This window comes from Humulus lupulus, chromosome 4 (genome assembly GCF_963169125.1).
Source record: "Humulus lupulus chromosome 4, drHumLupu1.1, whole genome shotgun sequence".
NCBI lineage: Eukaryota > Viridiplantae > Streptophyta > Magnoliopsida > Rosales > Cannabaceae > Humulus > Humulus lupulus.
The window spans coordinates 109,332,880-109,404,968 of NC_084796.1; the positions used below are offsets into that span (position 1 = coordinate 109,332,880).

Consider the following 72,089-nt stretch of genomic DNA (forward strand, 5'->3'; position numbering starts at 1 on the left):
ATGTAATATTTATTGGAGCTTGATATTATAGGTCCATAGGTCCCCAGGGTGGCTCTATCAATACCATATCAAGGTAAGAGTTGATACAAGGGTATAACTGTAATTTGGGAATTTTAGAAGAATTTTATTCTTCGGGTCAAGTGTGCAATTATATGATAATTGATGTTGAATAATTAATTAGAATTAATTATTAATTTTTGAAAATATATTTATTAATTTAAATATATAAAATTTTGAATTTCATATATATAAATAAATAAATTATTTTATGTGAGTGGGATCAAATAAAATTGGTAAGTCAAAAATAGTTTTTGATTTATTTAATTTTAAAAGGTGATGATAATGATGATCATCAATTTGAATTCTGAATTTTGAATTTAAAATTTAAATTTTGACATATGGTTGTCATCTTTTCCTTAAAAAGATTAACACCTTATTTTGTGGGAGAATAATTTTAATTAAATAATTAAATAAAAGAAAAATACAAAATCCCTGAAAATAATATAGCTGTGCACGCCTGACATAGTCCAAGGACTATGCCATGCATGAACCACATAAACAAATATTGTATCTGTACAGTTTTTATTTTATTTATTTAATTATTTAATAATTTGAAAATAGTTTTTTCAAATTTGGTAAGTTAGATATTTACCTAAATCAAATCCTATCATCATTATGATATTTTATTATGTTACTATTGTTGACGGCAGGAACTCGTCAACGATTAAAGGTTAGAAAACTAAGATTTTTGTACTGAGGTTAGCTTAGAACCAGATGGAAAGAACTTGAATCCACAGAAAAACCAGAACTCTCATGGAATAAAAATCATATATCTCTTAAGTGTCACTCCTACAATCAGTTTTCCAACCCCCAAACCTGAGGGGTTGATGCCTATTTATAGGTGGGCTCTATTGGCCCCTGATACAAACAAGTCCCAGGAGACAGGGACGTACGCGGGTACACTGACAGAGTAGTGGCTCAGGGCATAGTGGTGTCTATCTTGACAATGCCAGAGTCGTGGCTCAGGGCATCGTACTATTGGCTCTGGTATATGGTCGGGGGTGTTCAAGTGGTGCCTCTACTCTCCGTACAAGTTCGTACTGCCACTACTTCTCAGACGCAGATGGCAGGGTCACGCCTCTGTCCTCGTCACAACCGTACATCCCGTGTCGGTACACGTGCCTTGTACCTACTCATACCCTTCAATCCATGTTAGACACCTAAGGATTATTTAACACACCCGTTCGGTATCTTCAAGTATTCCTTGTACATATATCGAAGAGCCCTCCAGCTTGATACGTCCTGAGAAGCCAAGGCGCATGAATGTCTCATTGGTGGCACCTACCCCTCGAAAGGAACTAGGGCCTCTTTAATGAGACACAAGGAGTTAGTGGCGAGACCGGACGTATACGGGAGACGTCGCCCTCGCTTAGTGAGGCTACCTGGTTACCTTAGGACCATGCGCGGAGACAAGGCGCATGCGATGGGCCTCACCCTCGCATAGTGAGGCTGGCTGCGTGGGGACGAGGCGTGAAACACGAAGGCACCGCAAGGTTTCCTGGTTGCCTTAGGACCATGCGCGGAGACAAGGCGCATGTGAGGGGCCTCACCCTCGCATAGCGAGGCTGGCTACATGGGTACGAGGCGTGAGACACGAAGGCACCGCGAGGTTGCCCGGTTGCCTTAGGACCATGCACGGAGACAAGGCGCATGCGAGGGGCCTCACCCTCGCCTAGCGAGGCTGGCTACGTGGGTACGAGGCGCGAGACACGAAGGCACCGCGAGGCTATACCCTTGCATAGCGAGGGTGCCTCGCATAGAGGTGTGGGCTTGTGCATGGGTAACCTGCTGAGGGCCCTCGCATGGCGAGGATGGCTCTCTTAGCCAAACCTCTCCAATGCTATGTGATGCCCTTGTCCCTTTATGCGTGTAGAAAATGGCTAAGCGGGGCTCCCGCCCCTTCGTCCCTCTAACATGTGTCTCTTAGTTAAGGGACCTCAAAGCGTAGAGGTATGCCTGAACGACATCCACCAGGGAAGAATTCCCACATTCACACTTGCCCTCGAGTCTATAAGTACACTTTTAAGTGTGTTTGTAGACTGTTTCTTTTTCTCTTGTTTGATGAGTACGGCCAACTTCGGTGGACTCAACCTCGGGGCTGTAGAGTCCAAGAACTTTACTTAGCTAAGATAGATAATAGTATGATAGTATTTATAGCATTATCTTTGTTACTGTGGATTTTTGGTTCAGACCGGGAATTATTTGGACACTCATAGTAGTACTTATAGATTTTCTAAGTTTAACCTATAGTTTAAGAATATTAAGTATAACCTAAGGTTTGATTAATGTGACTGATATTAAGGATTATATTTATTATATTATAAGGTTTAGATATCAACCAATAGGATTTTAAGCACATGTTATGAATGGTAATTAAGGATTAAGTATTTTTTAGGATTAAATTTAATAAGGAGTAAAGTTTGAATGTTATAGGGTCAGTCAGCAGCTTTGAATACGTTGAGGGCTTAGTCAAGGCTGTTTACTCCATTCAAACTTAGCTAAAAATGTGTAATTTCGTGTTTAAATATTCAGCAAGTGCCGATATATCGCAGCTATAGGGGGCGATATGTCGCAGCACGTAGATACGGAAAACACGAAACGATGCACGGTCGCCTCGGGCATACTGGCCCAGGCGATATATCGCCTACAGGGGACGATATATCGCCTCCTTCAGCATATGTTCAATTGTTTTTGAATTCTTTTCCTTTCAACCATTCAAACTCCTCCATAAGTCCAGCATCTTTTGAACGAGTCTTCAGCCTCTGCTGAACGATTATTCAAATGATTTTCACCTAAAAAGCCATTATTTTTATTCAAGTAAAATCAAGATACTTTCATTCCCAAACTCTATAAATAGGACCTAGTACCCAGCCATTATTCACCTTTTACTCTAAGTTCAGAAGTTGCAAGTGCTAGGAGAGTGTGAGAGTTAAACACCTGGGTTTGGGAAATCATAAGCTTAAACATCATAAGCTTATCAAACACTTTGGGAAGTGAGGTTCTATAGTATTTCGGTTGAGGTGTAGATTGGTCTTTCAAGTCTTTGAGGTAACCAAAACTCTAGTTTCTTTCTGTATTATGTTATTTTCTTCCTCATAGTCTTCTACTCAATCTCTAACCTTAATCTTTATTTTGGTTAGGGAATCCAAGTTCTTAAGCACATAAGTTGTGGTAAGCATGTTTCTCAAATGGTTTAGTCTTCCCATTTCCTTTTCATCTCTTTCCTTCTTTCAACTCACTCATGTTTATTATGGTTTTAGGAGTGTTCCAAAAGTCCCAACTCAGTCCATTAGATCCCGGTAACTTTGGTAAGGAAAATAGGCTAGAATCTATATGTTTATGTTTATGTTATCTTATGTGTTATGTTATGATATGTTATGAATATGTTATGTATGTATGTTTGTAGGCTTGGGCATATGACCCATATGACTAACAAGACCCCAAATGGGTTATGGGCATATGACCTACTTATCTAGTAGGACCCCACTAATCCCATGGGCATATGCTTGTTTAGTCTATGGGACCCCAAGTAATAATGGCCATTATAATAAGTGTATGTTATATGTATTATGTTAAGTCTTTATGTTTCTTATGAAATTATGTTTATGACTATGTGTTAGATTTTTCCTTGCTGGGCATTAGGCTCATTCCTTTCTGTTTATGTGCAGGAAATAAGCTTTAGAGGTGGAAAGATTCGTGACGCTTAGAGGATGTGTATCGATGGTGAATGGAGTCAAGGGGCCGAGCGTTATTCGATTCGAGGATGTAGTCTTGTTTATGTTTTTTTTATGGTTTTAAATGTATTTTCTGCATTTTCTATGTAACTCTTTTTACTTTAAGTTATTTTGTTTTAAAGACAATGGGTACCCATATCCTACTTATATTTATGAAAGTAACCTTTGTTTTTACAAGTTACTCAATAAAATTATGGTATTTTTGTAAAAATGTAAGTTTTATGTATAGATTCGTTAATGGTCCAAATAGTCTAGATTAGTGGGTCACTACAGGGGCGCTACCCAATGTCGCTTGAAGAAACACAAAGTAGGTCTTGTAGGTGTGTTTCTTTATAGTGTCCAAAGAAACACAAAGACCATCTAACTTTTGGGGGATCCATGAATATCCCTAAGATTGCATAAGGACCAATCATTCTCAATTGCGGATCCCAAGGCTACTCATACTCTTGATCTCCACCATTCATATGGACTTCAATCCAATGGCTAGGGGGGCTTGACTTTCCTTATAAATACCCTAAGGCTTGGAGCCATTTCTCCACACCAAAACTTGCCTAGCCTGGTGGTATTCCCTCCAAACCACTTTCAAGAGTTCAAAGGTTCCATCCTCCACAAAAGCATTATTGAGGTAATTTTCCTTCCATTTCAATTATTCATCCTTTTTTTTTACTATGATTATTGTTTTTCCTGATTCTTTTGCTCTCTTTTCTGTTTTTACTAGCATTGTGGTGACGCTAGCCATTCTTTTGCTCCTACAGTCTTGCCCTTGCTTATCGCTCAATCGACCCTACGCCTCCACAAGTCTGTCCCTGCACACCTTCAGCTTCATACATATACCCCCAGGTATGCCTCCCTCCTCTTTTTTTTTATTTTTTTATATATTGACTATGTGGGGGTAGGATTAATGGTTTCACGGTGTGACGTGCTGCATCATGACACATCTTCAGGGGGCCATTTTGTATGTATGAGCATGCCTTGGTGCTTGATCATTAGTCAAGTCTTGCACTAAGTAACCTCAGGGGCAGGGAATGGCACTTTTGTAATTATGCATATGTCTCCCAAACAAAAATCATATATGTTCCTGGGAAGACTTCATTTCCTTAGAAAGCTCCTTGGGGGGGGGTGACCTGGTGACTTAAGGAAGCACCATGGCCACCAGCAGATAGAGGCTTAAGCTGTGTACTCCCTTGGCTTATCAAGGCCTTATATGAATAAAATAATGCTTTGCCATGTCCCTTTGTGTATGCTTTCTTTACGGTCTATGTGTTGCTTGTTTGTTACCTTCGTTGGGCCATTGCATGCCACTTGACTGTGCTGTATGCTCTGATTGTTGTGTGGGATGTTGTCTCTGGATAGCTTGCCTCGTGCTTGCTCCCGCTTCATAATTACCTTTACTTGTGTGAGACTTGTAACGTGGCTAACCATTGAGTTTGCTTGCCGTAGGTGTGAAGTCTAGGCTGACTTGCTAGCTAAGAGCGCAAACAAGTGCCGCATGTTCCGTCGATTCGAGTATTGAAGTTAGCGGCCCGTGACAGTTGGTATCAGAGCTAAGTTTGAGAAAGCTTGGTCACCCTGTTGGATGGTGAGCAACACTCAAAGGATTGAAGCGCTGGAGAGGCGCATTGGAGAGCTAGATGGCTTGGACGAAAGAGTCAGGGATCTTGGCTCTGTCAGGCTAGAACCTGAGACGAATAACGCACTAAACCGCGTGGCTGTGTTGGAGCGGGATACGACCAATCTACTAGCCCGCATAACGGCAATCAAGCAAAGAGAAAACCTTTCAAAGCACATCCAATAGTCCTCAGAGGGAGGAACGTATTGAGGCAGTGGAACGAGCGGTGAAGGACCTACAAGAAGCATTAAATGACCTCGTAGAGAATTGTAGGGGGTCAGTTGAGGCAATGAAGGATGAAATGTTGGAGATGAACACCAAGCTGAACCTCACCATGAGAGCAGTTGGGAATCAGCCTGCAACTGGACCCATTGGCATGGAATATGGGAGAGTAAAAGTCCCTGAGCCGAGGCCCTACGATGGGGCTAGAGACACGAAGGACTTAGAGAACTTCCTCTTTGATATGGAGCATTACTTCAGAGTCGTGAGAGCTGAATCAGAAGATGGCAAGGTTGCCATGGCAACGATGTACTTTTCTGCATATGCCAAAGTGTGGTGGAGGACAAAGTAGGACGATATTCAGAACGGCAGATGCACCATAACAACGTGGGAAGATCTAAAGAGAGAGTTGAAGACGCAGTTTCTCCCTGAGAATGTTGCCTACATAGCTCGACGCCATTTGAGAGAGCTAAAGCACACCGGAACAATCCGAGAATACGTGAAGAAATTCTCTGGGTTGATGTTGGATATCAAGGACATGTCCAAAGTGGACAAACTCTTCGCGTTCTTAGAAGTTCTGAAGCCTTGGGCAAACCAAGAGCTCGAGAGACAACTAGTGGCTGACCTAGCCACTGCTCAAGCTGCTGCCAAATGACTGACTGATTACTCATCATGGAACATTCAATCCAAGAAAACCAATCCATCGACTAGTGGAAGTAATGTTGGCAGTAAAAATTTTGGGAAGTCTTGGCAAAGCAAGAGTGGGGGAGGAGAGAAAAGGAGTGTGGAGTCTAACTCTCTTAGCAAAGGTAGTAACCCCCCGTTCAAGAAGCCTCTTACATGTTGGATCTGTACCGGACCTCATAAGTCGACAGAGTGTCCTCACAGATCCAAGATGAGTGCCCTCCATGCAATATTTGCTCAAGGAGAACAAACCAACGAAGAGGAGGAGGAGGAGTATACGCACATGGGTGCCCTCCGGATGCTGAATGCTCTCAAGAAACACGGTGCGAAAGTGAAGAAGACCCCCGGAAAGGGACTAATGTATGTAGACGCCACTCTAAACGGTAAGATGGCCTGAAGTGTGATGATCGACACGGGCGCCACTCACAACTTCATTTCGGAGATTGAAGCTAAACGTCTGGGACTAAAATGGGAGAAGAACCATGGCCGCATGAAAGCGGTTAACTCAGAAGCCTTGGCCACAACCGGCGTGGCTAAAAAGGTGAACATGAAGATCGGCTCGTGGGAGGGGCAGACTGACTTGGTGGTCGTGCGAATGGACGACTTTGATGTGATATTGGGTATGGACTTCCTTACGAAAAAGGGAGCCATTCCCATCCCAGCTACAGGAAGCTTACTCATAACGGGGGAGACACCTGCAGTGGTGCCTGCTAAAGTAGAGCAACCCCCAGAAACCAAGCTGCTGTCAGCCTTACAATTGAAGAAGGGCGTGAGAAGACAAGAGCCCACGTATATTATCCTACCCACAATATATGAGGATACAGTGGATGAAATCATCCCACCAGAAATTCGAATGGTCTTGAAGAAGTATGGGGATGTTATGTCGGATCAACTCCCCAGAGCCTTACCACCTAGAAGAGGGATTGATCACCAGATTGAGCTGGTGCTGGGAGCCAAACCACCTGCAAAGGCGGCCTATAGGATGGCACCCCCTGAACTAGCAGAACTGAGGAAGCAGTTGAAGGATTTACTAGAGGCAGGCTTCATCAAACCATCGAAGGCACCATATGGTGCACCCGTGCTATTTCAGAAAAAGCACGACGGGAGCTTAAGACTATGTATTGATTATCGGGCTCTCAATAAGGTGACAGTGCGTAATACGTACCCCATCCCCTTGATCGCCGACTTATTCGACCAGTTGAGTGGAGCGAAATTCTTTACGAAACTGGACTTGAGATCAGGCTACTATCAAGTGTGGATAGCAAAAGGGGATGAGCCGAAGACAATGTGTGTGACTCGATATGGAGCATACGAGTTTCGATTCATGCCGTTTGGGTTGAAAAACGCACCAGCCACATTCCGTACGTTGATGAACCAAGTTTTCCAGGAATACCTAGACAAGTTTGTGGTAGTCTACTTGGATGACATTGTGGTCTATAGCTCCACAATAGAAGAACATCAACGACACTTATCTCAAGTGTTTCAGAAATTGAGAGAGAACCAACTCTATGTGAAGCGAGAGAAGTGCTCCTTCGCACAAGAGAGAATCAAGTTCCTAGGCCACATAGTAGAACGTGGTCGGATCCGCATGGATCTAGAGAAGGTGCGGGCCATTCAAGAATGGAAGGCCCCCACCAATTTGAAGGAATTACGCTCTTTCCTTGGTTTAGCCAACTATTATCGAAGATTTTTGGAGGGCTATTCAAGAAGGGTAGCACCCTTGACCGAGTTGTTGAAGAAGGGTGTAACTTGGACGTGGACAGATAGGTGTGTCGAAGCATTTAAGAGTCTGAAGGAAGCCATGATGCAAGATCCTGTCCTCGCCTTACCAGATGTTGGTAGGCCCTTCGAAGTGCAGATAGACGCATCTGATTATGCTTTGGGAGGGGTTCTTGTACAAGAGGGCCACCCCGTAGCTTATGAAAGTCGCAAACTCATGGAGGTAGAGAGGTGGTACACTGCACAAGAGAAGGAGCTTTTCGCAGTAATTCATTGTCTACGAGTGTGGAGGCACTACTTGTTTTGGTCGAAGTTTGTGGTGAAAACAGATAATGTCGTGGTGAGTCATTTCCTCACCCAGCCAAAGCTTACCCCTAAACAAGCATGATGGCAGGAGTTCATAGCAAAATTTGACTTTCATTTCAAACACAAGGCGGGCCGTCTAAACCAGGCAGCTGATGCCCTGAGTCACAAAGTTGAGTTAGCAGCTCTAAAATAGCAAATATGTCAGCTAGCATGGTGACCACTCCACTCCGAGAGCGCATTAAGGAGAACCTGGTGAAAGACTTGGTGGTGAAGACCATCATGAATCTCGCAAAAGAGGGGAAGACTCGCCAATTTTGGGTAGAAGACGATCTTTTGTGGGCCAAGGGTGGCCTCTTATATGTTCCAAAGACGGGAGATTTGCGGAGGACACTAATGAGTGAGTGTCACGACACCTTGTGGGCGGGTCATCCAGGGTGGCAGAGAACTCATGCCCTATTGAAGCAGGGGTACTACTGGCCACAAATGCGCGATGATATTGTGGAGTACACCAAGACCTATCTCACCTACCAGCAAGACAAAGTAGAGAGACACAAGACGCCAGGGTTGTTGGAACCTTTGTTAGTCCCAAGCCGACCATGGGAGAGTGTGTCGCTTGACTTCTACTAGTTTACCAAAGACAGGAGACTTGAGTGCGATCTTGGTGATCGTGGACAGATTTTCAAAGTATGCAACCTTCATATCGATGTCGAAATATTGCTCGGCAGAAAAGACAGCGAGACTTTTCTTCAAGTATGTAGTTAAGTATTGGGGAGTACCCCAAAACATAGTTAGTGACCGTGATGGAAGATTCACAGGGACCTTTTGGTCCGAATTATTCCACCTTTTGGGGTCACAACTAAATATTTCCTCGAGCTACCATCCTTAGACAGACTGAAAGATTCAATGGGATGCTGGAAGAGTATTTGCGGCATTTCGTTAGTGCCAACCAAAAGAATTGGCCGCAGCTACTAGACATAGCTCAATTTTTTTTCCAACTCTCAGAAGAGTTCTTCGTCAAACAAGAGCGCTTTTGAAGTTGTTAACGGTCAACAACCGTTGTTACCCCACACAGTGGATGAGTATCGGGGAAGAAATCCGAAAGCCTTTAATTTCACGAAAGACTGGAAGAAAACCACCGAGATTGCCTGAGCCTGTCTGGAGAAGGCATCAAAGAGAATGAAGAAGTGGGCAGATTAGAAGAGACGACCGCTGGAATTCAAAATAGGCGACTTAGTGATGATCAAGCTGAGGCTTGAACAACTGAGATTCCGAGGGAATAAGGACATCAGACTCGTTCGCAAATACAAGGGTCCTGTTCCAGTCATCTCGAAAGTGGGCCTGACCTCCTACAAAGTCAGCTTACCAGAATGGATGAAGATACACCTGGTCTTGCACGTCAGCAACCTCAAGCCGTATCCAGAAGATCCAGCTCGCAACCAGTCTACCAGAGAAGGAGTCAGCGTCAAGCCACGAAGCAAGAGACAACCTGAAGAAATCCTAGCAGAGAGGACCGTGGTCGTGGACAGAAAGAAGAAGAAAGAGTTTCTGGTGAAGTGGAAAGGGCTCGGAGATGAAGAAATTTTGCTGGGAAAGGGCGGAGGACTTGCACAAGCATACGTAGAAGATTGAAGATCAGCAAGGGGCAGGTTCGTCGAGGACGCCGAAGATTTAAGTGGGGGAGAGTGTGACGTGTTGCGTCATGACACATCTCCAAGGGGCCATTTTGTATGTATGAGCATGCCTTGGTGCTTGATCATTAGTCAAGTCTTGCACCAAGTAACCTCAGGGGTAGGGAATGGCACTTTTGTAATTATGCATATGTCTCCCAGACAAAAATCATATATGCTCCTGGGAAGACTTCATTTCCTTAGAAAGCTCCATAGGGGGGTGACCTTGTAACACCCTAAGTTGCTAATAAGGTTTAGGACCTTGATTAGCGTGCCTGGAGGGCAATAAGTGAGTTAACATGTTAATATATGAATTTGAATGAATATGTGATTAGAATGCATGTTTAGGTGGTATAAATATGCATGTGGGCCCCGTTTGCATGATAGGGGTAAATTGGTAATTTTAGCCCGTTGAGGGCATAAATATGATAATTGTATTATGTGGTTTGTACCACATGGGTGTGGTGATGTTAATGTGATGCACGTGCTGAGACGGTCCTAGAGAGCTAGATAACTCAAAAGTCACAACGGGATTTTATACCGGCTCGAGAGGAGCCTAGGGGTACTTTGGGGAATTTTGTGAGTTGAGTTGAGAATTTGTGGTTAATGGTTATTGGTGATTGAGTAACCTAGGTAACCATTAGTTACTGCTGAGAGTAATAAGTTTAGGTGGAAGAAATGGTAGAATTGCAATATAGGTGAAAGGATAAGAGTGCCCTTGAGGTTTAGTTAGGAAGGGATTTTGATGGAGGGATAAGATGGTCTTTTGGTAGAGGTTTAGATAGCTTTAGCTGAGGTAAATGAATATACACGATACTTTATGCTAAGTATGACTGAAGCCAAGTTTTGGAGGTCTAGAGAAATCAAGAAGGAAAAGGAAAAACTAAGAACCTAGAAGGCAAAGTGGAAGAGGAAGTGAGCTGAGTTCTTTGAGGCTAGTGAAGAGCTTAAGGGTGTGGAATCAAACTCAGGTCAAGGACTACTCTGAGGTAAGGATTTATCCCCCTGTTTTGTTAAGTTTTGAACTTGATTTTAGAAGGTAAGAATGAAAATTGAAAGATAGTCATGGCTTGTTTTGCATGAGAATTCAGCTAGTTTATCAAGAGGAATTTGGTTTAAAGCTAGGATTGGAGGGAGCTCAAGTTGAATTTTTGATTGAGGTAAGAGTATTAAAAATGTTTGAAATCTCATAACTGTTATGGTTTAAGAGTCTAGAAGTCTGGTTTGCACTTCTCTCAAGTTTTGGTTTAAGTATTTGAAATCTGAAACTCAAGTATGAATTTTGGGAGTGATTGTGTAATTGAGCTAGGTTATGATGTTTATAGGTTGTTGAATGGTCTATTTGGGGTTTTGAATTGGTTTTGGGGCTTAGGTATGAGTTTGGGATGAATTGGGATTGTTTTGGCTCGGGGAAACGCAGGGGGAAAACCCAGATTTCTGGGTTCGCGAAGGAGCGCTGCAGCCCTGTTCTTGGGCGCCGTGGCGCGAGGCTGTTTCTGGGCAGGGGAAGCTTTCTGACTTACTGGGCGTCGCGGCCCTCTAGGGTAGCACCGCGGCACTAGGCTATTTTCAGAACATGGGATTTTGCAATTTTGAGCTTTTTCTCCGGGGGTTCGAGGGATGTTTCCGATGTATCGTTTTAGGAATTTGGGGATTCAGAGTGTGGGATTGGTCCCAGGAAGTGGTTTTGGATTGGTTAGAATTAAAGGGTGTTTTATATGTGTTGTGACTAGGTCTCTGGAGAGGCTCGTGATAGAGGACCGTGCTCGCGGCCTTGGTGCATCGGAAAGCTCGGGATACAGGTAAGAAAACTGTAGCACCCGTAGAGCAGGGGTTGGGCCCATTGAATTGTTGCAGGGCGTGGCCCTAGATTGTATCATTGTTAGGAAATAGCTTAAAATGAATGATTATATATTTGATTGCTATTTAAGAATGTTAAATGTGGTAATACCAGAATGAACGGCGAAGGGCCGAGAACGGCAATGGGGCCGGGAATACCACTTAGCACATGGAGTGCTCGTGGTTAGGGTGAGACCCCAATGGATACATGGGATATCCCTACGGTATAGACCGAGATCCCAGGCTTTGGTAACACCTCTGGGACGGCATGGCCGTATATGTGTTAGATTTCGTGGACTGTCTGATTATATATGAGCTATCCGCTGCAGTGACTGTATATTATGCATATCTTATGTACTGTTTGAGTTTTCTTGCTGGGCTTCGGCTCACGGATGCTCTGTGTTGCAGGTAAGGGCAAAGAGAAAGTCAACCAGCCATGAGTACGGAGAGCGTGGGGGCGGCGTGTACATGTTTAGCCTGCCCGACTGCTTTGGTTGGGGGCATTTTTGAGAAATGGTTGTACTAAACTCTGTTTTTGATCATTTATCCACTGTGTCTATTTTGAGTTGTAAATAGTTTACAAACCTTGTTTTGGGATCCCAAATGTTAAATAACTGGAACTTTTAGTGAAATGAAGTACTTTTAAAGATTACAGCCTTGACTTTTTGTTTAAAGCACACTTTTGTTCTAAAAACCTCGCTTAGCGAGTTAATTGCACATTTTAAACTCGCTTAGTAACGGCTCTAAGGTGGTAGGGCATTACAGACCTGGTGACTTAAGGAAGTACCATGGCCACCAGCAGATAGGGGCTTAAGCTGTGTACTCGCTTGCCCTATCAAGGCCTTATATGAATAAAACGATGCTTTGCCATGTCCCTTTGTGTATGCTTTATTTACGGTCTATGTGTTGCTTGTTTGTTACCTTCGTTGGGCCATTGCGTGCCACTTGACTGTGTTGTATGCTCTGATTGTTGTGTGGGATGTTGTCTCTGGATAGCTTGCCTCGTGCTTGCTCCCGCTTCATAATTGCCCTTACTTGTGTGAGACTTGTAACGTGGCTAACCATTGAGTTTGCTTGCCGCAGGTGTGAATTCTAGGCTGACTTGCTAGCTAAGAGCGCTAACAAGTGCCGCACGTTCCGTCGATTCGAGTATTGAAGTTGGCGGCCCGTGACACACGACGCTCATTCTTCAGAGTTTGTCATTCTTTTCGTTTGTCCTTTCCAGTACATGTGTATAGGCCCTTTTCTTATACCCCTTACACTCATGTTGTTGATATAGGGTTACCCTTATGCATATACGCCCTCTAGTCTTAGCTGGTTCATGGCATCTAGGCGATGTCCCAAAGGTCCGTCCAATGTAGAATTCATTGAGTTTTCATCCTCTGACTCGGAGGCCGACGTCGTGGATCCTCTAACCATGGGGGTGTGCGGACGCTCTACCTCCGGAGACTGTCTTACCTCAGACAGAAAGCATGCGACCTGGAGAGGGAGCTAGAATCCAACACCAAGGACGCGAGTTTAGGTTTCTCTCCCCAGCATGCGACATACATTTCCCAGGTACAATCAATCCTCCAGGATTGCCTTTCTGAAATTGCTTGCCTAGAAGAAAACTTGCCCCCTGAGCCTTTTTTCTTTCATCGTGACGAGTCTCTCGGTCATAGGGATCCCTCCTTCGAAAGCAGTAGACGCGAATTAGTTTAACCGGAGTTCCTTTCCATGATCCCACCCACCCTTCCTCCCTTGCCCCCGGTCTTACGCCCTAGGGTCAAGCAGAGTGCTGGTAGATATAGGACACGTGGGGGGTCCTCCAGGACCCTTGGAAAGTCTGTGGCTCATAAACTCCCTATCTCTGCCCAGGTACCTGAGATGCCGAAGAGAACCTCTGACTCTTGCTAAGAGATGGGCAGGTCCAGCATCACCATGAATAAATTGTCCAACATGCTAAAGGCTCATAAGTTACCATTAAACCTCAAGTTCATCATCCCAGAACGTGATGAGCGCGCAACTGAGTCGCCAGAAGGGTTCATGGCCTCCAGCGATTCTATAATCCGATCCGGTGGGGCTCTTTCGCTTCATCTTTTTTTTGTCAAAGTGCTTAACTACTTTGAACTGGCGCCTCTACAATTGTCCCCCAACTCCTGGGCGACACTGAGCAGCCTATATGTGTTATACCATCAGGTGCATTCTAGAGGACCTTCTATGAGCAAGGTTCATTACTTCTATACCCTTAGGGTGAATGCATCTGCCCCCAAGTTCTACCAACTCCAGAAAGTCGTGGCCCATAAAGGGAATGCCCTCTTGGAGGGCTCCATTTCAAACAGAGGCTCGTGGAAGCCGGGCTATTTCTTCACTTATAGCGGGTCCACCCGACATACTAGCTTCAACACCCCAAGTAAGACTATTCTCACTTTGATCTTACACATGAGAGGTTCCTCTCTTTACTCGGCTTTTCTTCTATGTTACCTCTAACTGTAACCATTTCTTTTCTTTTGATGGCAAGTCTCTTAGGGGTCGCTGGCACTCACTTGAAACCGAAGGCTCGTGACCGAGTGATGAAAATCTTGGCCTTGTCGAGTGACTATAAACAAGCCAGCGCCCTCTTTACAGAGAGCAACCTTCGCTTGTACAGGCTGCTCACCCCGAATCAGACCGTCTCTTTATGCTCCGTTTCCTTCGAACCTGCGAGCCAACACCCCGCCTCATCTGAATCAGCGGGTCCACGCCCTGCGTCACCTGAACCTACGGATCCATGCTCTGCGCCCCCGAACCTGCAGATCCATGCCCCCCCTCACCTGAACCCGCGGGTCCGTGGCTATACGGCCTCGATGAAGGTAATTATAACGAGGTAGCCAATATGGACTATGTCTACCCTTCTGGCGGTCATATGGGCGTTGAGGAGACAGTGGTATCTGAGAATTACTCGTGCTTGCACTCTACTGCCGGCATGGCTAGGGGCGTGGCCGATAGCGGTCATACTGACGGTGTTAGCTCTTGGACGTCATCGTTGATGCTTGGCAGCGATTTTGCCTTTGATGCCTCTGTCCCTCAACCCTCCCTACCTAAAAGGAATTTCGTCATTACTTCTTTTGTTGGGGCTCCTCTACCCCCGAGGAGGCATTCTAGGCGGGTGCCTTCAGGCGCCTCTTTACCCAAGGAGATGACTCCGCGCTCTTCTGCTCCCCGCACAACTGCAGATGGATCACGACCTTCTCGGTCCCTATCCCTGACAGAGCGTGCCTCCCCCGGCCAAGATTATGTTTCTGCTTCCGAAGATCATCCTCTGGCGGCGAACCAATATGGGGAAGCCATGAGCCATCATCTGGGAAACTTTCCCAAAGGTGAGTGGGGGACCTTGCACAATGTCCCCGAGGCTGAGCTTGAAGACGCCTATATGCGAGCCTCCTTGCATGTACTTGTCGAGATACTCGGTTTATTCATTTATGATAGATATATATATTCTTTTTTATCACCTGACCCTCGAGGCTCTATTCTATGTTCTCGCCCTTACCTAGGCTTCCATCTTGAGTCATCGGCTGATCGCCTCCAACTCTTCATCGACCCAACGGTTTCAACACGAGCTTGAGGAGGCACTGTGGAACCTATCGGTGACCGAGGCGGCAAAGGATGCCTTGTCAAGTCAACTGACCGAGGCGGTTTGCCAGAGGGACGCTGCCTTAGCCCGGGCTGCATCAACCTCTCACACCAACACTTAGCTGAAGGCTACCATCCAAACTTTAAACGAGAGGATCAGTGCGCTCGAGGCTGAGCTTGTGAATGTTGAGAATCACATAGTCGAGCGCACGTTGCATGCTGTCTAGAGGACCAACCCCACTGTTGACCTGTCTCCCTTTGGAGACTATGCCGTAAAGAAGATTTCTGAGTGGAAGGGTCAGGATGGAGATTTGTAGGTTCCTTTGTATTCGGCCTATGTATGTTATTGCTATGTAATCCCTCACATTATTTCTCCTTTCTCTCCTTTTTGCTTTTGTGTTCATCCAACTTAAGGGACTTTGGTAAGTCCCTCTTATTATTATTATTATTTGTGGATTACATATCTTTTCCTTAATCTGATGGTGATAATCTTTCTGGTGCACCTTGATTATACTCGTATGGACACGTTAACCCATTGGGCTCTTGGGGTCCTTTTACATTCTTTGCACGCGCTTGTTACTTTTTGCGAGAAGCGTCCTTCTCGTCAGTATATATAGTACTATTTCTCCAAGGGTGTCTTGTAGGACCCTTTTTGGCTAGCCGGCTAAATGGCCGTTCTAGACTTATTGGGAGATTCCCTCCTTACGGTCTCACCCCCTGGGGTGTCGGCCTTTGGTTGGAGATCATCCATTTAAACTATTCCCTTGACATTCATAAGGGTAGCTAATCCTTTTTTAATATAAGAGATTTTTTTTATATACTCGTGCTGTCCTACCCCCCAAGTGCTTGGTGAGATTTATCTTGGCAGGGACTTTGGTTGATGCTCGCGTAGAGAAGTAAATAACATACAAAGTGGTGAACAGTTTCATTCATAGTACTCAGATTACAATGATATAAAAGGCTTACATCTACTTGGGAGGTTATCTAGGTAACCTCTTTGATTCTCGTCTACTAAGATAACATAACCTGCAACAAACTCAACACAGCTACTGCTTGCATTGGATGTGGAAGTCTTACTGGTAGTATTTCCTGAGGTGTTCCGCATTCCACGCTCGAGGCATGACGGTATCATCCATGCGCGCCAGCTTGTAGGTGTTTGGTGGTATGTACTAAGCGATTGGTAGGGCCCTTCCCAGTTCGCCCCAAGCACCCCCGCCCCCGGGTCTCGCGTGTTGGGGAATACTTTTCTTAATACCAGGTCGCCTATTCTGAACGTTCTCTCTCGTACCCTCGAGTTGTAATATCTTGCTGCCCGCTACTGGTATACCGCCACCCTCATTTGTGTCTTTTCCCTTCTTTCTTCTAGCATGTCCAAACTTTCAGCCATTGCCGCATGGTTGACCTGGTCCTCGTATGCCTATATCCTGTACGAGTTAACCTTCATCTCAATCGGGAGGACAGCCTCACATCCATATGCCAAGGAGAAAGGGGTCTCTCCAATGGTAGTGCGTGGAGTGGTTCTGTAGGCCCAAAGACATTAGGTAACTCCTCAACCCAAGCACCTTTCATCTTCTCTAACTTTGTTTTTAAGTTCCTCTTTAGGACTTTTTTAATGGCCTCCACCTACCCATTGGCCTGTGGATGCACAACAGCCGAGAAGCTTCTCCTTATGCCTCTTTCCCTACAGTACTCCTCGAACGTTTCCCCTTCAAACTGAGTGTCGTTGTCAGAAATAATCTTGTAGGGCACTCCATATCTGCAGACAATGAATTTATTCACAAAGGTGATGATATGCTTGGTCGTTATCTTCACTAGAGGTTCTGCTTCGACCCACTTGGTGACATAATCCACGGCTACCACCGCGTACTTTGCACCACCTCTTCCTGGGGGAAGGGCGCCAATCAATTCTATTCCCCAGATAGCAAAGGGCCAAGGGCTGGTCAATTTATTCGGGGGTTTTCGGGAGTAGTTCGCATGCCTTTGGCATTTTTCACATTTCCTTGCGAAATCATTTGCATCTCTCTCCATGGAAGGCCAGTAGTACCCTTGCCTCATGGCTTTTCGAGCCGTGGATGGTCCACTCGCATGGTTGCCACATTCACCCTCATGTATTTCATATAGTACCTTCACAACTTCTTCCTCATCAACACATCGCAAGAGTGGCACAGAAAAACCCCTCTTGTATAAGATCCCATCTACTAAGGTGTATCGGGCTACCTTGTAAACTAGCCTCCGAGCCTCCCTCTTGTCTGTTGGCACCACTCCATCCTTCAGGTAGTCTATAATCGGGCTGGCCCATGACTCCTTTGGGACGCTGACCATGTGAACGTCTGGATTGACAATGGTTGGCCTTAGTAAGTATTCTACAGGCACTGATTCGAGGGTATCCCCATCTTTAGTGGAAGCCAGCTTCGCGAGGGCATCAGCATGGATATTCCTCTCTCTCGGGATTTTCTCAATGCTATATTCCACCAACTACTCCAAATAGCCTCTTACCCTTTCCAAGTATGCAGCCATCTTGGGACCCCTCGCTTGGTACTCCCCTTTCACCTGGAATACCACCAACTATGAGTCACTAAAGATGTGTAGATGCGTTACCTTCAGCCCCTGGGCCAACCACACTCCTGCTAGAAGCGCTTCGTATTCTGCCTCATTTTTCGAGGCTTCGAACCCAAACCGTATTGCGCAGTACATCCTGTGTCCTTCAGGTCCAGTCATCACGATGCCTGCTTCAGATCCTCCTTCGTTGGATGCTCCATCCACGTGCAGGCTCCATTCCTTAGAACTCCTTGGCTTCCCTTCTGCGACCGATTGTCCCTCTTCTTCACTTCTTCCTTCATTCGGCTGACTAGTGAACTCCACTATGAAGTCTGCAAGCACTTGTCCATTGATGGAAGCTCTCAGGGTATAAATGATATCGAATTAACTCAACTCGATTGACCATTTCATCAGTCTTCCTGAGGTATCAGGTTTATGCAAGACCTGTCTCAGAGGACTATCAGTGAGAACTTCGATTGCATGGGCATGGAAGTAGGGTCTCAACTTCCTCGAAGCCACCACTAATGCATATGCCAACTTTTCAATCTTAGGGTATCGATTCTCCACTTCCACCAACTGCTTGCTGATATAGTACACGGGTTGTTGACGCTTCTTCTCTCCTTTAACCAAGGTCGTGCTTATGGCATGTTCGGACACTGCCAGGTATAAGTATAGCTTTTCACCTTTTTCAGGTTTTACCAAAGGGGTGGCTTCCTCAAGTGCTCCTTCAGCTTGATAAACGCCTCATCATACTCTTCATCCCAAGCAAACTTTTTGCTCCCTTTTAGGATATTGAAGAAGGGGAGGCACTTGTCAGTTGACCTCGAAATAAATCTATTAAGGGTCATTACCCTTCCCATTAGGCATTGCACCTCCTTCTTATTCTTGGGTGGGCTCATTTCTATCAGGGCCTTTATCTTATCAGGATTAGCCTCAATGCCTCTGGAGTTAACCATGAAACCCAAGAACTTCCCCGAGGATACACCGAAAGTGCACTTGGTTGGATTCAGCTTCATTCGATATTTCCTGAGTGTGTCAAACATCTCATCTAGGTCTTTGTTGAGCTCTGCAGCATTCTTGGTCTTCACCAGCATATCGTCAACATATACCTCCATGTTTCTCCCTATCTAGTTAGCGAAAATCTTGTTGACCAACCTTTGGTAGGTAGCACCTGCGTTCTTTAACCCGAAGGGCATCACCTTGTAACAGTAGAGGCCTTTATCCGTTATAAATGACGTATGCTCTTCGTTAGCTGGGTTCATAGGAATCTGGTTGTACCCGGAGCAGGCATCCATGAAGCTAAGTAATTCATGCCCAGCCGTTGCATCCACCAGGTGATCTATTCTTGGGAGCGGGAAACTATCCTTAGGACAAGCCTTATTCAGATTTGAGAAGTCAACACAAGTCCTCCATTTTCCATTCGGTTTTGGGACTAGCACCGGATTTGATACCCATACAGGGTAAAATGACTCGCGGATGAACCCATTGGCCTTCAGCTTGTCAACCCCCTCCTTCAAGGCCGCGTACCTCTCTGGGTCCAGCGCTCGTCTTTTCTGCCTAACAGACCTTACCTCAGGGGAGATATTCAAATGGTGGCACATGACACTAGGATCTATTCCCACCATATCTTCGTGACTCCACGCGAATACATCTAGATTATCCTTCAAAAACCTTATCAGCTTCTCCTTCACGTCGCTCTGAAGATTTTTTCCTACCTTCAATTTTCTCAACGGTTCCTCCACTACTTCAACCTCCTCTATTTCCTCCACAGGTTCTGCCCCTGACTCCTCCACGGTTCTGGGGTCTAGTTCCTGCGGGCTTCCTGCGGGTGCACGTAGCGCCTCGTGTATCACCATGGCCATCGGTTCTGGTGGTTTCACGGATGTGCGGAGGGAGGTGTTGTAGCACTCCCTCGGTTCTCTCTGTTCTCCTTTCATACTAGCTACTCCTCCGGTAGTTGGGAACTTGACGACCAAGTGATATATGGAAGTTATCGCCTTCAATTCTCTTAGGGATGGCCTCCCCAATACCGCATTGAAAGCTGAAACACAATCTACAACGACGAAGTTTGCCATGACTGTAGTCTGCCGAGGCTGCTCCCCCATGGTGAGTGCTAATTCGATCATCCCTAGGGGTTGTATCGAGTCCCCCGTGAATCCATATAAGGAAGATTGGCAGGGCTTCAAGTGACGGATGCCCAGCCCCATCTTTTCCAAGGTGGGGCGATACAGTATATCCACTGAGCTTCCATAGTCCACCAGGACCCGATGCACCCGCATATTGGCCAACTGAACTGCCAATACCATAGGTTCGTTATGGGGAAAATGCACCCCCCGTGCATCCTCCTCTGTGAAAGTGATCGAGTCGTTTTCTTCCTTAAAGCTTTTCGGGGGTCGTTGTTCCAAACTCATGACACAGGGTGGTGGACTTCGCCCGGCTTCTCTAGCATACCTATCTCATCCTCTCCAGGAATCTCCCCCAAACCCTAGACCTCCGAAAATAGTTCTCACTTCCCCCTGAATCTCTGGAGCTCCTCTTTGTGCCTGAGATATCACTGGTTCGTCCTCCGACTTTGGCCTTTCTCTCCTGACATATCGGCCTAGGTGCCCCCTACGGATGAGCTCCTCAATTTCTTCCTTCAAATGAATACACTCTGCTGTGGTGTGACCAATATCCTTGTGGTATTGACAGTATCTACTAGGATCCCTCTTAGACCGGTCCTTTCTCATTGGTGGGGGCTTCTTGAAGGGAACCTGATTTTCGTTGGTGAGGTAGATATGCTCCCTGGTATCTGTCAGGTTCGTATAGAAAGTGTAAGCCGTTTGCCTATGGTCGCTTCCCCGTTTGGGCTTTCTCTGTTGATCTTCCCTCGACCCTTCGTACGCCCTCTTCTTCTTTGCTCCATTCGACCCTTCATTAGCTGGGGGCTTTGCATTGGACTCACACTTTCCCGCCTTTAAGTTCGCATGGCCATCCTCCACACAAATGTACTTTTGCGCTTTCTCGTAGAAGTCATCTAGGTCCATGACTTCCCTTTTGAGCATATTATCCCACAATTTGCTTCCTGGACGCACCCTGACTGTGATGGCCATTTTTAACTCCCTACGGGTCAAGCTCCCCCCTTTGGCTGCCTCCATGTTAAACCTGTGGATGTAGCTCTTTAGACTCTCATTTTCTCCCTGTTTTACATTGGCGATGCTGGTGCCCGGCATTATATAATCACACACGTCGTGATGCTGTTGGAGAAATTCATCTAAAAACTGTTGCCAAGACCTGATGGATCCCGGTCGAAGTCTTTTAAACCATTTGTATGGGGTTCCCTTCAACGTGACCGCGAAACAGTGGCATCTGGCCCCGCTACTAATCCCCCTTAACTTCATCAAGTCGTTGAATGCGTCCAGATGGTATTTGGGGTCTGTGCTTCCTTCATATGGGGTCATATGAGGCTCCTTGAAGTTAGCTGGGAGTCGGATGGCTTGGATCTCTTGGGTGAAGGGCGATTCATGGTGGAACTCGTCCTCGACGGTTTGTCCTCCAGATGCGGTGACGATCTTGCTCCGCAGGCTCCTCATCTCCGTATCGAGGTCTTGCCTCCTCTTCTTCAGGGAGTCTCTCAACATGGACGGATTGACATCTCCCTTTCCTTTGCCGTCCCGAGGGAAAGTAGGAGGGGTAGTCCTCTTATCCGCCCTCTTCTTGTTGAGCTCTTCTCGTAGATCTGAGGGCGTCCTCTTTGAGGTGACCTTGACGTCGTTGCGAGAGCCGACATTGTTCCTTTGCCCTGGCCCCTCGGGTGGCCTCGATGGTCCGGGACGCTCGTGTGGCTTCACCCTAGGGGTATTACTGGTGGAGAGTCGAATCCTCCCATCGTCTACCGGAACGGTGGCCTCTGCCCCCCCTGACCTCTCTCTTTTCTCTTAGGGAGGGTCATGCTTGACTTCCCTTGTAACAGGCCATTCAACACCTCTTGCATGTTCTCCAGGGTGGTCTCCAACCTTTGGTTCTTACGATGCTGCTCACGTATCTCCTCTTCATAGAACCAGGATTTAGAACTCGAGCTCATGGAATGGACCCGGGGATGCTTATCATGTCTACGCGTCGAGGGGCCCGGGTCCTGCCGGCCAGAGTTCAGCACCTATGGTGGTTTTGGGAACGAGAACTCGTCGGCATCCCCTACTGGTGTGATGGTTGCCCTTGGAGGATTCTCACCGGGCGGGATGGCTGGTGATGAGGCCTCCCTATCACCTTCGTGAACCTCAGGGTCCTTTGGGGGCTCCACATCTCTGGGTAGAGGAGGATTCTTCATGGAGGCCTTCAACTGAACTCCATTAAGGTGGACCTCCACCTTTCGTGGCTCCCTGAGTCGCTTTGAACGTCTCGGCATTTCTTCTTGCTGGGATTAATGATAGAACAGTAGCTTGGTACTTAATTTCCCACAGACGGCGCCAAACTTTTGACGGTAGGAACTCGTCAACGATTAAAGGTTAGAAAACAAAGATTTTTGTACTAAGGTTAGCTTAGAACCAGATGGAAAGAACTTGAATCCACAGAAAAACCAGAACTCTCATGGAATAAAAATCATATATCTCTTAAGTGTCACTCCTACAATCAGTTTTTCAACCCCCAAACTTGAGAGGTTGATGCCTATTTATAGGTGGGATCTATTGGCCCCTAATACAAACAAGTCCCAGGAGACAGGGACGTACGCGGGTACACTGACAGAGTAGTGAGTTAGGGACAAGTGGTGTTTATCCTGACAATGCCAGAGTGGTGGCTCAGGGCATCGTACTATCGGCTCTGGTATATGGTCGAGGGTGTTCAAGTGGTGCCTCTACTCTCCGTACAAGTTCGTACTACCACTACTTCTCAGACGCAGATGGCAGGGTCACGCCTCTATCCTCCTCACGACCGTACATCCAGTGTCGGTACACGTGCCTTGTACCTACTCACACCCATCAATCCATGTTAGACACCTAAGGATTATTTAACACACCTATTTGGTATCTTCAAGTATTCCTCGTACATATATCGAAGAGCCCCCCAGCTTTATACGTCCTGAGAAGCCAAGGCGCATGAGTGTCTCGCTGGTGGCATCTACCCCTCGAAAAGAACTACAGCCTCTTCAATGAGACACAAGGAGTTAGTGGCAAGACCGGACGTATACGAGAGACGTCGCCCTCGCTTAGTGAGGCATCCCGGTTACCTTAGGACCATGCGCGGAGACAAGGCGCATACGAGGGGCCTCACCCTCGCATAGCAAAGCTGGCTGCATAGGGACGAGGCGCAAGACACGAAGGCACCGCGAGGTTGCCTGGTTGCCTTAGGACCATGCGCGGAGACAAGGCGCATGTGAGGGGCCTCACCCTCGCATAGCGAGGGTGCCTCGCATAGCGAGGCTAGCTACATGGGTACGAGGTGCGAGACACGAAGGCATCGCGAGGTTGCCTGGTTGCCTTAGGACCATGCGCGAAGACAAGGCGCATGAGAGGGGCCTCACCCTCACCTAGCGAGGGTGCCTCACATAGCGAGGCTGGCTGCATGGGTACAAGGCACGAGACACGAAGGCACCACAAGGTTGTACCCTTGCATAGCGAGGGTGCCTCGAATAGAGGTGCGGGCTTGTGCGTGGGTAACCTGCTGAGGGCCCTCGCATGGCGAGGATGGCTCTATTACCAAACCTCTCCAATGCTATGTGATGCCCTTGTCCCTTTATGCGTGTAGAAAATGGCTAAGCGGGGCTCCCGCCCCTTTGTCCCTCTAACATGTGTCTCTTAGTTAAGGGGCCTTGCAGCGTAGAGGTATGCCTGAACGACATCCACCAGGGAAGAATTCCCACATTCACAACTATTATTATTAGGAATAATAAGGTAATAGAAATATCTCTATATATATGATATAGAAGAAGAAGAAGAAGAAGAAGAAGAAGAGAAAAATGATTGAACAATACAACACAATACACAATTCAAAATAGTTCTCAGAGTTTTTGTTAGACAAAACTCTTTTTCTTCTTCTTCTTTATTCTTGTCATTCTCATACCATAATCCAAGTTCTCATGTGTTGAGAAATACTTGTGATTCCTAAAATACAAATCATGTTCTCTATGTGCCCGCACACATCTTGAGGCGTAGAGAACACTCTGGAAGATCATGGTTTGAGTACTCAATGCTTTGGATAGGAAGATCGATAATAATACGAAAAGACTCAAGGACACTTGATAGACTTCAAGAGGTAAAAGTTTATGTTCTTGATTTTTGTGTTTATATGTTGTATATACAAATATATTGTATATATATTTGTTTCATGATTAATAGTATTGTATGATAATGTTTCTTGAGTGTTTTCTTGGTCATATAAATTGTTTATATGATTAATTAAAAAAAATTATTGTTGTTGTTCCAAAACTAAAAACAAAAATGGGTCCACCACGAAAAAGTTTCCGCTGCGTGCTCTGAATGTTTCCAACATGAGGTGCCTGGTAAAGTAGCTTCCGAGCTGCTTTCTTATCCTACGCAACTCCCCAGACACAAGATACCTCACAATGGGCTTCTTCCAACCATCCTGGGGCTAGACTGCTTCTACCTCCTCGGGGGCTAGGATGCTCAGAGCAGCCAAGTAGTCAATAGGGACTACATTGATTAACTTAGCGTCCTTGGTGGTAGCAAGCTTTTCCAGGGATTCAGCATTAGAATTTTGTTCCCGTGGTACTTGTCGTATGGTAAATTTCTTGAAGTTGTGCAACATTTCTTGGACTTTTTCTAGGTAAGCAGCCATCTTCGTCCCCCGGGCCTGGTATTATCCAAGCACCCAATTGAATACCAACTGTGAGTCGCTGAAGATTTCAAGACCCTTGGCCTTAAGTTCCAGGGCCACCTAGAGTCCAGCGATAAGCGCTTCGTATTCAGCCCCATTGTTTGAAGCATCGAACCTAAACCTCAGGGCACCATGGACCCTGTGTCCCTCAAGGGAGACCAAGAGCAGACCCGCTCCATCTCTGTTTTCATTGGAAGACTCGTCTATGTATAGCTTCCATGTAGGCCCATCCATTGGGGCATCCCCAGACCTTTTGTGACTTCCTGTGCACTCAGTGATGAAATTTGTCAATGCTTGCCCCTTGATGGCTGTCCTCGGATGATAGGTGATGTCAAACTGAATCAGTTCAACTACCTATTTAAGGAGTCTTCCAGATGATTCTAACTTCTAAAGGACCTGCCACAAGGGATGGTTAGTGAGGACTTTGATGGGATGTGCTTGGAAATAGGGCCTTAACTTCCGAGAGGCCACCATTAGATAGAAAGTTAACTTTTTTATAAATGGGTATCTGGACTCCGCCCCGAGGAGTCTCTTACTTGTATAGTATACGGGATGTTGGACCTGGCCTTCTTCACGCACCAAGGCGACACTGATGGCACTATCCGACACAGCCATATAGAGGAGGAGGGGTTCTCCATCTACAGGCTTCGAGAGGATAGGCGGGTTGTCCATATGTGCCTTCAACTGCTGGAAAGCCTGTTCACACTCCTCCGTCCATTTGAACCTCTGACCCCCTCGAAGTATGTTGAAGAAGGGTATGCACTTGTCAGTTGCCTTGGAGATGAAGCGGCTTAGGGCTGCTATCCTCTCGGTGAGGCTCTGAACATCTTTATGCTTGCGGAGGTGTAGCATCCCAGAATTTTACTTAGCTAGATAGTAGTAGTAATAGTAGTAGTAGCTGTAGAGTTTTAGTTTTCGTGGATATTGGTCAAAGCCGAGATTTAGTTAGAAACTTGTAGAAATAGTTATAGATTTTATAAGTTTAACCTATGGTTTAGAAATATTAATTTTATCAACGGGTTTGATTAATGAATATAGTCCTAAGAATATTATTTATTATAATCTAAGGTTTAGATATATTAAATAAGAGCGTGACACTTTTCACAAGCATCTTTATTAAGGATTTAAGTATTTTTGATGAATAGTTAAATTATAAGAAAGATCTAGAAGCTCTAGAACCTTCCATTATCTATTAGGATCATGTTTTACTCAGTCAAAGTAGTTTTAATCAATTTCAAATTATCCTAAAATGTGCAAAAACATGTTTGAAATATCAGCGTATGCTGATATATCGCAGCTATAAGGGCCGATATATTGCCTATAATTGATACGAAAAACACGTCGAGTTCGCACAAACGAAACCGCGGACCCTCGGGATCATGGTAGGTGAAATATATCGCCTACCCTAGGTGATATATCGGCTCTAGTGGCCATATTTGAGTTGTTCGTAAAATTTTGAACTAGAAACAGCCCTCAACAACCTTGACTCGTTCCTAAACGTTTTTTACCGAGTTATGGGCATCTGTTGAACAGATAATTCAAATTTATTCATTTTCAATCATTTATTTATTCATTTTAAAGGAGTTAGTTTCACTCCTTGAACTCTATAAATAGGACCCTTCACTCAGCCATTATGTTCATCATTCAAGCACAGTTCAGAGCCTCCAAGCTGCTAAGTTCGCTCTAGAGAGAAACACTAGGGTTTTGGGATTAAAGCTTTCAAATCTAAAGCTTTTATAAACACTTGGGAAGTAAGTTTTTGTGTGATTTTTTTTGTTTGAGGTATAGATCGAGGTTCTAAGCTATCCAAGGTATTCATTATCTTCAGGTTTAGTTCACTATAGTTTCTATTATTCTTTAATTTTTCTTCAAATCCTAACTTGTGATAGTGACTTTTGGTTAGGTGTTCAATTTCTTTGAAACATAAAGTTTCAGTAAGTTTCTATCCCGATGGTTTATATCTTCTCTTCATCTTACTTTCTTTAGGAAACTTATGGTTTCTTTATGTTTGGCTTTAGGAGTTTCAATCCCTCTCTTGTCTCCAATATTCCAGTTTTTTATAAGGAAAATTAGATAGTTTAGTATTATGACTTAGTTTATGATATAGTTTATGTTTGTATGACCTAACATTTTAGGTACAATAAAGGGGTAAGTGTGTATGGACCTAAGGTGTCCAATGATGTATGACGGACTATGTCTGGTAGGCTCGGTTGCCAAAACTTTATGACGGACCTAAGTGATGTCCAGTGTATGACGGACTTATGTCCGGGGCTTAATTGCCACCCCTGTATAAACACTTATCTTTTTATTATACCTGACTTGTTATTATGACCTATAGTTATGATTATGATTTATGACCTATGACCTATGACCTATAGTTATGATTATGACTTATGACCCATAGTTATGATTATGAGTATGAATTATGACTTATTATTTATGATTTATGATTTATGATCTATGACCTATGATTTATGACTATGATATGATTTAGGTTATGATATGACCTAGGATTTATTGTTGTGTGATTAGAATAAATAAGTCTGTTTATGACTTTAATGAAATTTATGATATGTTTGATTATATGACTAACTCTTGTTTGTATTTTCCATACTGGGCTTAGAAGCTCACTCCTTATGATATTGTTATTTCAGGAAATTAAGGATAGAAAGACCAGTGGCAAATGGGACCTAAGAGCTTCGTGATGTACTCATGGGGGCCATATAGTCAAGGAGGATCAAGCAGGCCTATTTTTAATAAAGCATGTTATTTTAAAGTTTTATTTAAATGTTGCTCATTTTTTTTATGTTAAAGACAATTATTTTATTTTTGTAAAACTATGGATCCATGTAATTATTTTCGAGTTTTTATTCAATAAATGAGCAATATTTATGAATTATGATCCAACGCTATGTTCTCAGTAATGTATGAGAAATTAGGGCGTTACAGGAGGGATGGCACATCAACCAAAGCTTTGATCTTCTCGGGGTTTACCTCTATTCCTCGAGTGTTGACAATGAAACCCAAGAACTTCCATGAGGCGTCTCCGAAAGTACACTTTTGGGGATTCAACTTCATCCCAAACTTGCAGAGTACCGAGAACACCTCCGCCAGGTCTTTTACGTGATCAAGGGTTGTTCTGGATTTAACCAACATGTCATCCACGTAAACCTCCATGTTCCACCCTAACTGGTTTTTCAACATATGGTTTACCAGCCTCTGATAAATGGCACCAGCATTCTTGAGCCTGAAGGGCATCACCTTGTAGCAATACACTCCTTCGTTAGTCCGGAAGCCGGTGTGCTCTTGGTCCGTGACATGCATGGAGAACTGGTTATACCCCAGTACGCGTCCATGAAAGACAAAAGATCATATCCAGAGGTGGCACTGACCATCTAATCTATCTTTGGTAAAGGAAAACAATCCTTTGGGTAGGCCTTGTTAAGGTCAGAGAAATCTATACATGCCCTCCAAGTACCATTTGGCTTGGGCACTAGGACCGGATTAGATACCCATTTCAGATACTGAGCTTCTCGGATGAACCCATTTGAAGCTTGTCCACCTCAGCCTTCAAATCCAACGCTCGAGTTGGGTCGAAGTCCTATGCTTTTGCTGGATTGGAGCTACATTGGGATCAATGTTTAAGGCGTGGCATATGATATTTCGGTCAATGCCCATCATGTCAGAGTGAGATCAAGAAAAAACATCTTGGTTCTCCCAGAGGAAGCTCACCAGCCCTTCTCGTACCTCCGCCTTGAGGTTCTTCCCAACCTTGGCTTTTCTGTCAGGGAGGGATGTGTCCACAGTTACCTTCTCAGCCTCCTCCATGGGCTTGACAGCCCTCTCTTCTTGAACCCGAGAGTCCAATTCGTCAGACTTCTCGGCTTGAACATCCTGCACCTCCATTTCCTTGGGGAGATGCTGCTTTGGGTCTGCTGCCTCAATCACCAATACTGGTTGATACATTGTAGCATTTCTTGGCCTCTTTCTGATCTCCACCGACTGTGTTGATTCCTGCCTCCGTGGGGAACTTCATGCACAGGTGGCGAATTGAAGTGACTGCTCCAAATTCTACCAAGGCTGGATACCCCAAGATGAAGTTGTACACCGAGGAGCAATCAACTACAATGAAGGTGTTGTACTTGAAGGTCTGACGAGGCACTTCTTTTATTGTCATGGGTAGCTTGATTTTCCCCATTAGAATGAGCACTTCCACCGAGAATCTGTATAGATTCGAAGTGCACGAGGATAGGTCGCTCGTGGTCAACTCAATCTTCTCGTAGGCTGACTTAAACAGGAAGTTCACTAAACTCCCATTGTCCACTAGGATCTGAACCACCATCATATTGGAAATCTGGCTCTCGACCACCAAATGATCGTGGTGGGGAAAATGGACCCTCCGAGCACTGTCCTTGGAGAATGTGATGACTTGGTTAATCATCCTGGGCATCTGTGCTGGCAATTGAGCTAACGCCAACACTTCATCTTCATGATTCAAGGCTCGCGTATATCTATTCTACAAACCCTAGGAGGTGCCCCCCCCCCCCAAGTGAGGTCCTCCAGAGATAGTTCCCACTCTTCTAGTCACTGGGGAAAGCCCGTGGACTATTTTTTGCTGTGGGGCTGCGGGTACCGCTCCCGGAGCCTAGGGAGTTGCCTGCTAAGGAGGTACTCCCGCGGTTGAGCCTAAACTGATCGTACTCTGCCCCGAGCATACTGATGCAGATGCCTTAGCTTGATGAGGTTCTCAATCTCATCCTTGAGCTGTCGACACTCGTTAGTGTGGTGTCCCACGTCATTATGGAACCGAAAAAAATTGTTGGGATATCTCCTCTCCCTGTCCCTCCGGATGGGTTGTGGCTTCTGGTAGTGGACGTATTTCTCCGTGTCTAAGAAGATGTTCTCCTGAGACTCCACCAAGTCTGTGTACTCAGAATATTGTGAGGCATACTTGTCTTCGGGGGTCGTTCCTTGTCCTGCCGACGCTGCCCCAATTCCCCTTGGGCTTTATGCCTTTGCCTTTGCCCCCACACTTACTTTTGCCGAGGTTCCTACTTGATGAGACCGACTGGGCTGGAGCTACAGTTCCAACACTGAACACAGGCTGAAAAGCATTGTATCTAGTGGGCGTAGCTCCATATCCTGTCAGAGCGACACTGAAACCAGCAAGAGGCATGGCACTAAATCTGACTGACTGGATAGCCGGGCTGAACTACGGGGTACCCACCACACTCTATTGGAGGGGAGTGTAAGGGGGATACTAGATCCTTGGAGCCACTGGGCTCGGAGCTAATGGAGTAGGGAAAGCAACATGTCCACCAAACGCCCCAATTTGGGCATCCTCCCAGTTTATGTACTCTTGTGCTCGACGAATGAAGTTGTCGAGCCTGCGGCACTCTCTACATTGAAGGTCATCCCACAAAAGAGACCCTGCATGAATGCCCACTTGCAGGGCCATCAATTTCTGGTCTTCGTCAACCCTCTTAGTCCTAGCGACTTCTTCCTTGGAGTGCTTGATGTAGGCCTTAAGGGTCTCGAGGGGTCCTTGCTTTATGTTGGCCATAGCGTTGACCTCAAAGCTCTTTTTTCTAGCTGCTATGAACTGTCTTCAGAATGAAGAGGAGAGCTGGTGCCACAAGTGAATGGATCCTGGTTTGTGTTTTTTGAACCATTTGTCCGTCGGGCCTGTCAAGGTCAACGGGAACAGGTGGCATTTTTCATCCTCGGAGACACGATGCACTGACATCAATAGGTTGAACTTTGACAGATGGTTGATGGAATCTGCGCTATCGTCATAAGACATGATGGCAGGCATCTTGAAGCCTCATGGAAACGGGGCTTCCACTATGTGGGGAGCACATAGCTTTCTATCCTCGTCTTTCGAGTTGTAGTCCTAGCCTTGTCTTCAAGCCATTCTAGGCATAATCTTTTTCAAGCTCTCCAATTCCGCAGGGAGAGGTTCGCAGTCTTAATTGGCACTCTATGTCAGGTGTTCTCTCTTCCGAGCATTGAGATCGTCTCGGAGGTCTTGATGACCTTTCTTTATGGGGTTGTTCTCGGAGGCTGCTATTCCCCTACAAGCATTTAATCCATCTCGCAGGTCTGGTAGACCTCGATGGCAACCACTATCCTCGGGATACCTTATCTTGGTCTCCCCATCAAACTTTATGTTCTCTTTGTTAACCGAAATGTTGAAGCCTTGCTCTTGATGAATGGAAACGTTCCTCCGACCGACCTTTGGGCCTCGGGTCTTGCAAGGCTGACGAGGTGCTGAGGGGACACCTCTTCTAGGCTTGGCATGGCCTGCCTCGGCGCATCTAGGTGAAATTCCTTCGACACCCCGAGCGCTGGCGGCTTGGAAATGTCCTCGACCATCCTTGTTTGCCGACCTTGGGGCCTTGTTGTGTTCGAGGGCTCGACGAGCCTTCTTTTACCCTAGAGCAGGATTGTCATCGATTTTGGCCTTGCCACGCTCTTGTGGCGAGGTGGGGCTCCAGCTCCAGTTGGGTGTGTAGGCGGCACACCAGCTGGTGAATCTTGCGCCACATCAGCGAGGTGCTCGAGAGGCACACATGTTGCATTAATAGGTGGCACTCCAGCTGGGTGCACGAGTGGCACACCAGCTGGCTGCCTAGACAGTACTTCGCCATGTGGGTCCACTCGCATCCCTTGGCCTGTCATAGTGGCCTTCATGGTGTTAACCATCTTCTGTAAGGCGACAATATTTCCCTCTTGGGCATCAAGTTTTTGCTGCTAAGTACCTACCTGGTTGCAGAGCACCACCACCTCTGGTGGATCCTCCATGTCCATTGGCTGAGGATAATCCTCTTTGTAGTACTTGTCATCGTCTTCGTCGCCTATGCCATCGTAATCGGCATTTTCATCATAATCCTCTTGGACTATCTCTGGGAGGTCTTGTGGAGGTGGATGACTTGTTTCTCCACCCTCAGCTCGAGTGGGAGGGGCTACGTTTTTTGATGTGTTCCATCTAGTGGTCACCATGGTCATTTTTCTTCACGCATTCTTCAAGCTCTCAATGAAAGCACCAAAATGTTGACGGCCTTTTTCGCTATCAACCTAATCTAAGAATTCGACAGAAATTAGAAAAAAAATAACATAAAGGTTTTACGTGGTTTAGGCTATAAAAGAGCCCTAGTCCATGAGTCTTTGATATTAGTGAGCTTGAAGCTTGTTTGAGAAAACTTCAATGGAGTCTCATCCAGTGTATATATTGCTCTAAGTTAACAATGCTTAACTAGCCAAAGTTCTAAACCCTTTTCAAGGAAATACCTAAGCCCTATTTATAGAGGCTTGTGTCATTAATTCCCTTAATCAACAATACACATTCCCCTATCATTTGGGGAGTAAATTTCTAATTAACTACATATGGATGCACTAACAAAGACCGTGAGCCCAAGCAGATCGCATGAGGCCCATTTGCAGAAAGCTGCCCACCAACTTCATGGGGAACAGATATCTGACCATGTCAGGATACAGCGCATGTTTGCCCATGTTAGGTGGCATTGTGGGAAATGTTGATTGTCAAGGGTACAAACTCGACACCACTAATTGAGGCTCACCAAAAGTTGTCAGATGATCTTCTGGTGGGCCACAGCTGCGGCGACTGAACCCTGGCAGCAACTCTAGGTCCGAAGACAAGACTCCTAGACCTGGGGGACTGGCGAATGAAGTGAGCAAGGACCCATCTAAATGGTCCTTGGAGCATGACCTTACTTAGAGACATCCCCATTTTGGAGATGGGTCACGGGACGTGGCCTTTCCTGGAGACATCCGTGCCTCGAGGACAGACCTCAAGGCATGGCCTCACTTGGAAACATCCATGCCTTGGAGATGGGTCACGTGACATGGCCTTGCCTGAAGACATCTACGCCTCGAGGACAGACCTCGGTATAAACCTCACCAGCGCTCGAGGAGCTTAATTAATCCTCGAATGAATGCCACGTGTCCTTTGGCGAAAACACGGACAACACTTTCCATTCCACAATCCACAACAAGAAAGCACCAAGCAAGTGTGGCACAATAGTCTTTTTTTTTTTTTTTTTTAGTTTTGTCTTTTCATTTTTTTTAATCATCCAATGGTGAAATTCCCCATCAGCTTGAATGAGAATGAATTACACCAAGATGAATAGCATTTTTGCACAAGCAAAGTACCCTAGGGTCTGATTGGTAGTGGATTTGGATCCACTTTTATCATTTTAAAATTTGTGGGTCCTATATAAATACTTGAATGGTAGAGTATTTTTTAAAATTGAATCCAAATCAAATCCTAATTGTAACGCCCTGGGTAGCCAAGACCGTTACACTGTGAGTTTATAAAGGTGCAAGAGTTGCTAATCAAGTCATTTAGTTGAACTAAGGTTGAAAGATTTTGGGCACAAAAGTTGCATTTCTTATAATCAAACATTTTTTACATGGGATCCCAAAAGTAATAATGTTAAAAGACAGTTTACAAAATTTCAGTATAAAAGTACAGCTACTAGCCACTCTAAGGGAAAAACAGACATTTAGGCTTTTCCCGTCCTGCACCACTCCTCGCCCATGGCGGCCAATCAGCTGACTATGTACATTCAGCTGCCAAAACTCTCCATCTCAGGACTGGTCCACTTTGCCCTTGCCTTTACCTGCACCACGTAGCACCCGTGAGCCAAGGCCCAGCAAGAAAACATAATAACAGAGCATAATCATCAGACAAACAATCAGATAACTCATACAGTATAATCATATACTCAACAATCCAAGCATTCACAATAATCGAGTATTCAGCATACCAAGTTCATCATTTCATACTAATAACCAATTCACATATGATAACCAGGGTCAACGCCCATAGGTCGCACCCTCTATTCATCCCACTGACTCCGGCCCGCTTAAACCGAGCTCAGTGAATATCAAGTTGTCCTCAGCTACCAGTGGTCGAGCCGCGCCCTGTGCGCAAATATTGGTTATGGCACTCTTAGGTCATTTATCATATGTCCCATGGCATAATACCATCTATGACATCATACAGATATAGGGAGCTCTTAGTCCCAACACAATCACATAACCGGGTGCAGTTTTCTTACCTTTGGATTCCAGTAGCTTTGATCAATGACGACACCCCCCAAGCATGATCCCTTCCGAGCCCTAGCATACACCTAGTCACAGCCACAGATCAGAATCATCACCAAACTTCACTCCCAAAACCTAACCTCAGGACCAATCCTGAGCCCTCAAGAAGCCCTAATTCCACCAAACGAGGTGGTGGAATCAAACCCCGAGCCCCCAGAAAAAAACCCTAGGAAATAACCCAAAAATCCCCTTCTGGGAACAGGGTAGCGCTACAGCGCCCTAAAGTGGGCACTACAGCACTACAAACAGAGCCAAAAAGCCCTCTGACCACAAGGCCTAGCACAGTAGTGCCCAAAGGCTAGCGCTACAGCGCTAGTCACAGCACAACCAACCCTGTTTTCCTCTTCCTTCGATTTTCCCCGAGTCAAACCTTTCCAAAACTCAACCAAACCTCAACCATACCCCAAAGCAAGCCTACAAACATCTCCAACTCACCCTAAATGACCTAACCATAAGAAATTCAATCACATGCACCCCAAAACAAAGAAATCACCATGGTTGAGCTTGAAGCTCAAAGACTCAACAAAAAACAACAGAAACCTCATAATTCAAGTGACCAAGTTCAGGATTTCTTACCTTCAATAGAGAAATTTGACCTTAGGCTATCCTCCACACTTCCTTAGCTTTCAGTCCTCAAAACTTCAGCCTTAATTCCCTAGAATTTCCATCAAAACTCAGCTCAAAATCCATTTTAACACCAAAAACCAAAAAATGAATAACAACCTCAAAACCTTACCTTAATTGGATGAGTAATCTCTGCCAATCCCTCAAGCCAAATCAAGAACCCTAGTGTTGAGCCTTATCCTAAGCCTTCTCTGAAGCTAAGCTCCAAATTCCTTCAAGAGACGAAGAAGAAATCCCGAGAGAGAGAGAAGAGACTCCCACTTTTCCTTCTTCTTTTCTTTTTATTTCTTTCAGTTTATACTATCCTCTAAACTTTCCACTAAGGCTAAAAAGAAAATCGATACTTATCTCAGTTTTTAAACCAAATGACCAATTTGCCCTCCCATTTAAATCCTAAGCCTTTAATCCCTTAAAAGGCATTTTGGTCATTTGTTCCCAATTCCCGCTAATTCCTCGGGTGTCTCTAATAATTACCGCTTACATCCCGTCACCTAACTAATCATCAATTATATTCCTCAATACCAAATAGACTCCCATATACTTCCTAAATTCCCATAAATACCCCCAGGCTCGCCCCGAGCCGAGTATAAATCCCCGCCGTGACTTTTTCGCTAAACCACTCACTAGGATCGCCTCGAGTCACAAGCTACAAATATATCCACATAATAATGTGGTCTCAACAATTTATCACAGATATCCAAATAATCATATAAACACGCTTTTAATCATTTAAATCACATATAATCCAGTTATGCCCTCTCGGCACACTAATCAAGGCCCTTAAGCCTTATTAGTAAATTTGGGTCGTTACAACTATCCCCTCCTAATGAGAATTTCGTCCTTGAAATTTACCTAAATAATTTGGGAAACTGATCCTGCATCGCTGAATCAAGCTCCCAGGTCGCCTCTTCGACCCTACTATTTCTCCACAATACTTTAACTAGAGGAATCATCTTATTCCGTAGTACTTTATCCTTCCGATCCAAAATCTGAACCGATTGCTCCTCATAAGCTAAATCTGTCTGCAATTTCAAGTCTTCATACCTCAACACATGTGTCGCATCTGAGACGTACTTTCGGAGCATAGAGACATGGAATACGTCATGAACTCTCGACAACGACGGTGGAAAAGCTAACCTGTAAGCCACCTGACCGATCCTTTCCAGGATCTCAAAAAGTTCGATGAACCTAGGGCTCAGCTTGCCCTTCTTTCCAAATCTCCTCACCCCTCGCAGTGGTGAAACTCGGAGAAACACGTGGTCCCCAACCTGGAACTCCACGTCCCTACGCTTGGGATCAGCGTAGCTCTTCTGTCTACTCTGTGAGGCGAGCATCCTGGCTCAGATCTTCTCAATAGCTTCATTTGTCTTATGAACCATATCTGGCCCCAAATACTTCCTCGCACCCATTTCATCCCAATGAATAGGTGATCTACACTTCCTCCCATATAACATCTCATAGGGAGCCACTCCAATCGTTGACTAATAACTATTGTTATATGAAAACTCAACCAACGAAAGATACTTACTCCAAGATCTCTCGAAGTCAATCACACATGCTCTGAGCATATCCTCCAATACCTGAATCATCCTCTCAGACTGTCCATCAGTCTGAGGATGGAAGGTTGTGCTGAACTTCAACTGAGTTCCCATAGCCTTCTGCAAACTACCCCAAAACTTGGAGGTAAAGATAGGATCCCGGTCTGACACTATAGACTTAGGAACCCCATGGAGAGGTACGATCTCCCTCACATACAACTCTGCATATTGATCCACAGTATATGTCGACTCACTGGAAGAAAATGGGCTGACTTGGTGTATCTGTCCACTATCACCCACACCGAGTCATGAAGCCCTACTGTTCTAGGTAAACCTCCCTCAAAATCCATCGTAATATCCTCTCATTTCCACTCAGGAATACCCAAAGGCTGAAGCAACCCCGCTGGTCGCTAATGCTCAGCCTTCACCTATTGACAGATTAAACATCTGGCTACGTACTCCACCACATCCTTCTTCATCCCGGGCCACCAATATAACATCCGTAGATCCTGGTACATCTTCGTGGTACCCGGATGAAGTGAGTATGGCGTCATATGTGACTTATCCAATAGCTCTCGTTTGATCCCCTCATCAGTTGGAACACAAATCTGCCCTTGATACCGAAGAAAACCAATCTCAGAAATAGAATAGTCCTTAGCTACTCCCGCTAAGACATTATCTCTAACCTCCTGTAACTGAGTGTCTACCAATTGACCTTCTTTAATCCGCTCTAGCAGGGTTGACTGCAGAGTAATATTGGCCAACCGGCCCACCACCAATTCTATTCCTGCTCTGACCATCTCATTAGCTAACTCTCTTGAGATCTGGGTGGAACTATATAACTGACCTGACCCTCTCCGGCTCAATGCATCTGCCACTACATTGGCTTTCCCCGGATGGTAAAGAATATCACAATCATAATCTTTTACCAACTCCAGCCAACGTCTTTGCCTCATGTTCAGGTCCTTCTGGGTGAAGAAATACTTCAGACTCTTGTGATCGGTGTATATCTCACACTTCTCCCCATATAGGTAATGCCGCCAAGCCTTCAGTGCGAATACCACCGCTGCTAACTCCAAATCATGGGTAGGACACCGCTACTCATACTCCTTCATCTGTCGTGATGCATAAGCTATGACCTTCTCATTCTACATCAACACATAGCCTAAACCCAACCTTGACGCATCACAGTAGACAAAAAACTTCCCTTCCCTCGAAGGAAGACTCAACACAAGAGCGGTAATAAGTCGTCGCTTCAATTCTTGGAAATTGTTCTCACACTTGTCTGACCAGATAAACTTCAAATTCTTTCATGTCAATTCTGTTATCGGTGCCGCTATATTCGAGAAGCCTTTCACAAACCATTTTTAGTAACCTGCTAGACCAAGAAAACTTCGCACCTCCGAGGCGTTCCTTGGCCTCGGCCAATCCCTAACAGCCTCCACCTTGGATGGGTCCACCTTAATCCCATCTGCACCAACAATATGTCCAAGGAATGTCACTTCTGGTAACCAAAATTCACATTTCTTAAACTTGGCGTACAACTGGTGCTCCCTCAACCTCTGTAGAACCTGTCAAAGATGAAACTCATGCTCTGCCTCTGAACTGGAGTACACTAAGATGTCGTCGATGAAGACAATGACGAACTGATCCAGAAAGTCCTTGAACACCCTATCCATTAGATCCATAAAGGCTGCTAGGGCATTGGTCAAACCAAAGGACATGACCAGAAACTCATAATGCCCATACCTTGTTCGGAAATTCGTCTTCGGTATGTCCTCGTCCTTGATCCTTAGCTGGTGATAACCAGATCGAAGATCAATCTTTGAGAACACCATCTTACCCTGTAGCTAATCGAACAAGTCGTCAATCCTTGGTAGGGGATACTTATTCTTGATAGTCAACTTGTTCAATTCCCTGTAGTCTATACACATTCTCAAAGTCTCGTCCTTCTTCTTCACAAACAAAACTGGAGCACCCCATGGCGAGTAACTAGGCCTGATGAACCCCAAATCCAGTAGCTCCTGTAGCTGAATCTTCAATTCCTTTAGTTCTGCCGGTGCCATTCTATATGGTGCCCTCGTCACTGGCTCTGTCCCTGGCGCCAACTCAATAACAAACTGAATCTCCCTACACGGCGGAAATCCAGGTAAGTCCTCAAGAAACACATCCAAGAACTCGCAAACCAATCTGGTCTCCTCTGGTCTTGTTGGAGAAACCCTAGTGGTATCTACCACACTAGCCAGAAAACCTATACATCCTCCTTGTAACAGATCTCTGGCTCTCAGCACTGATATCATGGGTATGCGGGGTCCATGCACCACTCCCACAAAGACAAAGGGATCCTCGCCCTCCTGCTCAAAGGTCACCATCTTCTTTCTACAGTCAATAGTAGCTCCGTATCTAACCAGCCAATCCATGCCTAAGATCATATCAAAGTCCTCCATACTCAACTCAATCAAGTCTACTGACAATTCTCTACCATCAACCATCACTGGCAGTGCTCTAATCCACCTCCTAGAAACTACCAGTTCTCTTGTAGGCATGATAGTCCCAAATCCCAAAGTATAATACTCACTAGGTCTACACAGTCTATCAATTACCTTACTAGAAACAAATGAATGTGTAGCACCAGAGTTAATCAATACAGTAAAAGAAGAGCCAGCACTAGAAAGTTGACATGTCACTACCGAGGGACTAGCCTCGGCCTCGGCCTGCGTCAGGGTGAACACTCAAGTTGGGGTCAAGCTGTCCATCTTCCCTGCATCTCCTTTCTTCACTGTTGGGCAGTCCTTCTTGAGGTGTCCCACCACCCCGCACACATAACAAGCCTTAGCCTGACATTCGCCCGGATGGCGTTTTCTACACCTCGTGCACTCAGGATAACTCCTCCATGAATCACCGCCTCCTTGAAGGCCACCCTGAGTCCCCCGACCTCTCCTATTAAGAGCAAGAGCAGTTGAAATATCAGGGGTCTTCCTTTTCAGATCACTGGGGCCTTCGCCCCTACCAGAACCATAATATGGTGGCACCGCCCTATGACCCTCTCACCTTACTGCACTCTCTCTCCATATCTTATTTTCTGCTTCTTCAGCGGTAAGAGCCTTCTCAACAACCTAGGCATAAGTTGTCCCCCCATGAACTGTTGTAATCCTCACATCTCAGGCTATCATAGCATTAAGCCCTCTGATAAATCTGTCCTGCCTAGCTGCATCAGTAGGCACAAGATCTGGTGCGAACTTCGCAAGTCTGTCAAACTTCAGGGCATATTCTGCAACTGTCATGCTGCCCTGAACCAGCCCCACAAACTCATTTACCTTCGCTGCCCTGATGGCAACATTATAGTATTTCTGACTGAATAGATCCTTAATTCCTTCCCAACTCAGTGTAGTAACATCTTTGGTCTGTGATGCCACTTCCCACCAGATACGGACATCCTCTCTCAACATATATGTGGCATAGGCCACTTTGTCATGTCCCTCTACCCTCATGAAATCCAGGATAGTAGTAATCATGGTCATCCACTGTTCGGCCTTCAGTGGATTAGGTCCTCCCTCAAAAATTAGGGGATGTTGTTTCCAGAACCGCTCATACAATGACTCCTATCTATTCCCAACCTCTACTAGCTGTACAACTGATACCACTGCAGGTGGCACAATAGGGGTAGCACTCCCTGATGGAGCCTGCTGTCGTAGAATGCGGATCTGCTCATCCTGGCTCTGTAGTCATGCTTGCATGTCTGCCATAAGTTGCTGCCAGTTCTCAGGGACTGGCGGAGGGGTCTGGCCCTGGTCATCATCTCTAGTCTCAGACCTGGTGCCGGCTAGTCGCGTAGATTTTCTTGGACGCATAGTTATCCAAGTTAATCTGCAATCAATGACTCGGTAGCTAGACTATGATGACAGGGTAATAATCCTTTCATGATTCACCACTGGGACTCAAAAATTCACAAACAATCATGATATAATAGTTTATCCACGTATTCAAATATTTTCATTCACATGCATAGCAATGCTAATAACCACGCCTCAACATCATCACGCAATAGTCAAGGGCCAGGCCCTATCAGTATTTCATGCTCCCTATTAATCAAACAAGTATCAGCATTCATATTCCATTCTAATCATTTTATCATATAAACACGTATGCACAATTACCAAACCCTGAGTCAAGCTTGTCTTCAACGGCGAATGTACATGTCCAGCCAGTCTTCAGGAACCCTTAAACCTAGGACGCTCTGATACCAAGTTGTAACGCCTTGGGTAGCCAAGACCGTTACACTGTGTGTTTATAAAGGTGTAAGACTTGCTAATCAAGTCATTTAGTTAGAAATGTGTTACTAAAACTGTAGTTGAACTAGGGTTGAAAGATTTTGGCCACAAAGTTGCATTTCTTATAATCAAACATTTTTTACATGGGATCCCAAAAGTAATAACGTTAAAAGACAGTTTACAAAATTTCAGTATAAAAGTACAGCTACTAGCCACTCTAAGGGCAAAACAGACATTTAGGCATTTCCCGCCCTGCACCACTCCTCGCTTGTGGCGGCCAATCAGCTGACTATGTACATTCAGCTGCCAAAGCTCTCCATCTCAGGACTGGTCCACTTTGCCCTTGCCTTTACCTGCACCACGTAGCACCCGTGAGCCAAGGCCCAGCAAGAAAACATAATAACAGAGCATAATCATCAGACAAACAATCAGATAACTCATACAGTATAATCATATACTCAACAATCCAAGCATTCACAATAATCGAGTATTCAACATACCAAGTTCATCATTTCATACTAATAACCAATTCACATATGATAACCAGGGTCAACGCCCTTAGGTCGCACCCTCTATTCATCCCACTGACTCCGGCCCGCTTAAACCGAGCTCAGTGAATATCAAGCTGTCCTCAGCTACCAGTGGTCGAGCCGCGTCCTGTGCGCAAATATTGGTTACGACACTCTTAGGTCATTTATCATATGTCCCATGGCATAATACCATCTATGATATCATACAGATATAGGGAGCTCTTAGTCCCAACACAATCACATAACCAGGTGCAGTTTTCTTACCTTTGGATTCCGGTAGCTTTGATCAATGACAACACCCCCAAGCACGATCCCTTCCGAGCCCTAGCGTACACCTAGTCACAGACACAGATCAGAATCATCACCAAACTTCACTCCCAAAACCTAACCGCGGGACCAATCCCGAGCCCTCAGGAAGCCCTAATTCCACCAAACGAGGTGGTGGAATCAAAGCCCGAGCCCCCAGGCAAAAACCCTAGGAAATAACCCAAAAATCCCCTTCTGGGAACAGGGTAGCACTACAACGCCCTAAAGTGGGCGCTACAGCACTACAAACAGAGCCAAAAAGCCCTCTGACCACAAGGCCTAGCGCTGTAGCACCCAAAGGCTAGCACTACAGCGCTAGTCACAGCACAACTAACCCTATTTTCCTCTTCCTTCGATTTTCCCCAAGCCAAACCTTTCCAAAACTCAACCAAACGTCAACCATACCCCAAAGAAAGCCTACCAACATCTCCAACTCACCCTAAATGACCTAACCATAAGAAATTCAATCACATGCACCCCAAAACAAAGAAATCACCATGGTTGAGCTTGAAGCTCAAAAACTCAACAGAAAACAACAGAAACCTCAGAATTCAAGTGACCAAGTTCAGGATTTCTTACCTTCAATAGAGAAATTCGACCTTAGGCTATCCTCCACACTTCCATAGTTTTCACTCCTCAAAACTTCAGCCTTAATTCCCTAGAATTTCCATCAAAACTCAGCTCAAAATCCATTTTAACACCAAAAACCAGAAACTGAATAACAACCTCAAAACCTTACCTTAATTGGATGAGTAATCTCTGCCAATCCCTCAAGACAAATCAAGAACCCTAGTGTTGAGCCTTAGCCTAAGCTTTCTCTGAAGCTAAGCTCCAAATTCCTTCATGAGACGGAGAAGAAATCCCAAACCGAGAGAGAGAGAAGAGACTCCCACTTTTCCTTCTTCTTTTCTTTTTATTTATTTCAATTTCTACTATTCTCTAAACTTTCCACTAAGGCTAAAAAGCAAATTGATACTTATCTCAGTTTTTAAACCAAATGACCAATTTGCCCTCCCATTTAAATCCTAAGCCTTTAATCCCTTAAAGGGCATTTCGGTCATTTGTTCCCAATTCCCGCTAATCGCTTACATCCTGTCACCTAACTAATCATCAATTATATTCCTCAATATCAAATAGACTCCCATATACTTCCTAAATTCCCAGAAATACCCCCAGGCTCGCCCCGAGCCGAGTATAAATCCCCGCCGTGACTTTTTCGCTAAACCGCTCACTAGAATCACCTCGAGTCACAAGCTACAAATATATCCACATAATAATGTAGTCTCAACAATTTATCACAGATATCCAAATAATCATATAAATATGCTTTTAATCATTTAAATCACATATAATCCAGTTATGCCCTCCCGGCACACTAATCAAGACTCTTAAGTCTTATTAATAAATTTGGTCATTACACTAATTCAATGTTGTAAAAGAGAACACAATAAAACCACGTTTTTCTCACTTTTCTGATTTTCTTTCAAAAAAACCCTTAAAAAATATCTCCACTTTGTTCTCTCCTCTTTGCAGCTCAACATTCAGTCTCTCTCTACCACGTCATTGCAGAGTCCACCACGTTGTTGCCAACACTCCATCTAAGGTAAGCTCTTTCTCTTTCTCTCTCTGCTCTACATCAGAAATTTTTTTCTTTAAAAGTTTTGTTTAAGGACTTGGCCTTTGAATGTAGTTTCTATTGATCTGAGTTTTAATGTCTGATATTGAAAGAGAAATAAATCTGAAAGAGCAATAAGTTTGAGTTTAAATGCTCTTGATTTGAGTTTGGATGTGTTTTTGCTCTTGATTTGAGTGTGAATATTTTTTTGCTAAAAATATAATTTTGAACGTTTGCTATTATATATATATATATATATATATATAACAGAGGGAAGACGAAAATGAATATGTATGTTTGTTGTGTGTGTATATATATATTTAACAAAGGAAAAATAATAAGAAATCTCAGTTAGTTTGTAGTCTCAATAGGATCCAAATACCATAAGTAAAGTATTTGGAGAAGAAATACTAGGGAATTATATGAAGGTGGAAAAAATAATGGTGAAATGTTGCCTTCCAAATCTTCCATGTTTCTGCATTGGTCTTGTAAATACTTTTTTTTTAATTATTTTTGTTTCTTGTTGTGTGTCACAGTTTAATTTTGTATCAAGTTTTGATAACATTGATTAGTGTATGAATAGCACATTGATCACTTCTGCCTTTCAGTCTTTATTTTTTAACACTATGATCTGAGCTTATGTTCCACAAATTGAAATAGTTTAGTATAGAAAAACTTACACAAATAGATATACTTGATTTGATGTTTAATTCATTGGTCTTTGCTTTTGTTGTATTGAGTCTTAAAATACTTACTTAGAACACTCTCAATAACTTCTTTATTCAATCCTTTAAAATAACTCATCAAAATCTTTTTTTTTTATCTCAAACTTTTACATTACACTATATAATAGCTTCTCTATAATTTTTCTTTACAACATTTAAATATTATTTACTTATTTGAATAAAAGAAGATGAAAAGGAAAGAAAGAAAGAAAAAGAAATAAAAAGGAAAAATCACAACAATAAAAATAATTAGATATGTTTGAAGAAGAGGTATTCTTGTAACTACATGTAGCTCAACGTTTATATTATTGTAGCTTAGTTATTATGCATTAGCTATTACAGAGAATCAACTGGAGAATAATTTTAGTGCTCTTAGCTATATTTTTAGCTTTGTAGCTATTTTACATGAACTATTGTGAGTGCTCTTACAAAGCCTATCATCAAAAAATTCTTACTCTTTTAAAGTTTGAAACAATCCACGAGTTTGTAGCTTCTGCTTCAAAAACTTGACTTAGAAATTTATAGTATCTGAATTCTCTATGGATTGGCTTGATAATTTGTAATGATTTAGAGTCAGGAATATGTTAAAGTAGAGGGCCTAAAACCAATGGTTTGGACGGCAGATGACAACCACTTTCTCAACCTTCCAAGTTGTACAAAAATTATAATTGTTCTTCTTCTATGCTATAGAAGTCAAATTTTGCTGTAAACTGCAATCTCAAATATTTTTTGACAACATATAAGAGACAATGTTCAATATTGTAATAAGTGAGAAAGTCTGCTTTTGCCTTTTTCTCCATTAGTTTGTACATGTATGTGTGTTGTGTGTGTCTATATATACAAACAAAGAAAAAATGAAAAGAAAAAAACACTCTTAAAAATAAATGTTCTTTACTCTTTCTATGTTGTGTAAATAGGGACTCATGAGCAAATATGAGGATTTTATTTGCACCAAGTAGAGTATAATTCTATATTTTTTTACTCTTTCTACCCTTGTCATTGTAAATGCTATTGGTTCTAATTAGTAGCATGTCTATGAAACTTTATAAATGTCACTTAGTTCTATATTAATTTTATCAATAATAAAATGTTTGACCAAGATTGAGTTGATACCACACCTATAGAAAATATTGAAGGAACTCAAAATCGATCTACTACATGAAAACCAACAACAAGTAAATGAAGCAGAAATTTATGAGACACCAAATATTAATTTCAATTAAGCTTATATGACTCATATAAATAATGTTAGAGATGATAATATTGGACAAATTTGGGTCAGTTATAACAATAGAACTTAGTTAATTTAAAACATATAATTTTAATTAAAAAAATGATGTCAATGTACTATTATTGTGAATTTAATGAATGTATAAAATTTTAATATCATATAACATTTATTTAAAATTATTAAATTAAAATAATTTTGAGTTTCAGATGAATGAATCAAATATTTTGATAAAGTTATATTTTTAAATTTTTAACCAATTATATATTTAATTTTTTAAAATTAAAAAATAGTTTGCATTTTTTAAAATATATTTTCGGTCATTAAATTCAAATTTTAATTTTATAATAACGTTTTGAAATTACTTATTTCAAATCACAGCCCTACATCCTGGTGAAAAAAAAAATAGAAGTTGTCATTGTTCCAAGAAAAGAATAAATTCTACTCACGCTTTAAGAGTCCTCCCTTGTTGGGAAACATTAGAAGTGAAGTGTACAAAATCCCAGGGAAGAAAGAGAAGAAGCTGTTGGCAGCCTGATCAAAGAAACATAAAATGCAGAGATTATTGAGTTCGAAACTCGCCTCAAAACTCTCCCACTCCACCTCTAACCATTCTTCTTCTTCTTCTTCGCTCTTCAATTCATATCCCTACAAAACTGTTACTTCCTTAACAAAACTACCCAAATCCCAATCCCAATCCCAATCCCACTTCCTCTCTCATAGACCACCCTACAACCCTCATTCATGGAGGTCGCAGCACAATCTCCCTCCCAAAATTCACGCCTTTCTCTTCAGCCCACTACTCGCCAAGCGTTTCTTGCATGCCTCCAATACCCTTTTAAGCGCCACCAGAAGGACTCTCGCGGATTGCAGAATTGGTTTTCTCAGCAGCCAATTTCCCAAACGGGGTTTTCACCTTAACCAGGATTTTAGCTCTTATAAGCGTTCCTGGTAATGTTATTTCCTTACTTATATATGTACACATTATATTATGTTATGGGGTTGTCTATCTGTTTTGCTCAGAACTGGTGGGAAATGGGTCTGTTTCGTCGTCAATAAACTGGGCGAAAATTGTTGAAATGGATTTAATTTACATGGGGTTTTTAATTTCTTTGATTGATCAACGCTGCGATCAAACCCAATTTTGTTCGTCAAGAAAAACATTCATTTTTCAGTAGTATATTTTTGCATTTAAGCTGATCGTACAAACATTGTCTAAAACTTAGAAATGACGCTACTGTTACTTTTATGTGTCCTGAAATGGAGAAAAAACTTTCATTGAATTGATATGGTGATAATAGCTGAAATTTTCTGGTCCCGTAATGTTAATGCTATACTAATAACAGCAATGTTAAGCGGACTTGTAGTAAATAAATTAACTTGCTCAACAAACAATATTTGTTGGGACGTTTTCAGTCTTCAAATGGCTTATCCAAGGTTTTTCTTTTGTACTAAGCAATTTCTCGGAATCTATCATTGTTGGGATCGTGTAAATATATATGACTAAACTTTTGGCAATGTGAAAATTGCAAATCGTGTAGATATATTTGACTAAACTTTTGGCAATGTGTAAATTGCAATTGCTTTAATACTATATATTGTCTTTTCCCATGATGTTTAATATGGATTAGCATGTCATTAGATCTATTGTTTGGTCGGTGTTTCATTTATGCAAAGAGAAAACTCAGTATCAACTGTTGTCTGTTTGTAAACCATCTTAATTTGCCAGCAATGGATGCACCAGTAGTTTGTGAAATTTGTATTTAATATATTTTATTAGAAACTCCTAAGTTTGCAGTCTTAGTAGCTTTAGTAGCTTTAGTTTGTAGTCTACATGTGTTCCCCCCATGTGAATAACTCACAATCTCCATTTTGCAGGAGGTCATGGTTGCGTGGGCTAACACCTAATGATATGGTTCTGGGCTTGATTATAGCTAATGTCGCTATTTTCCTGCTATGGCGGGTTGCAGATTATAGATTTATGATGAATAATTTCACTGTGAGTTCTTATTATCAAATTTGTGATTATAAATGTATTTCTTTATGTTTTATTCCTGCATCTGGTACCTAAGGTACACTCTCTCTTGTGATGATATGATGCTATCACAAAATATATCATGACAATTGGCAACTAGGTGCTTGTGTAGTGTTTATGAGTGATTTTTTTTTTTAATTTGTATGAGTTGATGCATTTCCAACTTATATAAATGGTTACTACTGAGAAGAAACAATAGTACCCATAGAAGTTAAAAATGATGAATCTGATTATTGTTCACATCTGATCTCATGCTTTCCTCTTTTGCTGATGTTCTCCAAACAGATTTCAGTTGAAAATTTTAAAAGAGGACGTCTGCACACTTTGATAACTTCTGCTTTCAGTCATACTGATATGGAGCATATCATTCATAACATGATTGGACTGTATTTCTTCGGGAGTCATGTATCCTCTCTTCTCTTCCTCCAAGTTTTTTTTATCCAATCATCTATCTTTTTCGAATCTTAAGAGTACTTAATTGGTGGAGCATCCTGTTTCCACCACCACCCCGAGCATAATTTTATTAGCTGATACATTATATAATTTAGATATCACTTTTGCATTATACAGGATATTCTAAAATGGCTGGCTGCAAATTTTGAGTTATTTCCTATGATAATATCGAAATTGGCAAGATATTTCTTCTATATAAAAAGTTGATAGATAAAGGAAATTCTTGGTTTTAACGGTTTTTTATTTTTTTTCATCACAGAATATTCTTATATTTAAATGTAGATTGTAAACATGACTTAAACTTAAATAAATAATTAAACAAATTAAAATAGTATATTTTTGAGATATTTTATAATGATAATTATTTTAAAATAATAAAATTATATATTTTATAACTTAAATAAAATTTAATTAAACTTAATAATATATTAAATATATAATATATAATCTTTTGAGATTACTGTCAAATTCAAAAATTAGAACAAACATAAAGTTAAACAAAAAAATAATTAAAATATAATATTTTAAAAAAAATTTATGATAATTTAAATAATTATATCATATTTATTTAAAAATAATAAAAATATACATTTTATTTTTGTATCTTATAAATTTGTGTGATAGTTTGTTTTTTTATCAAGTGATTTGAGCTTTTTTTTTCCATCAAATTCACCAAATGACATTGTGAGATACATTAGAAACTAAAAATAGTTAATATATGTATACTCCTGTCTACACTGATTTTTTCTATTCTTATTACTATTATTAATTTTTTTTAAATATTATTGTATTATATATATATGTCATGTAGCCATGTAAATATACATTTATATTAACATTGTGTTTAGATGTATGTAGAAATTATTGATATAAATATTTATATATACTATATAATTATAATTCATTCTATTATATATATACATATATATATTTTTTTAAAACAGTGAAACAGTTTTTATTAAAATTATAGACATTATTTATAATTTTAAAACTAAGCAAACGTGCAATGCACGTTGCTTCTATCTAGTATATATATATATATATTATGATTGTGTATGAGAAGAAAACTAATTTAGTTCTGTGAGATCAATTTCATAATGCTCGCTGATAGGATGAAACTGTGTATAATGTGCTTGCGGATAGGAGACCCATCATTATCATATAAGAGGTTATATAAAAATTTTAAAACCTTAATAATTCATAATCATACAGAAGAATTTTCTAAGCTTGAATTTGTACTTTGACGGAGTGTGAAGTTTGGGGAAGCACACTATAATTGTTCTTAGGTCGTTTGTTGAGTGGAAACAATTTCTGCCTATACCATGTTGTTTATGGTCACAAAGCTTCTTCTATATTTTTTATGATATTTCAGACAGTTTAGTGTTTTCAGTTAATTAGGTTCATATTACTGTAAATTGGTAATAAGGACCTGCCCAGTAAATCTTGCAAAGCCAGAAAACAGACAATCCAGAAAACAATAAACCAGAATTGACAGCAACAAGCAATAAAACATTAACCAATGTAGTGAATAATTCTGAAGCTTTGTTGAAAAGAAATATGAGTCTCATACAAACATAGAGAAAAAGATCTCCATGATGCCTAGAATTCTCTTAATTCTTGCATAACTAATTACTAACTTCCTTTTCCCACTAATAGGCTACTCAGTACCCAATTTGCCCCTCTAACAAACTACCCTCCACGTCAACCATCAAATGACCCAGCCTACCCTTGGCCTTTGTGTCCCGACCCCCTCCTAGTGTATGTGAACCGAATCATAGGCTTATCAAGCCTATCATTACTCCCCCCGAATTTGTGAACCTTGTCCTCAAGGTTGAAAGCTGGAAACTGAGTTTGGATAGCTTCAAATTTCTCCCAAGTAGCTTCGAAAACAAGCAAATCCTTCCAGCGAATAAGCACCTCAACAGCTTGATCTGAAGAAGCTGGATTCTGCCTGACATTCAGCACTTCAGCAGGTTCCACAATAAGCGCCAGATTTGACGTTAAAGTTGGTGGAAGTGTGGTGGACGAATGAGCGGTTCTGACAGCAGCTCGGAGTTGCGACACATGAAAAACCGGATGGATAGTTGACGAAGGAGGCAAGTCTAGATGGTATGCCACTTTGCCAATGCGTTTCAGAACTGCGAAAGGTCCATAATACCTTGCTGCCAGCTTCTCATTTTTTCTAGTGGCCAGTGATTTCTGTCGGTAGGGTTGCAATTTAACGAATACCTTGTCTCCCACCACAAACTCCACCTTCCTACGCGACCCATCAGCTCCTTCCTTCATCTTTTGTTGTGCTCGCAGCAGGTGCATCTTCAAGTCGTCCAAGAATGAATCTCGCTCCTCAAGCAGCTGGTCGACAGCCAGTACATGTGTGGTACTTGCTGCATAACGAATCAACGGTGGGGGGTCACGCCCATATAAAACCTTGAACGGAGTGCAACCCAAGGATGAGTGATAAGTGGTGTTGTACCAATACTCAGGCTATGCTAACCACTTAGCCCAAGCTTTTGGACGGTTCGTAGCGAAGCAACGGAGATATGTCTCAAGGCATCGATTTACTACCTCCGATTGCCCATCTGTTTGGGGGTGATAAGTACTGTGGCGAAGTTCCGTCCCTTGCAGTTTGAACAATTCAGACCAAAAATGGCTGAGAAAAATCCTGTCATGGTCAGACACAATAGATAGCGGAACCCCATGCAACTTTACCACATGTGTAGCAAATGCTTCAGCCACCGTTTTGGCAGTAAAGGGGTGTCTAAGGCCTATGAAGTGGCTGTATTTACTAAGCCTATCCACCACCACTAGTATAGTATCTACACCCTCCGATTTAGGCAGCCCTTCTATGAAATCCATAGTTAACTCCTCCCAAACTTGTGCTGGCAGCGATAGTGGCTGCAGCAAACCCCTTGGAGACATTGCAAAATATTTGTTCCGCTGGTAAATATCACAAGAACGGACAAACTCCAAGACCTTAGCCTTCATGCCGACCCAATACACATCTCCTTTCAGCCGTTGATAAGTTTGCAGCTCCCCCGAATGGCCGCCTATGGGAGAGCAGTGATACTCTCGTAAGAAATGGGGCAGCAAAGCCGAAGTGGCGGATAAAACTAAACGACCCTTGTACAATAGCCGTTGTTGGTTTAACGAAAACCCAGCAATGATTTTACCTTGCTCCACATCCGCTTTAACCCGAGACAGAAATGTGTCCGCTACCACCTCACGGTTAACAAGCTCCCAATCCATCCATGTAGTAGACGTCAACAAGGAACACTCCACTTGGCCAACCCTAGATAAAGCATCAGCAGCCCGATTTGTTTCTCTGGAGCGGTACTGAATATCAAAATCAAATCCCAACAATTTTACCAACCATTTCTGATGTTCAGGAGTAACCAGCCGCTGTTCTAACAAAAACTTGAGACTCTTCTGGTCTGTTCGAACAATAAATCGTCTTCCAAGGAGGTAAGGTCGCCACTTGAGTACCGCAAGGACAATGGCCATGAGTTCATTTTCATAAATGGATTTCAGCCGAGCTTTGGGCTTCAGCACTTGACTGAAATACGCCAGTGGGCGTCCCTCCTGCATCAAAACAGCCCTTACCCCAAACCCCGAAGCATCAGTCTCTACTACAAACGGCTTAGTGAAATCTGGGAGTGCTAAAACAGGAACTGTGGTCAGCGTTCTCTTCAGTTCTTCAAAGGCAGCAGTAGCTTCTTCGGTCCACCCATACTGATCCTTTTTTAGTTGATCAGTAAGAGGTCTAGCAATGGCCCCATAATTCTTGACGGATTTCCTGTAATATCCAGTGAGACCAAGAAATCCCCTCAGCTCCTTAATCGTTTTTGGCAGCGGCCAATCCAGCATAGATTGAATCTTGGAAGGGTCCACAGCCACTCCCTCACCTGAAATAATATGTCCCAAATATTCGACTTGTCGCTGTCCAAAACAGCACTTCTTTAAGTTGGCAAAAAATTGATGGTCTGACAATGTTTGTAACACTATCTCAAGGTCCTTGACATGAGTTTCCTCATCCGGGCTATAGACGAGGATGTCGTCGAAGAAGACCAATACTCTTTTACGAAGATGCGGCTAGAAAATATCGTTCATCTTAGATTGAAAGGTGGCGGGGGCGTTGGTCAGCCCAAAGGGCATCACTACAAACTCGTAGTGGCCTTCATAAGTTCGAAAGGCAATTTTATGGATGTCCTCCGGCCTCACCCGAATCTGATGGTACCCCGAACGTAAGTCTAACTTCGAAAATACATGAGCCCCGTGCAACTCGTCTATCAACTCGTCAATAACTGGTATGGGAAATTTGTCAGGTATCGTGGCTCGATTAAGAGCCCTATAATCCACACAATCGCCATCCACCATCTTTCTTCTTAACCAAGAGAATTGGGCTCGAATAGGGACTGTTACTCGGCTGGATCACCCCGGACTGCAGCATCTCTTGAACAATTTTCTCTACCTCATCTTTGATACCATGGGGATATCGATATGGTCGGATACTCACGGGGGTGGTGCCGGGCTGAAGAACAATGGCATGATCATGTCGTCTCTGCGGCGACAGCGAAGTCGGTGTAGCAAACACAGTGCCGTACCGCTGTAATTCTTAGTGTATCCCTTCTGAATAGGCAGCCCGAACCTGAGAAACCGATGCACAACCCAGCTCTACCCAAACTCCTTGTCTCTCATTTTGTAACGGCCGTATCATCTGCTTCAACGATATACAAGTCTTGTGAAGCAGAGGATCTCCATGTAAAACAACGGGCTGACCCTGGATTCGTAGTTTCATCGTGTGTTCCTTCCAATGATGCGTGGTTTCCCCTAAAGTTTGCAGCCATTGGACGCCCAAGATAACATCAGTGCTGCCTAGTTGCAACGGCAGAAAATCTTCGATAATTTCCAATCCTTGTAAGTGTAACGGCACCGAGCGACAAATACCCTCCCCCTTCACCGCTTGACCGCTGCCCATCTGTACTCCGTAAGCTTCAGTCGTGGACAGAGGCAGCGCTAGTTTCTGGGCTAATTCCGTAGTAATAAAGTTGTGTGTCGCCCCGCTATCCACCAAAACTACCACTTCATGACCCATGATAGAGCCCAGAATTTTCATGGTCTTTGGGGAAGTCAAACCGACCACGGCATTCAGAGAGACTTCCACCATATGAGCCTCAGCCGCCCCCGTAGCATCGGCAATGCCAAGAACCTCCCCAATCGGGTCAGTGGCAGGCGCGTCCACGGCCTCTTCCTGGATAATAACGACCTGAACTTCCGCTTGAGAGCACTCATGCCCTCTAGTCCAGCGCCCGTCACATTTGAAGCAAACCCCACGGCGTTTCTTCTCTTGAATCTCGGACTCAGATAAGCGGCGGTACGCTACTGACGTTGCTGGAGTCGAAGCTATCTTAGGGCTAGCATTAGTCGGGGTCGATGATGAAGAAGAAGGTGAAAGGACAAATGTGCCCTTACCGTGTTCAGGGAGAGACAGGCTACTCAAAGGGGGTCTTGGATTTGCCCTAATGGGCCCACTCGGCCCAGCCCGATATCCTTTAGTGAAGGCCTGATTGGCTTCAATCTGCTCAGCCAACTACATCATATGTAACAGCCCATTGGGCTCCAAAATCCTCAAGGGGGCCTGGATCTCCACTTTGAGGCCCTTCAAGAAAGCAGCCTGTAAGGCAGCCTCCCCCATCGTCTCCACCGAAGCAGCGAGAGCTTCAAACCGCCTGCGATAGTCCTGGACAGAAGTAACTTGTTGGAGGACAAAAAAACAATCATAAACCGAGCCTTCGTGAGTGGGAAGAAATCGCCGGAGAAGCAACAGTTTCAATTCGTCCCACGTGGTGATGAGGCGCCTCTGATTTTCCCAGCAAAACCAACTGAGAGCCGCCCCTTCCAAACACAAGACAGCGGCCTCTAATTGCTCGCTCGGAGACAATCGCTGTAAGTTAAAGTATCGCTCAGCACGGTAAGTCCAATCATCCGGGTCATCTCTTGTGTAAACGGGCAATTCGATCTTCCGAGCTCGAAATTCAGATCGCCGGTCCCCACCCTCAGCGACACGGCCCGTGGAGGCACCCCCGCCAGTCGCTGCGGACCCCTCGCCAGGAAGACGACGACCTCAGCCTGGAATTCCAGTAGACCCCTCACGAAGAGAGGCAAGTTCATCAGCAACCCGTCCTTGAGCAGTAACCAATCGATCCAGCACCTCCTTCATAGAACCCAGCTCTAGCGCATGATCCTTAAGCAACACGCCATGATCGTTGAGCTGAGTTTGGACACTGGATAAGGCAGATTCAACGCCAACAACACGATTGTCCATCCTCGTCGACACCGGCATACAGAGAACGTCGAACCTGGCTCTGATACCAATTAATAGGACCTGCCCAATAAATCTTGCAAAGCCAGAAAACAAACAATCCAGAAAACAATAAACCAGAATTGACAGCAACAAGCAATAAAACAGTAACCAATGTAGTGAATAATTCTGAAGCTTTGTTGAAAAGAAATATGAGTCTCATACAAACATAGAGAAAAAGATCTCCATGATGCCTAGAATTCTCTTAATTCTTGCATAACTAATTACTAGCTTCCTTTTCCCACTAATAGGCTACTCAGTACCCAATTTGCCCCTCTAACAAACTACCCTCCACGTCAACCATCAAATGACCCAGCCTACCCTTGGCCTTTGTGTCCCGACCCCCTCCTAGTGTATGTGAACCGAATCATAGGCTTATCAAGCCTATCATTTGGTCATACCGTGACTTCTCAATTTTACTAGATTTATATGGTTAAATGCTTTTCCTTGGGAAGTTCAATTTAATTTCGTGATAACAAAGAACCTTATCAGATAATTAAGTATTACATTTGTAAGTTGGCAAAATCTTGCTTCACTTTTTAAATGGCTGCAAATATGTAACTAATTGGGAATTTTTTGATGGACACAGTATGTAGTATGTACACTTACAAGAAAGTGTATGCTGGAGACTCGTAAAAGAGATTTTGTATTAGTTATTCATTGATGGGCAAAACCTAGACAGGTCTTTCTGTAATACTAATACAGTTAACACTTTTCAGCCTTTTCATTTCTTTGGCTTGAAAACAGTATCCCTGTATAATTTAAACACTGTGGCTTAATCATCTGATCTTTAAATCCTGTTTTTCAACAAGGTAATATATTTGATCTGTTTTTATCCTGGACAGCTTGGCCATGTTTTTGGGTCTGAGTTTTTGCTGAAGTTGTATCTAGCTGGTGCACTAGCTGGTTGTGTGTTTTACTTGATGCATTCTGCCTTTTTGGCATCCTCATCAAAGGTACAGTTATACTTGACAAGACAAAGACACACACACATGCATATAATATAATATATGTGCGTGTGCGCATGCGTGTGCGTGTGCGTGTGTCCATATATTAATTATTGTAAAGTGATATTGGGTTACATTTTTCTAGAATGGTAGAGGTAAATAGAGAAAAAAGAAAAAAAAATTGAAGGATAGAATCTCTGCTAACACCATGCTGATATTCAATATTTTGTTGGATTGGATAAAGTGGTATTTTAATTCGTAGTGGCTGGCAACTTTTAAACATGTTTGAGAACTCATGCTTTAGTTTGCTATTCACAGGGCCAACAACTGTGGATGGACCCTCTAAAAGCACCAGGATTGGTATGCTTTTGACAACCTTTTGCTAATTATATTTCTTAGTTCTCTTTGCTATCTGAGCTGCAAATTGATTTTGGATGCCTTTGTTATGATTTTATATATATTCCAAATCTGAAAGACTGCTTAGAAAAAATTAACAGTTGCACTCAACCTGCCAGTATATTATACCAATAAGCATATTTTGTCAAAGGAACAACTGATGAAGGTTAAGATAAAGATTTTGTTACATGGATTTACACCATTTATTAGCAATTATCACGTATAGTTTTATTTCATAGATTGGTACTATTGGCTGCCTTAAAAATAAGTTCGAATGCCCCCCTGGCAACTCTAAAGTTATCTGCTGATCAAGTGTGCTTGTGAATTTAGGGGGCAAGTGGGGCTGTCAACGCTATACTTTTGCTTGACATATTCCTCTATCCTAAATCCACTTTGTATTTTAACTTCTTCATACCAGTTCCTGCCATTTTACTGGTAAGATTGCTTTTTATGCTGTGTTTACAATTAATAAATCATGGAGATTCTTATGATGTTGTTTTGGTTGTTTACCATTTTAGGGGATCTATCTAGTCGGCAAAGATGTCTTGGGGATGATAGAGGTATGTCCTTTCAGTGTTTTTTAAATTGTGTGTATTTAATTCCACTGCTTGTGTGAGCGTAGTTGTTAATTCCATGTGAATGATCAAGTTTGTTTAACTGTTACACCTTGTTCCTTAACTTTTTCTTTTCACTTCTACCTTTTTTTTTTGTGTGTGAGAAATTCTCTCTCTACTATAAAATTAAAGCTCAACTAGAACAAAAGCTTAGCTAGAACATAGCTACTGAACTGAACAATCATATAGATCATAGGATATTTTTAAATCCCGAAGTTTTTGATACATCATACTGCATAACCTTTCTTTCCATCAACCACACCAACCTACAATGGCACTGAATTGAGAACTTTGGGTGCCTTACTTTACAGTCTTGTGAACATATTATTATGTGGGTCAGTTTGTGTCCTGTTATATACTTTCAGGGAGACACTCCAGGATCTGCGCATCTTGGCGGCGCTGCAGTTGCGGCTTTAGCCTGGGCACAACTTCGAAAGGGGCGTCCCTTCAGATTTTAATTCAAATTCTAAATTTATTTAACAGCTCTGCGGATGACTGATTCCAAGCATGTTTTTCCTTTTCTGGTTTTGTTAGATCGAATGGTGAGAATCCTGCTTTGTAATATTTCTTCGGTCAATCCTCCTAACCTAACAGGGCCATCTTTTGTGGATATATCCTGGTAAATGACGCCTCCATGCAAGCTTTTGCATGATTTATGTGAGCTTCCAGTGCCCTTTGTAAAGTGAACTGCTCAAGGATTACTAAACTGGAAGAACAGGCTCAAGGGAAGAAGTTATTTTATTATTTACCAAACTTCTTTTTTATTTTTAAGGGTGTTACATTAATGCCCCTAGATGATCTGTTTGATAATTCTCTTTGACAGTAAGTGTGTTTTTTTAATCAGTAGAAATTAAATTTTCATTATTAATAACAAAATAATATAAATATATATATATTTTTTACATATATTATACATCTTCAATTTTTATGTAGAATGAGGAATTAGATTGACAGGAGATCTTTATAAAAAAAATGATGTCGAGGAACAAGAACGTGCCATATTATAATTTGAATTTAGAAGTAAGTCTATAATAAGAGAAAGAAAGAATGAATGAATATAATTTGATTTTTTTTTTTTTTTTGAGTAATACATATTTTGTATGCACAAATAATGTACATTAGAATTCATATAGTCTCACTTCTTAAAAAAAACGTTAAGAATAAGTGTTTTTTTTAAAGGGAACGAATAAGTGTAGTAACTTTTTTTTGAAGAAGAGTATTGAAAGGCAGGCTGGTAAAGAAAGAAATATTGATAGATCGTTACGTCTAACTCGAGGGGCTAATAGTTTTCATTTCCCATCTCATGGAAGATATCTTCTCAACAAATCTATTAAATATGTAAAATAAATGCTCGTATAGTCTTGTCAATTCAATTTTGATTGCAATAGAGATATGAATATGAAATAGGATAATTCTTTGAATTTTTATTTAATTTTCTTCAACTATCCAATCCAACCAATCTATGCTTAGGGCCATTATGTAGTCCCTCGATGAGGTTTGAAATCCCTCATCAGAGAAAAAAAAAAATTATCAGTATATCAGGTTATTTTTCTCCTTTTTGACTTGGAAGAACTAGTTTTATAATAGGGAGTTAAAATAGTAAGGTTTGATTAATAATTTTTAAATTTTGAAGGTTACTAATGTAATTATTGTTGATATGTATCTACTTTAAATAATAGAGATGTTCAAATGTATATAGATAGAAGTGGATTATATTTGGCCGGTGGTTGATTTATAACATTAGAGATTGGAAAGCGTTTCATTTTCATGTTGTTGTAGAAGGCAATAGCCGGTGGTTTTCTTTCTTTCTAATGGAGCTCAAGATAGTTTGAAATCAGTCACAGGGTTGAGGGAAAGATGCACCTTTTTCTTTTTTGTTTAAAATTGTGCTGAATTTTACTTGGGATGTTTGCAACTGTAGAGTATGACACTAATTTTCATGGAAACTGTGAGCCTCCTCCTGAGCTGCATGTTTTGTTCTTCATATTCTTTGTAATGATGTGTTCTGTTGTTATGTGGCTGTTGTAAATTCTATGCATAAACTCAAGATCAACCAGTAAGAGTAGTAGTTTGATCAAGGAAACACAATATCAAGATAGTATTAAAACTGAAACAGAAATAAAAAGGAAAGTGAACAAACACTCAGGTTTATCCTGGTTCAGAACAAAGATTAGTATGATCTTTGTTCCTAATCCGGCTGTAACTCTATCTCGAATAATTTATTAATCTTGACAAAAGAGTTTCCAAACATGAAACTAACTCACCCTCACCCGAGAAGCACTTTCATACACAAGTGCAACTCAATTCAAAACCCCAGACCCCCACTCTTCCTTGGTACTTCTCTCAAGAATTTCCTCTCAACTCTCTTCCTCTCTATCTGATTACTTCCAATTTTTTCTTGTTTGAGCTTGAGAACCAAGCTATCTTTTATATGAAGGCTTTTAAGACTTGAGTCACTCATGTGAAGACATGACTTAAAGGGATTTCAAAACAGTGTTAACCAACTTCTAGCTATCCAACAAGTTGGTTAAGTTGGTTGTGATTTCAAGAAATGAAACCAACAGTGGCCTTTATGATTTTTCTTGAATCTTAAGATTGGCAGGTGGTATTTGATGGGTAAACAAATAAATGGTCTAGGCTAAGCCTTCAATTAAAAATATTCTTATTGTTGCATCTTATCTGATTATATTTGTTTCTACTTTTGTTCTTTTATCTCCCTTTTTTCAATTTGCCCCTTGCAATTAGGGCTGACCCTAGGCTAAGGCGGGCCAGACCCACGCCTAGGACCCCCTTAGCACAATAGCTTTTTTTTTATTTAAAACATACCATAAATTTTTAGAAAATTTCTACAAAAATGGCTCATAATCCTTAATTTTCCTAGGACTCAAAACTCATTAGGGTCAGCCCTTGCAATGTAATTATTTAGGCCTAGTTTCTATTTTTCATATTATTTATATTCTCACTGGAATCTTCATATGTATATAGGATGAAATTGCACTTACATTTGATTGCTGCTGATATTCTTTTGTTTAGTTCTAGATTTTTTTTCTTCCTTTTGGAATGCCTAATTGTGGAATTAAATTATCATTTGATTTCGGTTGATTTTCATTTCATGTAGATCTTTCTAGTGATACTTAATTCTTCATCTCCTTGGTCTTCATATAGATCCTCTTGGTGATAGTTATTTTGGGAGTTCCAATTTAACTTTCCAACGTGGGGTTTGGTTGTAGATTTTGAGATTATATAAAAGTTTACTTTATATAATCAATGATTTTTCTCATCTTAGAATATTTTTTTTTTCCTTCTAATAAATTGATCGCTTCCAATCATGAAGACTACAATATTCAAATAATTTTTTGATATTGAGATACTTAAGCTCCATCACTTGATAAGATTAAATACAATTTTGTAGAGTTGACAAGAAAATGTATCCATGAAAATTAGTGTCATACTCTACTAGTGCAAACATCCCAAGTAAAATTTAGCACAATTTTAAACAAACAAACAAAAAAAAGGTGCATCTTTCCCTCAACCTGTGAGTGATTTCAAACTATCTTGAGCTCCATTAGAAAGAAAGAAAGTCAAAAGACTAATGCAATGTTATATTTAGCACATCTTACAAAAAGTATGACTCCAATAGTGTTCCAAAAAATGTGACAAATTTGGCACATGCTAAAAGTTGTGCCAAATTTGGCACAAAATGTAGCATGAGTCAAATTTGGCACACCAATAAATGTTACTTTTTTTATTTATTATATTGTCATTAATTATTATAATTTAGTAGTTGATAATTAATGACCAACCATATATTATTTTTTTATTTTTTTTAATGACAAATTATTTGGAGTACATAATTTGGATAATAAAAAAATTTGTATATTCTCACTAAATATTAAATAAATTATTGACATTTTGTATTAATTTGCATCTTGTGCATTAGAGCACAATTGCAAATATTGGGCCAAATATAACATTAACTCATTTTTTATGCTAAATTTGACACAAAATTTACATCTTGCATTGGAGATGGTCTAAGGTTTAAGATAACAGTTAAAAAAAATCCAATTCCACTTCGATAATAAATTTTCGTTGCTATTCCTCATCTTTCATTCTTCTTTCCACGTGCTCGTTTAAAAGGGAAATTTGGGTATTTATGCATTAAATGGGGTCCAAAATCAAAACTATCCTACCCACTATTAACATGTCAATTTGGTCCTATTGTTTCCCTTAGTTCCCAAAATACCCCTGGCATTTGTTTCCCACTCTCTTGGTCTCGAAACCAAAATCCCCCAAAACCCCAAATCTCTTCTCTAATCTCTCGGACCCGAAACAAGAACCCCAAACAAACCCTCAAATCTTCCCTTGGCATTGCTCGGATCTTTGTCGTGGTCGTTGGTGCGTCAGAGGGGATGAATAGAGGAGGCAACGTCATCGAAGGGGACGACCCGTACCTCGAAGAAGCCACCCAGAAGAAGGCGAAGGTGAGTCCTCCATCCATTTCTAAGTTTATTTGTTTGCGCTTGTTTTTATTGTGATTTTTTGTTCATAGGTTAGAATCTGGGTTTTTTCAAATTTTTGCCTCCACCTCGATAGAAATTGATAGGCCTCAACAACTGTAACCTCAACAATTTTAGACACCTCGATAAAAATTGATAAAATTTTCAGATGTAGGGTTTGTACTAGCTCGATAGACCTCGATGGGGCTCAATTTACCTCGACAAGATTCGAGGGATTTCACCTCGACAGGCTCAAAGTTTATAGCTACTTAAGTGTGCCTCGATAAACCTCAACAGGTCGCGATTGACCTTGATAGTCTAGATACTTTATAGATGCTTAAGCGTGCCTCGATAGAACTTGACAGGTCACGATAGACCTTGATAGGCTAGAAAGTTAGAAATGCATAAGCAAGTCTTGATAGACCTCGATGGAAACTTGGTGTTGATGTTGTAACGCCCTGCATTTTGGGTACATTTAAACGACTCAGGTCGGGATTGTTTTCCCAGAGTTAAGAATATTATTTTAAATAATATTATATTTGTTCGGAATTTATTTCCATGAGTTATTGCTAGCCATATTATGAAGTTTGTGATTAAAAGTCAAGGAAAGACTTTCAGGCTTGGACCGACACAAAAACCCTAATCGGGTAAAAATCTCAGAAAATAAAATGAAAAACTATGGAAAATATATTTTGGGCATAAAATACATTCATAAAAATTAAAGTTTGGTAAAAAAAATAATAAATCTAAGTGGAAATGGAAATTTTAGAGCATTTTGTGTTAAATGCTTAATTTTATCGAATTGGATAATTTTATTTTTTTAAAGGGACCTTAGGTTAAATTGTATTGTGTGATTAATTAAATTAAATGTGAGAGACATTTAATTTAATTATTATATGTTAAGTTTTTTTTTTAAAACTTTATAAGAGTGAAAAAGGTTATAGAAAAGTGATTTAAACTTTTAATCACATTTAATTAATGTTAATAACATACAAAGTGACATAAAGTAAAAACACTCAAGTGTTTTAGATATTTTAGAGTTGTCTATGTTCTTCCAACCACCCCTTCTCTCATATCACTCTCATCTTGTTCAAAAGTTTTCTCTCATGTGTTCTCACCATTTTCAACTACCAAGAACACTAAGAAAGCTTGGAAGCTTAAACTTTGGTCTTGGAAGAGTTTTTTCCCAATGGTAAGAGTTTCAAAAACTTGACTTATGTGGAGTTTTTAACCATAGATCCTTCAATAACTAACTATATATGTTGTTGGGGGAGTTGGTTTAAGGTTTTGAAAGAGTCTTGAAGGTTCTAAAGCTAGGAGAAACATCAAAACCCAAAACAAGAACAACAAGAGGTAAAAAATTTGCTTTTTATGGTTGTTTTTGTATAGTATTTATTTTAAGCATTATTTTGTGTCTTTAATGCTTAAATTTTTTATTGATGGTGTAATAAGGCTATGGTAGTTACTTGAAAATTTTTATGATGCTTGTATGTTGATTTTTGAAAATAGGGCCCCAAAATCCCTAAGGGTTTTGTTGGAAACCCTAAAACAAAAATACAAGTTTTGGGCCGTAACTTTCAAGGGGTTAAGCATCCATTGTATACTGATTTTGTAAAAATAAATTGTACTGTGATATTGTTGAGATGGATTACATGAATTTGAGCTTTTGAAACACTAAAAACCGTTTAGAAATGAGTGAGTTATGCTATTTCATAGTTTAGGTAAAATACTGTTTTTTTTTCGTATTCTTAATTTCGGGACCAAGTTTGGACAGCCACTGTATAGAGAAAATGAATCCATTTTTTGCTAAAATTTGATGGACATGTTCTTAGTATAACATAGTATTCCACTGTAAAATTTGGTAATAAAATACTAAACAGAATGAGAGTTATTAAGTGCCAAAGTTTAGAAAAAATAAGGACTTGAAAATAAGATCATTTTTACCTCAATGTTTGGAAAATATTTTCACCAATAAAAAATACTCCTTTTGACCTAAGATTTTACAAAAACCTAAATGGCATACCAAAGATTGAATTAGGAATTTTTTGTAACAATTGGGTAAGTAAATTTCAAGTTATGACCTAACAAAATATACAATTAAAAATGTGAAAAAAGATGAGGTTTTCACACTTAGTGTAAAAATGGGATTTTGGAACTTAAGATAAAAAGTACATTTGTGCTTATTGCAAGATAAAACCTTGGTAAGTCTTAAAAACATTTTGACCTAAAATACCACTTTGAGTTTAAGTGAGAATTATTTTATTAAAGAACTTTTATTCTTTCTAAAAATAAAAGATTTAATTTATTTATAAGTTGATAAATTAAAAGAGGGTTTAAAAACCCTATATTTTGAGAAAATAATTAAGTAAATTATTTTTTCTAGTAAGTAAACTTGATAATTGACTTTGGAAAATTAACTAGCCAAGATAAGAAATTATTAGTGGTTTTCCTAATTAAGTTAAAATTAGGCTATTTTCTTAAAATGATTTTTAGAGATTAAAACCTTAAGAAAAATAAAAGGAAAATTAAGAGATTATTTTCTTGAAAAATAGTTAAGGAATTTAATTAGTATTTTCTTGATATAATACCGGCTAAAATCTTTTATATATCTAACCACCTGTTGAAATTACAGGTTAATAGCGAAACTTTTAAAGAATAAGATTTTTAGCGGATTGTGGGAAAATACTATTGCGATACCCGAGCCTAAGTATCGAGACCATAGGATAGGTCTCCCCGAGACTTAGGGTTTAGTCTCAAATTTTTTAGTCGAATTTCTTGAATAGATTTAAAACCAAATAAGGATCTTTAATCCTTGCAAGTGATTTTTTTAAAATGACCAAACTGCCCAAAATTATAATAATGAATTATGAAGTGCCATAATTAATCCGAGTATACTGTATGGATAATTACAGTATTGGCTAAGCATAACTGGACTATACATTGGAGGTTGAAATCCTGCTGAGAGCTAAGGACTCCAAGTAAGTCAACTTCTATTGTGTGGCTACAACATAAAACGACTATTGTATTGTATGTTAGTATAGAGACACATGCACATATATACACTATCATAGAAAGTTTGCATAGAGACGTTAGTCTAGTGGGTGCTGATTCAGAAAATATGACTGGTAGATATCCGCCATATTCTAGACGGCTGATCCCCGTCACACTGCTTGATTTTATTATGTTTGGTTCATTACCGCGACGAGTGGCCAAGAGGTGAGGATTGCTGGTTTAAACCCAGGGGCGCCAAAATGAATGGGACCTAGGGGCCCTCGTGCTTACTTAATCAATGAATGGTTAGAACCCGAGCAAATGCTCTGATAATTTATTCCCAAATAGTAGCCGTGAATATTGGCCATTCAATGAGAGTTCCTAGACATACTAGGGGTTGCCAAGTTTGAGTGGCTGAACACCCTAGGGGCAACTGCTCACCAGCACCACTGATTAACATAGAAGTCTCTGTAAACCCGTGTAACTTTGATTACATTCTTTAATAGTAGCAATGCTCTAGCTAACTTGATGGTTACCCTTGTGAGGGATTTACTCTTGGATAAGTAGTGATGCCCTAGGTAACTTGATGGTTACCCTTGTGAGGGATTTATTCTTGGATAAGTAGCGATGCCCTAGGTAACTCGATAGTTACCCTTGATGGGGATATTTATTGGCTAGAACTTAGTGTTGAGACTATGTTCTCTCTTACAGATTAGCAATTATTCTGGACGGCGTGATATTTCTGAATTGTTGGAAATTGCCGAGCATTGGTCTCGAATTATATTGTGATTTATTATATAGGTTTGCTCTAGGATTTTCTGAGTGCAGAGATTTATCTGTTTATATGAAATAGGTTGTCATTGGTTATCAGGCATAACCATAAGTTTTCCAGGACACTTTTGCGTTCTTGAAATTGATTGCGTAGGGTTCGGATGGATCTGAAACCCTAATTTTTGTGAGCTATTGCTACCTATGGACAGTAACTTGGCCAGTGACCACCTGTCTTCTCTACATGTTTTTGTTTTAAAGTTGAACTTACTAAGCGTTTTCGCTTACCTAGTTGTTTCCTGTTGTAGGTAAGAACAAGGGCAAGACAGAGCAGTGAGCACTAGAGTCTACCTTGTGAATGTACATGTGGACCGACCTTTTGGGAAGTCGTTTTGTTTCTTGGAAATGTTGTGTTATTTTCATAAACTAGGCTCACTCTACTCTTCATAAACTATGTTTGTATTAAATGTTAAGTATGGCCATACGACTTTTAAAAATGAAAACGTTTATATTTTTGCATTATCGAGTATTGAAAATCCAGGATGTTACAAATGCCACCTTGACATGGTGTGACAAGGCTCGATGAAAATCGATTGCCTTTGATAATGTAATACCATGACAGGCCTCGATGAGAACCATATTTATAAATAATTTTTTTTTATATAATTAACTTTTTTATTTTTTTAATTTTTGTAGATGCATGACCTTCTTATACCATTGGTGAAGTAGTTTCTAGCCGATGTTACTTATAGGGGGAGTGCTCACATGGATACCCTTATAGAGCAGTTTCAACGGCATGACTTGAGTGAGCGGGCAAAGGCATGATCATTGGGATAGTTCTTCAAAGCAAAGACCTTCAATTTTTCTGGGGTTTTATTGCACCAATTAATGTTGCGTAAGGTTGAAAGCAAGAAGCTTGAAGATGGTCAGTTCTACGTGGGAAAAATTTTATGTAGATTCAGTATTGTGGAGTTTCCCTTAGTTATAGGACTGAATTTTGGCAAGACGTCATTCACAAATGAGTTGAAAGAGTATCTTACCAGTGAACAGATCATCAAGGAATATTTTAATGGTGAGGTGAAGGTTAGCTTCGGGCAATTGGAAGATGCTCTAAAGGATTGTACAAACCCTGAAGATGCATTTAAGCTGAGTTTATGCTACTTGATCGAGGGGGTACTGCATGCCCCTGAGAAGACAACTAGCATATGGGGAGATTCACTGAAGTTGGTTGAGAATCTTGATTACTTCTTCAAGTATTCGTGGGGGAATATTTTCTTCAAAAAGTTGATGAAAGGAGTTCAGAGAGACATGAAGAAACAATTGAAATTGTACAAAGATAAAAAGAAGGACAATTTAGGGAAACAACAAAAGGAGTCCAAGTACAGTTTCTATGGTTATGCCCCTGCACTTCAGTATTGGGATTTTGAGGCCATTCTAGATATTGGGAGGAAATATGATGAGAAGAGTGGGAACCAGATTCCCAGGATGCTTAGTTGGTCCACCAAGACCGATGTCTTCCTTTCTACAACTCAGTTGGTTCCATTGTTGGCCAAGACTCGTGTTATTGTAGTTCATTGTATTTTCTATGCTTAAATCACATCTCAGGGAGGTGGAATACTACAATAACCTCACAGATGTTGATGGTCATCTAATCCATTACTTGGGAACGAGAGTGGGCGAGGCTGAGAGTGAAGTGGAAGAATAAGTAGATCTAGAGAAAGTTGCACATAAGCTGGCTAAGGTTGTAAAATCAGCTTCTATTTTTTATGAGGATGCCCCAAAGGAGGTTGAGCCCACTCCTATAGCAATTGCATCATCATCAGGGCATCCCTCTCATCCTGAATGGGAGCAACTGGTACAGAGGCTTGAGAGGGTAGAGCAAGGCCAGGAAAAGTTACTAGAGAATTAGTCAATGATCATGGCTTAGTTGGCAAAGTTATTGTCATTGGCTGAGAAGCGGTCCCAAACATCAGATACAGAGTCTGACATTCTGCCTGCAAATTATGAGGTTGAGGGTCATCCTTATACTCTTGTGAAGGATGTTGTGGTGGCCAGGCCAGTAATGATAGTACGCCTAGTGTAGTCATTGTCGACCCTAGTGAGGTTGAAGGGTTAGAGGTTAGAAGGAACAAATGAAAGCCAGACTACTTCAAGGACTTCACCGACCCAACTAGGTGCACACGGTTGCATGCAAACAAAGGTTTAGTAATAATAAAACCTTTGAAGTCGTGTGATGAGAATCAATTGCGTACGTTTGAGAAGTGGATCCTAGGGAAGATTAACAACAAGCGGGATCGAGATGTGAAGACTGGGAACCATAATGCGGCATGGTTCGTATAGTTGAACACAAGCATGACTTGGCTTTGGAATTCAGTAAGTATTTTAGTTAATTTTTCATTTTTTTAATTTTAAATTATTAATTTTTTGTCCTAACAAATTTCACTTATTGCAGTATACTGATGCACCCCTCCATTTGCTGCATAGGCGATGCCACTTCTTGAAGGGAACATATCGCCAAGACGCAGTTGTTTAAATACAACATTTCCTCAGATGTGCATGAGTTGTTGGATGAATGCTAAGAAGACTGGGGAGAAGTTTATGTGGGATGACAATGTAATGAAATTCACCAGTGGCATGCCTAAACAGTTTCTGGAATCATGGAAGGATGCAAGCACCATATAATTTGCCTTGCACATTCCACACCCACAACATTGGGCCACCATCGACGTTTCAGTATCTCGGTCCTCAGTGATGCTGCTATGGGGGAAATCATGACTCATTGGTGCAAGCTCCTCCCTAGTTTGCTATACCAGTCTGGGCTATTTAATGAGCATGGTAGACTACAGTTGTAGCCAGGCAATCGACCTCCACCATTTCAGTGTGTACGACTACTTCCAGACAAAGTCCCTCAATCGAAATCAAGGTACAAATGTTAACACTAGTGTAATATAAAAGTTGTTTATTATGTTTAAATTACTTTATTGTAATGCCCCAAATTTCCTAATAAGGTTTAGGACTTTGATTAGGAGGCCGGGAGGGCCATAATTGATTTATTGTGTTATTAAATGATAACATGCATGTTTAGGTGTATTAAATATGCATGTGAACCCATTTCTGAGTAATTGGGTGATTTTCATATTTTGGCCATTTCGGGCATATTTGGCATATATGTGATATGTGTGTGGTGCTTTATTATTGTTTGGTTATGCTAGGGTTACTCAGCACAAGACGATCCTAGGAGGTAAGCTAGTGGGAAAGTCACAACGGGATTTGTTCTTAACTCGGAGTGAGTCAAAGGGTATTTAGAGCATCACCAGGTTATTGGGTAATGGGAATAAGAATTTGATGATAAATTGGGAGTTAGTAAGATCAGGGGGAAATTCTGGAGGTTTTGACTATGTTTGCCCCCGGGGACATTTTCGGGACCCCGAGCGTTAAGATTTGGTTGAAGCTACTTAAGCTTGAATTAACCTTTTAAGAAATAAAAAGAACGTTATGTACGTTCTCTCTCCCTCAAAGTTCCATTTTCGTCTCCCGATCGCATTTTTGAAGGTAACTTGAGTTCTAGGACTTGGATTCAAGCGAGGATCGAGGCATAGCGGTCCTAGGGAAGATTAGAAGCTTATTAGCTGGAGGATTTAGTTGGAAACAACTCAATCAGAGGTAATTAAAGTTTTAAGTTTTTAAAGTTTTTAAGCTTGAATTGGACTTTGTGTTTTGATGAGTTTTTGATTGAATTGGAGCTTGGGTTTTATGGGTTTTGGATCATGGGGATGTTTGGGAACTTTGATTTTTGGATTTGGAAGTGTTTAGGTATGTTTTTGGAAGGTTTGGAATGAAGAAAATTGAGTTTTTGGCTGGTTCTGGGTGGGGGGCCGCGGCCCTGTTCTTGGGCGCCGCGACCCAAGCTCGAAGAAGCAGCTGGTGGAGTTTGGCCTGCGCTGGGCGCCGCGGCACTGGGTAGTGGGCGCCGCAGCCCTTGCTCCTGGTGTGGCTGGGGGCCACGGCTCAAGGTGCTAGGGCCGTGGCTCAGGCAGGGTTTTGAGGCCGTTTTAGTGTTTTGATCTCGGGACTTGGTTTTAGGCCTCGGGATCTTTCTTACTACTCGGATTAGTGGGGTTTGATGTCTCGGAGGCTAGGTCTTGGTTCTGGGATTGGTTTTAGAACTTGAACTCATTGGATCACCGTTTATGGTTGTGACAAGTTTATCACTAAAGGCTTGAAGTAAGGATCGTGCTCGTGGCTCGTTTATTGGTAACCTGTGCTTGTACCCCATATGTGACATGCATGGTTATTCTTGATGCATGTTGGATGTTTAAATGTGAATTTTGATAGTAATCTTGCTCATTTGCATATGGTTATTATTGAGGCATGTTGGATGATTAAGTGTGATGCATGTGATGCACGAGAAACATGTGATTAGGGCATGCCATGAATATTGACTATGAGACTGATCAGAGCTTGAGTCTCTGTGCGTGATCATAATTGTGCTAGCAACTGTTAAGTAAGCATGCTGAATGCCCTACATTTGAATATTTGACATATGACATATGATTGGTAGCATTTCTTACTTGTGTATGGCACTGACTCATTAGTTAGAATTGTCAAATGTGCCAGTATCAACTGTGAAACTGTGACTCATTAGTCAAGTTCCGTAGTGGTACTGGGCACTGGTCACATAGTGCTGACTCATAAGTCGGGAACGGCCTTAGCGTATTCAACGCAAGCCAACAAAGATTAGATCTAATCGACATCTGCATTAGATGACTCAACAAGAGCATTAATGCCGGACCGAACTCAAGTTTGATGAAAACTAAAAGCGCTTGTGTGACTTACCCATCAGTCACTCATCTGTTTAAGCTAGTGATTACCCATCAGTCACTCATCTGTTTAAGCTAGTGACTACCCATCAGTCACTCATCTGATTAGAGCCATTGCAAGAAAGCCCAGGTAACAGTTTCGTTACACGACTATGGGCACCGAGCCCCATAGTGACTTACTTGTCAGTCACTCATTATGGTTTAACAGAACCTCAAAGTGATATTCACTCATCTGTTCAGGGCTATAAGCTCTGTATGATCATTCTGATCATCATTTGCATGACTTTGGGTACTGAGCCCTGTAGTGACTTGCTTGTCGGTCACTCAGTATGGTTTACCAGAACCTCAAGTGTTAAATCACTCATCTGGTTAGGATTGACTTGATAGTCATCCAATCAGGAGGGCAGGATTTCTTATCCTTGATTCCCCATCTTTATATGAGATTAATTTCATGCTTGAATGAAGCTATATTTGTTAGGCATGCCAGATGTGATTTGATATCATGATATGACTTTTCAAGAGCATATTGAGTTTTCTTGCTGGGCTTTGGCTCACGGGTGCTATGTGGTGCAAGTAAAGGCAAAAGAAAGCTGGACCATCCTTGAGTTGGAGAGCTTAGGTGACGATGTGTACATATGCAGCTGCTCGACCGCCACGGCCGAGGTTTGAAGGAGAGGAACTAGGGTTAAACCCTATTTTGTCGCTTAGATCGGCTGGTTGTAAATAGTTTCTTGTAGTAGACCTTTAAATTATATTTTTGGGATCCCAATGTATACAGTAAATGTTCTAGTGAAACGTTATATCTTAACCAATTTTTTTTAATCCCTAAACCGCTAATCATACTTAGTTACACGATTTTGGCCAAATGACTCAATTAGCGAGTTTAGCACTGTTTACAAGGTACACCGTAACGGTCCCTAGAGTTTAGGGCGTTACATTTATTAACGATGTTTATTATGGTCCTCAAAGCATTGACGATTGTGGCATGTATGCCATAAAACATATAGAGCATCATATGGCAAATGTTCTACTTGACGCCATTGTGGACGAAAACATGCAGCTGTTCAGGACCCGATGGTGCCTCGACCTATGGTACCAGACATTAGTTCTTTGAGTTCATTACCATTGCTTTTTCCTTTGTATTTATGTTTATAAGTTTGGGTGTTTTGGGATAATTATATAGACTTGGATATTTTTTGTGTAAGTCAGCTAGATGCATTTTTTGTTTTCTTATTTTTATGTAAGTCGCCTAGATGTATATGGCTTAAAACCAACAAAATAACAGCAGGAGTACCTGAATTAAAAAAACACAGTAGAATCAATGGAATCCATACAATAGTGTCCAATGTTAATATCCCAATGACATACACTTAAAGCCTAACATTACATGACTTCCTATTGTGCCTACTACCACCACATTTGCTACACTTACGTGGCTGGACGATACGTTCCCCGTTCGAAGGATTGCGATTTGTCTTCGGCCTCCCAATTTCTTCTTCTTGGGCCTTCCTACAGGATTTTTCTCTACTAGGACGCCAACAACAATATCTTTGATGTGTTCAGGGAGTACCCATTCATCCTTGTTACCAACAGGGCAAATCGTTTCCTTATAAGTCTCCCTCCATGACTCAATTGTATAGTAAGGGGAACACAATGAGTAGATGCTTACGCTCTATTTTCTGGCTGTAGCAAATGCACGGACACACTGTATCCCAATGGTTTGGAACATGCAACACGAGAATGATTGTATGGCCAAGTTCACCTCACCATCGCCATCACCATCAACAACAAGAAATTTATGATGACCAAGGACTTGGACATCTATGGAATTTTCTTTCACACTAATTGCCTTCAAACCATGTCTGAAGAGTGAAGCGTATGAATTCAACAAAAGTAGCAAATGGAAAGGTCCTTGCCTCCTTGGTTTTATTGTTAAAGCTTTCTGTGTAGTTGCTCGTCATGATATTGTATCGATTTCCAGGAAAATAAGGGTGAGTCCACCTTTCAAAACCAATTCCCTCAAGATATTCAGTTATAGAAGGATCAGTTACCTTAATCTTTTCAAAGAAATTGTTAAATTATGTCCTTTGATACGCGTACGCTGCACACCAAATGATATTGTGACAGTGATTGGTTTTGAATTTGACAACCACATTCATACAGATGTGGTGGTAACAAGTATTGTGGTGGGCATTTGGGAACACAACCTCTAAATCATGAGAAATGCTAGCATGCCCGTCTGATATAAAAGCTAGGTTGTCCTTGTTACCTATGGCTTCCTTCAATTTTCTCATGAAATAAGTCCAAGAATTATGGTTTTCACTGTCCACTAGCCCGAACGCAATTGGAAACAAATGGTTGTTTGCATCCAACGCAACAACACATAGCATGTGGCCACCATACTTGGTCTTCAAGAATGTGTCGTCCACACAAATGACAAGAAAACAACCATCAAAATCCCCTTCTAGAAACACCAAGGGAAAAAAAGCAATACAAGAAATGACCATCTTGTGTGACAAAATCAGTAATTATACCTATATTTTTCTGCTCCAACTGACGCAGGAATCTAGGTAACTTGGAGTATGAATCCTCAGGTTTTGCCTTTGACATACATAAGTGCATTTTCTCTGCATCTTCATGCCTTCTCATAGCTCATTTCGACCCAAAATGGTGCTTTATGTCCTCCCTTATGTTGTTTGCCATGTACCAAGTACCATCGGTAGAAAATTTCCTCTTGATTAGATGGCCAACAACCTACGGTGCTGCTTGACGGTGGTCCTTCTCTCAGATTTCTTGTGAACAAGTGCGTATATCGTTGTAGACAGTAATCTCAAACATTTCATACCACATTTTTTTCTTTCCCCTCAATCTCCAACAATAATCAGGATCCTTGCAGGTAATGTACCACACATCAGTACTAGATTTCTTCACTATAAACTCAAAATTACTCTTCATCGCAAAGATGGCCGCCTTGGTTTTCAATTTAAGCTTGTTATGAAAGAACTTGACAAGGTGAAATTCTCCTGAAGATGTGCCGGTTGAGGAATGCTAATTTTGATAATAGGCCTCTATATATTCTTTGGTAAACATGGGAGAACTCCAAGTTCTACGATCATCACCTAAGTCCAATGGAGAACTCCATCTAATGCTATCTTCAATTCTACTTGGACGACTATTGCTAGTCCCAAGTGTTTGTCGACCTTGTCTTCTGCGCTACTCTTCCTCTACTACATAATATCTTAACTATGCATTGGCAAATTTGCCCTATTATCTGGCCCATCATCATCTGCTGCATCCGCAATAGGATTGTCATTGAAATAAGGATCATAGTCATAGGGATCTTACTCCGCAGTGTCAGGAGCATATGGCAGATCCCTAACAGGGATACCATCATCGACAATAACCTGAGGATTTGTCTCTGGAACAAATGTCCCAACCTCACTTTGAGTTCCCCTGAAACTAGGACACG

At 41.8% G+C, this 72,089-nt stretch overlaps 1 protein-coding gene across 1 annotated transcript; it reads left to right on the top strand.

Moving 5' to 3' along the window:
• Positions 1-45,200: 45,200 nt before the first annotated feature.
• LOC133830711 (RHOMBOID-like protein 12, mitochondrial) lies at positions 45,201-56,453 on the top strand. The gene is made up of 8 exons (XM_062260757.1): positions 45,201-45,693; positions 46,621-46,741; positions 47,063-47,182; positions 54,434-54,544; positions 54,854-54,895; positions 55,262-55,366; positions 55,450-55,491; positions 55,911-56,453. The coding sequence occupies exons 1-8, from the start codon at positions 45,296-45,298 to the stop codon at positions 56,001-56,003; spliced, it is 1,032 nt and encodes a 343-aa protein (XP_062116741.1). The 5' UTR covers positions 45,201-45,295; the 3' UTR covers positions 56,004-56,453.
• Positions 56,454-72,089: the final 15,636 nt, after the last annotated feature.

Bases quoted from the DNA above. Each gene is read 5' to 3' on its own strand.
- LOC133830711 (XM_062260757.1), top strand. From the start codon at position 45,296: ATGCAGAGATTATTGAGTTCGAAACTCGCCTCAAAACTCTCCCACTCC. The intron at 46,742-47,062 runs GTGAGTTCTTAT...TTCTCCAAACAG, and splicing joins TTATGATGAATAATTTCACT to ATTTCAGTTGAAAATTTTAA. The intron at 47,183-54,433 runs GTATCCTCTCTT...TATCCTGGACAG, and splicing joins TGTATTTCTTCGGGAGTCAT to CTTGGCCATGTTTTTGGGTC.